Here is a 71,213-nt window from a genome sequence, read left to right as displayed (position 1 = left end):
AGTTTGGGATCTAGTGAATTTGGAGGCCAGGTCAACACCTTGTGCTGTTCTTCATGTTTTTTTTTTTAGTTGTTCCCAAAGTGTTTGTGTGTCTGTGTCTGTGTCAGGCTGCATCCTCAAGGAGTGTCATTGCTGTGGGGTGGGGGTGCCTGGTCTGGTCTAGGTGGGTGCTACATGTCTAAGTAACATCCACACCAATGAATGCCAGGTCCAAAAGTTTCCCAGGAGAACATTGAACTGTCACAAGATGGTATTTACTTCTCCGGTCATAATGTTGTGGCTGATCAGTGTAGCTGATATAAAGTGTTGCTTGAAATATCATATTTACTATCAGTGTGCTGTTTCACAGTAATGTCTTGTTCTTCAGCTGCTGTTGTTTTGTTCTGTCTTGGCCACAGCAGTAATACGTACCCAGTAACCAAACAGCAGATAGAACAAGACAGCAAATGGCTGGAGAACACAGCAGAGAGCATTTAGCTGCTGAGGAGCCACACATTTTTATTTTTTTTTTTTCTTTTCCCCGGGAGTGGTAGAAAACCAACTGCAGAGCTAAATAGAGAGCAAACGTTGGACTTCGACTCGTCAGGTGGAACCAAACCACTGCAAACGAATGCTAATTTTGCTCCGTGTCTGCTGCGTGTGCAGATATGCAAGCTGTTTGCTAATGTGGTGAATAAACGAGCGAGTGATGAATGACGGTGTTGTGTTCACAGCTCGTTTCCGCCGGCGCGGTGGTCTCTAATAGGAAATAGGTCAAAAATAGAGATTTACTGATTTAAATGAACCAGTGCATAACACGACTGCCTAATGCCACCACTTGCATGTAGACTACAGAGAAATGGAGACATTTTTTAGTACTGGGAATAAGTGAAAAACAGGAATTAAAAAAGAAGTAGCTGGGGTATAGCTTCACTGAGACCATAGATGGATGGATGGATGCCTTTTTTAATCCCAAACTGGGAAATTTCAATGTTGCAGCAGCGATAGAATAAGATAAAATAATCCTTTCATTTATCCTACATTGGGGAAATTTGCAGGGTTACAGCAGCATATAGTATGCACACAAGAAAAGTAAAAGTAAACATTGAAGAAATACAAAAATAGCGAATTAAATACAACAGTAGTTAAACCAATGTGGTCTACTGGGAGCAGCAAACCAAACGTAATTTCTAACAATCGGAAAATCTACATACGCAACATTTACAAGAATAATAAATGAAAAAGGAAATTACACTAACCAAAAACAAACAGCCATGTGCCAAAATGTACCAGTTCCAATAAGTCCAGTGCCAGTTGTACAGACTGATGGCTTTCGGTTGGCTGGAAAGATTCCCTGTAGCGTTCCTTGAGACAACTTTGTCTATTTAGAGCAGGCGCTCCGTTGTCTGTCCAGTGCACGGTGGAGAGGTTGGTCAGGGTTATCCATGACTGATAACAGTTTGTTCGGTGTCCTCCTCTCCACCTCTGCTTCAAAAGTCAAACGCTAGGAGCTTCCCAGAAAGTTCTCAGCTGTCTTTTCAAGCTCCAAGATAAAGTATATCCAACAAAACAAGCTGAAATGGTCCTGAGTGGTTTTCTCAAAGACGTTTCGCCACTCAACCAAGTAGCTCTCAAACACTGGTGAGGAGTTAGGGTTTTAATAGAAACTTGTACTACTAGGGTTTGTTAATGACCAGCCATTCACCTGTAATTGAAGGAATCTGTTTTAATCCTGTTTACACCACTGAATGGTGCTCCAGTGAACCATTAAAGGTCACAGAATCCAATCTCAAAATGGCTTATACCAGCGTCTGGAGAGGTTGTTTTTTTCCAATCCGATATAATCTGCCATCCACTTACAACACAGTCTTAAAATCTGTCCCTTAATAAGTTTCACCCCCGTTCACGCCTTGAGACTGGGGCCTCTGGCCAATAATGGGTCGTTGGAGTATTATCCTTTGGAGAAATTAAACGGGATCCTGAGCAAATGTCAAAAGACAACTTGCAGTTCATTGTCGGGGGCTCGTCCAGTCAGTCTACACGTGGCCTCCTGAAAACCTGAAAATGTCATACACAGAAGAGTTTAGAAACCCCTCTGTAGTGACGGAGTTGAAAGAAATGCCACCTGAGTCACGGACTATTATAGCTGGGACGGCTCTGACTAAAAAGGTTAGGGACCACTGTATGGACATTTATGTTCAATGTGGAAGGAACTAGAAAGACATCTCCGGAACAAACAGGACCAGCTATGTGCATGGCCTGATATTTACTGAGGATACCAGAGGGGGGCCGTGCATTTTCCATCTAGGCCTTCAATGACCTCCAAGCTTATTCAAAACACCTCTCACTCACTGCAGCTGTGCAGCAGCGCCACATACGTCAAATCCAGCAGAAGTCGACTCAATAAAATGGCAAAAATATGTGAATAGAATTTATTTTACTCACCAGAACTTAAGAAACAATTTAGAGTTCTTCTCTGATCCTGTCAGCCAAAGGTAGCGCTCATAGTTGCTGTCATAGACCTGAAAGTTTCCCCGGCTGGGTCAGGCTAGCTAGCTCCAGGGTTGGGTGGCCTTTCCTCACAATATCCAGCTTTTCCTTCAAAGTCCGCCGTGAAAATGTCCTTCTAAGAAGATCTGCAACCAAATCAATAGCCTCTCCTCCTTCACCATTGTGGGTTCAACAAATAGCTATCAAATCGTTGTGCAGCTAGCAACAGATGAACATGAACCGCTAGCTTGGCTTAAATGGAGCAGCTCTCTTGAAATGTGAAGGTCCAAGCAGATTTCTTTGACTCCGGCAACACGTGACGGCTGAAATATGATTGGATAAAAGCTCTAATGCAAAGTTACACAGCCAGAAGCACCGCAGCTGAGAGACGGACAAGCCATGAAAGGAAAAGAATAGGCTACTGGGAAATACTTAATAAGATTAATGGGAAAATATTAAAATGTATGTCAGTGATTCTAATAAATCACCCACCAACGGAGAATAGTGAATAGTGTTTCTTATTGAGCCAACCAAACCAAGAGGCACATTCAGAGCCATGAAGACCACTTTAAAATGGTCCTTCTCAGTATTATCTCCAGCAAATCCAGACACCAATCCGGTCGATCGCCTCTGCACGGTGTGCGCTCACCAGCAGAGCAGCGGGAAAATCAGGCCGACCGCTTCCCTCCATCTCTGCTTTTATCTCGGCATCGCTGGTCGCGTAAATGTTTCTCCCGCTGGTTGTGGCCATGACAATTGGATCCCCAAACTAAGGAGCGCCATGCTGCGTTAGCCTGGTCACATGCTGCTTTCTATAGGCACACACACACACACACAAACACACGTAGCCAATAATACACATGCAAATGAATGGAGGAAAAAGCCGCGGGCGCACATACAGGGATAACCAAATGGACACGTATGTATACCGGTGTGCGGGTTGTAATTGTATTCTAATGTATTTTATCAAACGATATCTTATATTTTGTCTTTTATTATAGCCTAGGTTACAACAAATAACAAACTGCCATGCTTAACAGACAATAAAGAGGGGGATACTTGTGGATTCTTTAGTGTGAATGACAAAACCTACAAAACAAAAATAAAAACAGGAGCTTCCACACGATGCTAGCTGACATATCTGCTGCATGATCTCTGCACCCGCTGAGATTTATGTGGTACCGTTATCCCGGATGTATTGTGGATATACGGTGTATCCAGAGTCACATATTGGCAAAAATTGAATTCAGATGCATGGCGGCACAAATAAACGCTCAACCATGCACACGCACACACACACACACACCCACACCGTGTTCTTCCCCCAGGCGTCGGCTCCAATCCGTCCTGTGATTGGGAATTGTTCTTTTTCTTATTAAAAGAACAGGTGGCCGCGAGATAGCGGTCTCATTTTTCACCGCTGCCGCACTCCATGAGTCCAAACTAATGATCAAAACATCGAGCCGCTCCAAATCATCTCTCACCCCACACTGATAGATATGGGAACTGATGGGAGGAAGAGTGTGTGTGTGTGTGTGTGTGTGTGGCTGCAGGTGTGTGAGCCAGCATCGTCAGTGCATGTTCTGCTTTTTATATATATATATACATTCTGTGCGTTAGCATGTGCACCTGTGGCTAGTCATGGGTGTCTTCATGCTTGTGTTCAGGGCAAAGGTGGGGTCTAGGCCTTCGGGGCGCCAGCGGCTGCGACTCATCGCTTACTCTGCTCCTTTTCCACGCCGGCGGCGGTGGTATTTTCTGAGCAGCTTCCTCTTCCACATACCCAGAGAGAAGCCTTCTATCTTTTTCTTTCTTTCTTACGTTATTTATTTTTCCCCCAGTCGTGGCTTATTCGCGCTACGCCATTCTTCTTATCAATTTCAAAGGGAAGCAGCGTGCATCTCAAAGTGGGAGATGAAAGTGGTTTAATGTTCTATAAAATATGGGACGCCGTTCGTTGGCACGGGACAAAAGGTGTTGGTGTAAGGCGCAGACGTCGACTCCGGTCGTCTCCCTTCGCTTTAAAGGTGGAGAACTGGGACGCGTTTTGTTTTTAATTCTGCTCGGACAGCTTTACTCGCCTACAAATGAGATTACAAAAACCACACAAACCCAGTCGGCGATGGCGGAAGGGCTGAAAGGAAAAAAACAAACGACTAATAATAATTTGAGGGACGTGTGAGGCTTGTGATGTGTTATTTGCATTTTTTTTTTTCAGCTCTCTCTCTCCCTGTCACAGAAATAAACGACAACACTCCGCCACGCAGACCTCCACAGCGCGGAGCCTCCGTCAATGATTCTCAGTGATTTCTGTTTGATAGCCCGGTGATGACACCGATGGGGGCGGCAGCATGTGACGCCTCGGCGTGTGAAATAAAAGTGTTTTCCATCATGAAAACTTGACAGCGTGCAGGACAGAAAACACAACCACCACCCCCTCCCTCCCCTCTCTTCTTTCAGGAGCCTTTGATCATTGATGCTACTTTCTGCTGCTCTATAAAGGCCGGTGAGACTAGTCACCGCAGGTTGCGTGAGTTGTGTTTACGACTCATTTCTTTTGCTCGTTGGTTCACATCAGAGCTTACCGTAGCCGGGGTGGGGGGGATTCCTCCAGCGCAGGGGCTGAGCCTGGGCTCGGGGGTCGACTTTTACTCATTGCGTTTCTCACTAAGCGGTCGGACGACGCGGATTCCTTTCACGTCTGAAAAGCCAGGGTAATGGAACCAACTGTCACAGCAGAGTCAAAAGTAGAAACGCGAGACTGAAGAGTTGCTCGTGCTACCCATGAATCTAGCACATCTAACAAGAGCACATTCACCAGGCACATTCTGACAAGTCAAACTGTTCTGCTCGTGGCGGCTGTCCACAGGGAAATATCTGCTAACGTGGCTTGACAGGACAGATGTTGACGTGAGATAAACCTGCAGTGATTTGGTACAATCTAGATTAGCGGTATAGAGAAACAACTGGAGACGTTCACAGCTAAATGAAACGCTGCTGCTGAAGCCTCGGGTTGTCCACTATGATGTTTAAACATACATGGAAATGGCTTTTAGTTTAATCATATTTCTACATCTCTGCATGCATTTTTTTAATGTCCACTCAACTCTGAATCACTGGTGCTTTATGATTACATTCATATATTCTGTTATATGGCAAGTATTAAAGCCTGAAATAATATTCAGAGATCACATTTGTCATGAGAACATCACCAGGACTCCAGTGAACCTCTTCTGCAAGTGTAGAGTCCACAGGAGAGCTGCCTCCATCACCTAGGACCCGACCCACCCCCAACACGGACTCTGCACACTCCTACCCTCAGGCCAGAGGTAGAGGAGTGTGAAGTGCAGGACCTCAAAACTGAAGCAGACCTTTTTCCCCACTGACAGGAGTCTAGAATCGTGGACTGAAGTCATGGACTACTTCATGCCATACAATGCATTCAGCTCATTGTTTACACTCTCATTTGCACACTGATATTTGCACTAGTTATTTTATATTTTGTATTATATTTATCTTTTTATATTGTATTTGAGTGGACGGCAAAAGAAGAACTTCATTGTACAGGGAAACATGTTTCTGCACTGTGCACGTGACAATAGAGTCTTCTTCAGTCTTCAATAAAGAATCTTGAATCATGTTTAAAGCTCCTTCAGCTTCAGGCCACTGTAGCTGATCTCTAGACCTTGAAAATGAGTGAAAGCATGAACAACTGACGTTGTTATGAATAACTGATGTAAAAGACTCACATGGATGCATTAAACAACCTGGGAAGATGTGCAGCAAATAAATATTGATGGAGTATCTGAATGTTCCTGCTTTTTCTGCAGAGTAGTACTTGTCATGCATACCTGTGGTCCTTTTTTTTTTTTTTTTTTTTTTAAATGTATTTAAAGAATGCACATTACACTGATAAGGCATAACATTATGACCACTTTCCTAATATTGTGCAGGTCTCCCTTGTTGCCTCCAAAACAGTTGTGACTCATCAGAGAATGGACATGGGCCTTCTGAGGGTGTCCTGTGGTGTCTGGTAACACAATGTTGTTAGTGGGGGGGGGCTTTGAGGGGAGGGGCCTCTGTGGATCATCCCACAGAAACTTGATCAGTTTGGGATCTAGTGAATTTGGAGGCCAGGTCAACACCTTGTGCTGTTCTTCATGTTTTTCTTTTAGTTGTTCCTAAAGTGTTTTTGTGTGTGTGTCTGTGTCAGGCTGCATCCTGCTGGGGATGGCTGCTGCCATCAAGGAGTGTCATTGCTATGGGGTGGGGGTGCCTGGTCTGGTCTAGGTGGGTGCTACATGTCTAAGTAACATCCACACCAATGAATGCCAGGTCCAGAAGTTTCCCAGCAGAACATTGTCACAAGTTGGTCAATGTTATTCACTTCTCCTGTCAGTGGTTTTAATGTTGTGGCTGTACTTTAAAATCTGTAATATTTTGCAGAATTCTGTAAATTATCTCTTTTTTTTTTATTTGAACAGGGGTTGTCTGCTTTCCACTGTCCATAGCGGTATCGGTCGTCACATCTAACTCTCAGCATATTCACACATTTTCCCAAACTAATTCTATTCTATTAAATATTTCAGGACCTGTTTAAAGTAAATTCATTAATCAGCACCAACCATCAGTGTCTCCGCTTTGTTAATTCTGATTCTCTCCTCTTGTTTTACAGGAGTATGTCAGCATCTTGCACAGAGCTAACAGCCTTTCCTCCTTGTCAGACACATGAGCCAGGTTAGCCTCAGACGCTGTTATAAAATATTGACAAGGTGCCGTGCGGCGTTCTCACCGATGCCGACTTACACTGCGCTTGTCATTCTGACTGGACGTGTAGAAATGATCTTGTGATTATGGTGCAATGTCAGGAAATCCGGAGTCTGCTGTCTGCTCTGGAAGTCCTCCTGTCTTTACTGTCCCTCCGTCTCCGGTGGATTAAATCCTATTCATTCAGCTGAATGAAAAGAATCGAATATCGTAACTGATTACTTGTGCAAAACCGGACTTTCCCGTTTCAGCTCACGTGTAAAGTCACTCAGTGAAGTGAGAGGATCTAAATGTTTAAGGCGTGGTTACAAAGACAAACACCGCTCTGACTAATGGACACTCCCTTTGAATGTTTTCACCAATACTGCCTTTTACAAAACATATATTTTCCAGCCCTTTCTCTCTGGTTTTCCTGAAGCAAACTGTTTTAACGTTATCTCATCACCGAGGATATGATTACAGCTGTCGAGCTCAATGTGCACCGGGGCCCCGTTTTCAGTTTTGTGCACCGCGAGCCGGTAATCTCTGGGTTTGCCGTCAAAAGATAAAACAACATTATACTCCTGGGCGACTCAAAGCCACCGCGCTCCTTACTGTCGGCTCGTTTGTTGGCCCCGATAAGAGATTAAGAGGCGGCTAGAATGCAGCAGCAGCAGCGAGCCAATCCGTCCATTGTGCTGCGGAAAAATAAAAATCTCCTCAAAAGTTCTGACTCTGGAAAGTATTCAAATCAGGGCCTGTCACAGCACCGGGCGACTGGCGTCCCGCTGAAACCACAAGGGCACGACTGCCGGGCAAACAATTCAGGACTTCAGATCCTGATTTGAATCCATCACATTCTGCAAAACACAACGCCAGCATTCATTACCAAAAGTAAATCGGCCTGTAATGGCTTTATTGAATTCCAGCGTGATTGAATGCGGGGAGAAGTGTCGGTAACAAGACGCCGAGCTCCCGCCGGTTGGGAGCGACTCGAAACCTCGTGTAGAATGTTTGACTGCGTCCCCTAAATCAACCGACGCTAACCAGGAAAAGCTCCGGCGCCCCACACGGAGGGATTTGTTGGCCAGTGTACACCCAGAGGCACATCTTACATCAAAAAGCAGACTTGATTCTTAATTAAAGCGATAGAATACGGCGGCGGTGACAGCTCTGCGGCGCTCTGCCTCGGTTAAAACTTAACAGCCACTAAAGTTTCTTCTGAGTAATGATTAATGCGTCCAATTTCTGTGATCTGTATTGAGTGCGGCATCATGGGTAATTAAATGATGGTCTGCGGAGCGCCGGCTGCTCTCGTAAAATGACAAGGCTGTAATTAGCACGGAGCTCGGATGCCCTCTGACTCAAATGCTAATTGCGTATCGATAACCGGGCAAGAATATGTCGCCAAATTAACACCTAAAAAGCTCAAAGCTGCAATATTTTACACAATAACATCCTGTCCTTCTCATATAAAAAATAGATAAATCTGTGGAATAGTGGTTAGCGTTGATGCCTCACAGCAAGAAGGTTCCGGGCTCGAATCCACCGTCCAAAGACATGCTGGTTAGGTGATTCTAAATTGATCGTAGGTATGAGTGTCTCTCTGTGTTAGCCCTGTGATAGACTGGAGACCTGTCCAGCCAGGGTGTACCCCGCCTCTCGCCCCAATAACAGCCGGGATAGGCTCCACCCCCACCCCTAGACAAGCGGTTACAGCATGGGTCTTCACCGTTTTCCAGGCAAAGGACCCCCAAACTGATGGAAAGATGGAGCAGGGTCCCCCTACTTATGTATATGTGTATTTAAAGACATTTAAATTTATGGAGAAAAAAAAATTGCGACCCCCGTGCATTATCTCCGCGGACCCTCTAGGGGTTGCGGACCCCCTGTTGAAGACCTCTGGGTTATAGAATATGAATGAATGTACGCCTTTACTATTCATACAGCATATATTTAATCAGTGAACAGTTTTCCAGGTCCAAAAAAAAAAAAACACGAGGCATAAAACTGGAACTGAAAAAAATAAAACAAAGATGAATCCATCAAAAACACAACCCCTCTGCCGCCTTATTACACCCGCGCATATTATGTATCACCGAAATGAAAACAACCTGCCAGGCTCGCAGGCCGCTCTATTAAAAAGAGATTCGCTCCCTGAGTACTGAACGCTGTGTTTTCACTTCACTGACCTAGAATATAGCCTCCTCGAGTAAATACACAAACAAACGCCCTCGCACTCCTTAGAAGAAGAGCGATCGGCTGCGACGTGAAATTTACTCTTTGCGGTTTTGTTTTTGAAAGCGGCGACGCGGCCTCAGACGTGAATACACAACGCGCTGCTCAAATCACGCCCGTTGTCCCTCCACGAGATAAATGGAGTCGTAAAATAAAAAAATAAAAGATGCCCAGCCCAGTTCTGTTGACATTTTAGAGAGTCCTTTAAGAGCAGTAAAGATGCTTTCTTTTTGATGGATACCAGCGCTCTATATAGACAAAATGAGGAATGCTTATGGATGCAAAGACGGATGTGGAAAGAAGCAGAGATGGCTGTTGTGAGTGCGGGGAACCGTCAGCGTGGAACAGAACAGAGGAAAAACCAACAGCGGGAAGCCCCAAAAACAAACACACACAAAAAAATAAAATAACAAAACGCTAGTGACATGCAGAAGCAGTCTGTCATCAGGAAAACTCCAGGACAGGGCTAGAAACAGGACATGTGCAGAGAGAGACAGAGCAGAGAGCCACAGCAGCAGCAGCAGCCGTCAACCAGGGGGAACTAAAAAAATAAAAACGCCCTCGGCGCGTCGAGGCACTCTCTCCTCCGTCTCTTCTTCTGTGTTTTTCAGTACACCGGTGTGTAGAGGAGCTCCCCGGAGGCCGCTCTGCGTTTCAGCTCCTTCCACAGCAGCTCCCTCTCCTTCTGGGCGCCCCTCATGAAGCCTCGGTTCTCCTGAGCCCGCCGTGACAGGTAGGGCATCACCTCGTCCACCGGCCCGTAGGGGACGTACTTATAGACGGGGAAGCCTGCCTGGCCTGGAGTTGAAGGGAACGTGAAAATAAAGTTGGTTTTAGGTTCATCATTTATTTATCTACTCTATAAACACTTGCTTCTATGTTCCCTCTTTTTTTTTTTCAGAAACTAGATGCTTTTATTTCATCACACTTTAACCTGCGTGTGCGCCCATGAAGCTGTATTTGTGTTCCAAGCATGTGTGTGTGTTCCTGGAGATATACACCAATCGGTCATATCATTATGACCACCTTCTCATATTGTGCAGGTCTGCAAAACAGTTGCGGCTCATCAGAGAATGGACCTTTGAGGGGAGGGGCCTCTGTGGATCATCCCACAGATACTTGATCAGTTTGGGATCTAGTGAATTTGGAGGCCAGGTCAACACCTTGTGCTGTTCTTCATGTTTTTTTTTAGTTGTTCCTAAAGTGTTTTTGTGTGTGTGTCTGTGTCAGGCTGAATCCTGTTGGGGATGGCTGCTGCCATCAAGGAGGGTCATCGCTATGGGGTTGGGGGGGGGGGGGGGGGGGGTCTGGTCTGGTCTGGTCTAGGTGGGTGCTACATGTCTAAATAACATCCACACCAATGAATGCCAGGTCCAGAAGTTTCCCAGCAGAACACTGAATTGTCACAAGATGGTTTAAAAGTTATTCACTTCTCCTGTCAGTGGTCATAATGTTGTGGCTGTACTTTAACTTTTTGCAGAACTCTGTAAATTATCTCTCCTTCATCCAACATGCATTTCTGTCTAAAACATTCTGTGATGCACAACTTCAACAAACAACAGTGGTCATAATGTTGTGGCTGATCGGTGTATATGTGCACTGAACAAATGTGAGCCTTATGTAAAATTTCAAAGAGAAGGATCGTAGCCTAACATCAATAAAGCTGATGCATGGAGATATTTTTATGCTCCAATAAAACCAGACTCTTCATAATAATAACTTCATTTTTGATTGACAGTTACAATTTCAGGGAAACTTTTTTTTTCTAAAAATGATTCTGAGCAAACTCCAGAGAACACAACCAGACATCATTTTGATTGCCTTCCCTCGCTGAATGATTGCTCCGATCCCTCTAATCAGGCGAGGCTGCAGCATTTGCACAGACATCCTCAATTTGCTGCATTTCATTGTGAAGAGCTGCTGTTCGCTGCCAGTCTGGCTCACACGCAGTATGATACTGGTTTGCCGGGGCTTACTCTTCAAATCCGCTGAAATGGATGTTGTTTTAACTAATCTACGATGATGAGCGGAACATCGGAGACATGATACAAGAAAACAAGGACGTCTTGAGATGCAACATGTCAGAAACCTAAATTAAATATATAATATATTCATTCCTTTTCTGTAACCGCTTTTCCTCTGGAGGGTTACGAGGTGGGGCTGCAGCCTATCCCAGCTGTCATTGGGCGAAAAGCGGGGTACACCCTGGAAACTCACACCTACGGCCAATTTAGAATCACCAATGAACCTAACCAGCATGTCTTTGGACGGTGGGAGGAAGCTGGAGAACCTGGAGAGAACCCACACAGACACAGGGAGAACATGCAAACTACACACAGAAAGGAACCAGTCGGCCATGATGGATTAGAACCCAGAACCTTCTTACTGTGAGGCATCGTGCTAACCACCACACCACTGTGTCGCCATATATAATATATCTGGTGCAATAATATGACAGATAAATGACATATTTATAAGCTCCAGTCTGCTTTATTTCATGAAGCAACTTTTCTTATTGTTTCAAGAATCAAAGAGCCAGCACTGACTGCTCTACCCCCTGAGAAAGCCACAAAGAAACACTTTTGTCTGCTCACATCAATACCGGTCAAGGCCATTTCAGCATGAACTGCACACTGACAGACAACTGTCTGCACCGCTCTGTCTGCCTCTGACTGACAAACAAAGTGCTGAGAGCCGGCAGCGGCGCTTCGTTAAGACAGCCGGTCAATACCGAGGCCTCTCAGTTCATATGTCAGGACGCGGGCTGCTGCTGCGGTCTGAACTGCGACGTGTGCGCCGCCTGCGGTCCGTGTAGTCTGCGGGGTGAATGCGTGTAACACGACGGGTCTTATGAGACGCAGCTGAGAGCTACAGAGCAGGGCGGCGAATGCGGATCCTGCAGAGGCTGGACTGATTCTGTCAAATCACTCTTTATGTAGGACAGGAAGGACGGGTGCCTAGTCACCGTTGCGCCGTTGTGTAAGACAGTGTGTTTGTGTGTTTTTCTCACCCAGTGGGAAGCTGATTTGATCACACATGCCCAGAAGCTGACCGAAGTAGACCTTGTTCTCTGTGGGTTGGAGACCGAGCTCATTCATTCTGAAAGAGAGAAAGAAAAAAACAGATTAGCAAAGCTGGATAAAAAATAGATTGTTTTTTTATCTTTTTTTTTTGTTTTGGCCATGGTTTTGGAGAGAATCGACACCTTACCTCTTCAACGTGTGTTTCACCGTGTCCTCATTATGCGAGGCCACCATCACGTTGGCATTTCTGTTCAGCGCAATCTCATCCATCACATAATCCAAGCACCTACACAAAGACACAGTCAAACACACGCATTAGGGAGGCAATTTACTTGTGGTTCTTCTCGACAGTATTATGACCTTTCGTCTGTGAGGTGGCAATTACCAACTAAATGATCCACTCCAGTATAAGACTGTGTGTTAGGAAGTATAGTGGATGCATATTAGGTCGATGCTGTTTCGTAACCCATCAAAATAATACTTTCTCATTAGCATGCAAGGTCTGAAGACTCAGTGCACACAACTAAACTGTTAACATACTCCAAACAATGAGAAATCTAGACTAGAAATTCACATGTCAAACACCGGAGACTGAGTTTTTTTTGTTGTTTTTTTTGGTGTGCGTGTGTGAAAAACATATTGATTTCCACAGAGGGGGTTCCTTCGAGCCTGCCTTAATCTAGGAATGTCAGAAAAATTGTTACAACACAACACCCCTGGAGCTGGCTGGTTTTTCTTTTCCTCTAACTTGCTCAGGCTGGTAACTCGACAGAGAAGAAGCTTGCTGACACGAGATGGTAAAACCCAGGAACTTCAAATGAAGAGGACAGCTTCCCCCAAAAAAAGTAAAAATAAAAATCTTGTTGCTGTTTGTGTCAGCACATATATTTCTTTCTTGGGTGCAAGATACTTCACCCTGAGCTGTGCTCCATCCATTAGTGAACAGCTACACCGATCAGCCACAACATCAAAACCGCTGACTGGCGAAGTGAATAACATTGACCATCTTGTGACAGTTCATCGTTCTGCTGGGAAACATCTGGACCTGGCATTCATTGGTGTGGATGTTACTTAGACGTGTAGCACCCACCTAGACCAGACCAAGCACCCCCACCCCATAGCAATGACACTCCTTGATGGTAGCAGACACAAAAACGCTTTAGGAACAACTAAAAAAAACCTGGTTCTTACTTGTGGTACATCCTGTTGGTTGACTCATAGTCGGGGTTAATGGGGTCCTCATACCCAAACTCTTTGGCCCTCTCTCGCTCCTGGTACATGTAGGCCCCCCGCACCAGCTTGGCAGCGAAATGCCAACCCTCACGCCGTGACAGTTCTACGTCCATAGCTACGTTATCATAAGCCTCCTGCAGAACAAAGACGGAGACGGCGAAGGTTCAATCAAACTGGTTCCTACAAATTGACATGCAAGATGTGTATCTACACCACAAAACCACAACTGCTTGCAAGTGCCAAGTCATTACACACTTCAACGACTTCTGAAAAGTAGAACCCACAATAACCTGTAATATTTTATCCAGGAGATAATATTTCCTTGTCTCTTTATATTATATTGGACATTCATATTGAAAAGGGATGTTAATTACAAGAATGCTGTGACCCTTCTCACTTTAAATTATGCTTTAAAAGATCCCGGCTGTTATTTATGTTTGTTGAATTGCTGAAATTGTCAGTAGATGATTGCTAATCGCAAGAACTGACAGGCTTGATCAGGCAGCTGACCTTTAGGTAGCACTGGTACGTGTTGAAAATGACAGGCTTCTCTCTGTTGTGGATCCTCTGCATCTCCAGGGTCAGTCTGCTGATAGCCGGCTGGAAATAGGTCTGCTCCGCGTCCACCATCAACCGCACGCCATTCTCCAGGGCATGCTGGGTAAATGAAAGAAAACATGAGAAGCATTCAGGGTTAAATAAACAAAACTGAATCAATGTGGATGAGGAGTTCTCGGCTTGTTAATTTGTGATTCTGAAATCGAAGCAATACCCTGGGTTTGTTATTGAGCTCATGGGTTCAGTGTTGGCACTGCAAATGTTGTGGTTGTAATAAAGATGGTTATATTTGTACTGACTCAAAAAATATCCAAGTGTATGTGTTATGTATAAGCATTAAAAAAATGATAAATAGCAAGGAGCATGGCTGATCTTTAGATAAAACACCACACTGACAGGAATGCCACATTTATTTAGGCTGCAAGTGGTCGTAAAATTAAACTGCTAGCAAGTGCGTGGCATGTTTTACGTGCAGCGATTAGTCTCTGCAGCCGACGGTGAGATTACCTGCGCCAGTACGTCCATGCGCTGCAGCATTCTCTCCATTTGTTTCTCCTCCTCCACGGTGAACTTCTCCAGCAGAGGCTCCAGCTCGCCAAGCTGGGGAAAACAACCCGGGAGGGGGGTGCACCGTGAATGGCCAATGAACCAAATGCCACACACACAGCGTGACACCTATTAGTGCTTCAAAATTCACCCAGCCCCTCCGCTGTCCTGAGCTTAGGATCAATAGATACAGTTTGCAGAAGCTAACTCGCTCCGAATATGCAGACACGGAATTTAACACGGACCTCTTCTTAACTCTGAGGAAAAGTCACACATTTCTTCCAGTTTAACCCTCGAGCTACCTTTGGGGTCTCTGGGACCCCAAGCGAATGGACACACAGATAGAGATCATGCAAGAGGGTAGCACGAGGGTTAAGATAATTTAGTTTGATTGCATTTGATAGAAAATTCTAAAATGAAAGTTTGAAGGAGGATGTCTCTCTCTCTCTTCCAGTGTCCCTACTGACCTCCACGTTTGGGACAACGAGCAGATCCGGTGTCTTCGTTCTGTCGTCTATGAGGCTGTTCCAGTCGAGCACATCGATGCACCTGTCAAGGAAAAAAAGAACAGAAAGTTAAAAGAGGAACGGCGTAGCGTGTTGTTATAGACGAAAGTGATGAAGCACTTTTCTTTATTACGCTTTAAAACTGAAAAAAGAAAAATACACTCACTGCGTTTTTCTGTCAATGTGATGCTAAATAACTCAAACGTGTAATAGTGATTGTCTTTAAACATTATATCACTTAATATTGCATGAAATAAACTGAAAATGCATTAAGAATATTGTGATTAAATTAGTCTTTTATGATTTAGTGTGCATTACAAGTGTAAAATGAATTGCTCTGCACAACCATTTTATTTTATTTTGACACTTTTATTGAATTAACCCTCAAATTCTTCAAAATGCATCAAACATAATTAAATGTTTTCCCGTTTTTCAAATCTATTTTTGTTGTGTAGTTCAAGCTCACCCTGTAGACTCCTCTTTCCTTCCAGTAAACCAGGCGTAGAAGTCACCTTTTGCCCCGAGCTTGGTCAAGAATTCCTATTAAATACAAACAGTCTTTTAAGTTCTGCACGGCACATAAAGCATCAATGGTATGTGCAGTAATACTGGATGTTTGGTGGAGTAATTAATAAAACATCTCCAGAAGAAAAGGTGGAGGAAGAACCTGCATTTGCGTCAGCTCCAGCCTCTGCTCCAAGGCCTGCACGCCGTCGCTCCCCTGCCGCGACGCGAGGAATGCGAAGAATCGCCGCCATTTCACCAGAACCTCTGAGAACTGGAGCTTTACAACAAAAGGAAACTCGATCTTAGGCCATACCTTGCTGCAGGAGCGCCGCCTCAATAAGTAAACTGACCTTTTAATCACCACTTAGTGCCTACCAGAAACTGAGGCCTTCCCAGTGCTGTCATTTTAATGGCAGAAAAACCATCCATCGAATTCCCACCTTCAGACAGAAGAGACTTGGTTTGTATTTATAATAGACATGATAGTGGAAAAGATTATATATATATATATATATGTGATGCATGTAAGGAGTACAGCAATTTACAGAACTGGACAGCATGACATGTGCACAACTTGGTACCGCTATATACAGATCTAGGTCAAGTTGCATTGCTGATTTGGTGCAGGTTCTGTTTACCTACCAGATGCTTTGATGCATTTGATAAAGGTCTCCATATGGCGGTCACATTTGGCCTCATCTGAGTAGAAATACGCTTGTGCCGCAGTGGCTCCCCCCCGACGGTCGCTGAACTGTTTGTGCGCTTTGTATTTTTGTGTCTCTCTGTGGTCGTCGCCTGGGGGTGAAAACAAATTTGCATCCCTATTACTTCTAATTACATCATGCAGCGTGGCCGAAAATGAGAACAAAACAAGGCGGCTTACCTATGCTCTCTGTCCCCGCGGCGGATCCACGCGAGCTAAAACTGGAGGAGAAGCGTAAAAAAGTTAGAATTGTGTTTTTTGCGGTCTGGCAACGTGAGAAATGCAAGTTGCATCAGTCTGGGAAGTCGCACTCTTTCCGTGAACCGTTTTGGCCTCGTGACAACGGCACGCCAGAGGCTGACATCGTGTGTAGTGACCCTTCATGCTGAACTGTCCCGCTGTCGGCTGCTGACCCTCCGGAGAGGGGAGCTGTGTAGCGTCACTGCACACTTGACCTGGTGCCCCCTCTCATCATAAGGCACCAGGGAGCTCATGTACCCAAACAGATGACTAAACAGTGAGCACGCTGGACATCGGGAGAATTTAAAGTCAGGCAAGCTCGGGAGCTATCTTCTTTCAACGCTGCATGCAAAACGCAGGCTCTCTGATAAAAAGACCGTCATAACACGCTTGCTTTGTTTTTTTTTGTGCATTAATTTTGAATGCTAAAAATGGTAGGGTGCAATTATTGTCACGGTTTCCGATAGAGTGTGCGCTAAATAAATAATTAATTACTGATTATTCTGGCCCAATCTCAAACATTTAAATAGCACTGGCAGGCATAATAATGCTGTTGTCGATACTAGGGTTTGAGGACAGTTTAAAATGTCAAAAATAGGATGCATTTTATCGTAAAAATCCTAATAGTGCACCAATTACTAATGAGTTCAGACATGAATTTTACTATTGGTACACAAAGACTCGGATCGGCCTGGAGAACTCTGCCAATCCACAAAGGGGGAGATGTGAAATGTGGCAACAAAGCACGTTGCAAAGAGTGTTTACCATCTGGCTGCAGTAAATACAGATCTATAGTTGGCATCAAACAGTCAGGGAATATGAAATTGTGGCATAGATATTTACAATATGCACAGTTTTTGTTTTGTGCATTCATTTTGAATGCTAAAAAATGGTAGAGTGCCATTATTTTCACAGTTTTAAATTTGAACGTGCGCTGAATAAATAAGAACTTGACGATTATTCAACAAAAAAATGATCGTTCTGGCCCAATCTCAAACATTTATATAGCACTGACAGGCATAATAATCCTGCTGTTGTTGATACTAAGGTTTGAGGACAGTTTAAAATGTCAAAATAGGATGTATTTTATTGTAGAAACCCTAATAGTGCACCAATTATTAGTAAGTCCAGACATGGATTTCGCTACCGGTGCAGAGAGGCTCTTCTCGGCCTTCAAAACTCTGCACCGATCAAACGTAAACCGTTAAAATCAAGGGCAATGTTTTCAGGATACACCCGGAAATGCAAGTGTCATGCCCTTTGCATAAAGCCAGAGTTCTTTTCTTTATATCTTCTTTCTGTTGCAAGGAACTGACTCGCGTTGCCGTTGCCGTGTTGACAGATCACCGGCGAGCTTGTCAAACCCAGCTGTATCAGATCACGCTGGCTTAACGCGCCTCGTCCTCCAGCCTTCCCAGATTGAAGGTGTGTGCTCAGCAAACAAAATCTTCCTTGTTTGATGTTCCCATACAGACGCTGTGAAGACGAGAGCGTGTCAAAGCCGTGCCACTACATCTTGTTACCAGCGATAAAAGTAGGAGAAACATACTGAGATGGAGCATGAGGAGGGCCATAGTAAAAGGCTGTCAGGCAGCGTTATGAACTTGCAGAGTGTGATAGCACAATGAAATAATAATAGCTGACATTCTGTCTGGCGCAGGCTGACATTGGAGTCAGCTGTATATCAACACCTTTAACCACTGGATGCTTAATGCACCGCCTAACTGCCTTGTTTATTCACACCTGACCTTTAAGAAACCTAGAGATGTTGTGTGGGCTATAAAAGGTCACACTGAGTATCACATTTGTGATAAGTCTAAATTAACGCCCGAGGCAACGCCGGCATCAAAATAATGCATTTTCTTCACTGATTTGGTGGTGAAGCGGCTCCTATATGGGCCAGAATGTCCGTGGCTTTTATTTTGGAAAGTAAGATGTCCTAATTACTCATCAAGCATGAAAAGCCCAGAGCTCCAACTGAAAGTTGCTGCTCCTGCTGCCTAGAGAGTGCTTGCATAAGGTCTGTCCCAAGTTTGCATCGGCTCACAGATCACATAGCGGCTGCCTTGTGCTGCTCATGTGACAGGATTCCTGACAAGTGAGAAATCGTCCTGCAGCCAGCCAATCCACAAAGGGGAGTCACGGCTGTGGCAACAAAGCACATAACAAAGAGTGTTTACTTTCTGGCTGCAGTAAAAACAGATCTATACTTGGGATCAAACAGTCAGGGAATATGAAATTATGTCATTTGATATAGCTAATTTTACTCATAATCCATCTCAGCTTGGAAACTCAACTGTGGGGAAAATACAGACTCGATTTCAGTAATATCTTTTGAAATGTGTGGTAATTCAGAGACTCTCATACTCCATCTCTTTCTGCTCTGCTCCCTCCTCACTGATGTCTTCCTCCACGCTGTAGTCCAGGACGGAGCCCACGCCGAAGGCCTGGTTCTTCTGAATGAGCGGCCCGATGGATTTGTGGTCCTCGCCGGCCACAAACTGGCCATAAAACGTCATCTTCATGAACTGGTCGAACGCTCTCTGGCCCAGGATCGTCTTACCTAGGTCCATTATCTGAGCAGAAACGGAGAGTACATTATGAGCAGCGTATGATTTTTTTTGACAAGTATATAATGCACTTTCTCATTAATAATTCACCATGTCCTGAATCTATGTGTCTTGACATGTTTTTGTAAGACGGTAGCTACCCTGACAGACTGTGTGAAAGAGTCAAAAAGCAGAAAGCTTATCTTTCACAAGCAAATGAACTGCAAAACACGTTCTTTCCCCCCGAGCTACGAGACTAAAACAGGTACAAAGAATGTGCCGTTTCAGCTCCTCTCAACGTCCCAGTGCTGCCTAATGACACCGCTACTTCACGACCGATTGTCTGCGCTCGCTTTCACGACCGCAGTCAAGCTTTTCCATCCTTCTATTGATTGTCGTGGCGTGATAAGTGTGGAAAGAGCGCGCCTTCCACCTCCTCGCCGTGAGGTCGATTAAAGCGCGGCGCACCCGTGCATGACAACATAATGAATGTTTTTTATGAATGGAAAGCGTGCACGGTGCCGTATCAACTTGCACGGTGCGTATTGACAATGCATGGCCGTGAGTATGACATGACTTTTGCAGGAACGAGCTGCGGAGAGGTTCTCTCGCAGCCCGGGGGGAAAAAACAAAACAGAATGTAACTTGAGAGGTGGGAGTTAACTCTCTGCAGCCTGCAGGGTAAACAGTAAGGCCTATGGGTTCAAGCTGAATACATGTCACCAACATGCATAACCGTGTATAAATAGTTAGAACTTTAGCTTATATCTTATTTTAACCAAGTCTTTTACTCATGCAGCTTATTTACCGTTAGTCTGCACAGATCCCAGAAGGAAATGCATTTTCTTTCTGTCTGCATTACAGTTGTATGGATGTCAAAATTACAATAAAGCTTGCTTCTACATGTTTGTAATATGGTTATATTCATATTTTCTGTCACTTTGATGTTGACACCACTACACCTTGCTCTTTGAACGCGTCACACAGTCGTATAATTAGCATAATGAATTAATTACGTTCAATTTACTGTCACTGAATAAAGTCATGTGAACAACAAAGCTGTATAATCTTAATTGTGGGACTGTGGGCGGTGGGGTAGCAGCTCATTACCTCCTTATTCTTCTCAACCAGGAAGTCATAGGAACAAAGTTTGAAAACCACCAAACTTCTGAGCAGCTCTAATGAGTCTTTGCTCTTGTACGCCTCCCGGGTCTGGTCAAAGTCTACGGAGACCTCATTAGCAGCCGCTGAGGAGCTGCCGGTGCCTCTCCCTCCGCTCCCAGACCGTCCGGGACGCCCCGACGACGACGACGACGACGCGCCGCTTCCGACGTTTTCGTCCCGCTCCGCCCGGGTCGCCGAGGTGGAGGTGGAGGTGGAGGTGACGGTGGAGCGCGGTCTCCGGTTGAAGGGCAGCCGCCTGAAGCCCGCCCTTGCCCGCACGAGGGGAGCAAATGTGTTAAAATACATCGTCGGCTGCGTGTTGAGGTAGTGGACGCGGCGCTGGAGCTGGCGTCGCTAGCCGAGCGCGCAACGGTGTAAACAAACACGACGCCGGTGTGTCATGTTAGCATCACCTGGTTGGTGGATCCTGTGTGACGCAGTGGCTCGCTCCCAAAAACTTTTCCGCGTTACACAAGCCTCCTGATGACTCATGGTGGCTGGTGAAACGAAGTGTTATTACGTTATTACGCATCACTGTCGCCTCCTTAGCCAATCAAAATAAATGTTATGTGGTTGTTTATGTAATTTTTTTTAATTGCTTTTTATTGTCTTCTCAAATATTCTTGGTTGTTCTTATTTTGCCTGAGTATTTTATTCTTAGACTTAGATCAACTTCATCCACAAGGGAAATTGCTTGGTCACAGTAGCTTAGTTGTACATAAAAAACACAGAACCTCAGATAAAAAAAAGAAGATTAAATAAAATAAAATAGAAATAAAAAAGAAGTAAAATAAAATCTAGTAAAATAAAATAAAAATAGTATAAGCAAAAATGTACAAATTAGCATATTAGCATATGGATAGGTCAGGTGTGATAGCATATTCATGCTTGATTGTCAAAGCACTTTGTAAACGCTGTTTTTAAAGGTGCTATATAAATAAAGGTATTATTATTATTATTATTATTATTATTATTATAACTCCACCGTACTGTAACTATGGTCCACTTTTAATTGTCCCACATCATATTCTTAACGTAATAATAATGGTACATGGCCCACACACGGAACCTGCACCTGACTGTACTATTTAGTTGTAACAGTAGGTGGCGCTGGGGTCATGAACGCTGCAGCTTCTCCACAAAACAAGATTAATCAAAGAAGAACAACTTTTGCCAGAAATGAAGAAAAGCTGGCAACAGGAGTAAGACAAGCGAAATAAAGGTAGGCATTACCACGATATCCAAAGAAAGGTAGGGGCAATGAGGGAAGTATGCAGAAGGAAGATGCGTTTGGGTCATACAAACTTAAACAGTCCTCTAAAAACCATTGGGAAACACCCAACTGGCAAGTGTCAACATTGCAGCGTGTTAGAAACAACATGTAATTCTGGAATGTAGTCAGTACCAACAACAAAAACGGATATTAAAAGAAAAATTGGAAGAGCCAAAAGAATTGCTGCAGTTCAGTTCTGGACGTGTGGGATACAGATCAGTATTCAAATATTTGGAAAAAACTGGGCTGAGCAATAGAATTTAAAAAGCACACTCCAGTTCAGAAGGTGGCGCTAATGCACCATAAGCTGTTTGCCAAACGCCATAAAGCGAAGAAGAAGACTTTTTTGCCACAGGTGATCAAATCAGATTACGGTGGCCGAGAGAGCTCAATGCGCTGCAATTAAAAGAACAACAAAAACAAAAAGTGCTAACAGGCAAAACACGAGCAAATTAAGAAAATATTTTCAACCGTTTGACAGCAGGTGCAACTACAAATACTTACAACACAATGCGCTGAAAAACAACAGTCGCAACACCAACAAACACAGAAACTACAACCGAATTGTTTCCAGGAACCTGTGAAGTGATGAGCTGCCTGATACTAGACGCACCTGTTGTCCAAAGCTTTATGACTTTTGCAGTTATCATTATTTTAAGAACCAGGTTCATTTTGTCTTAATGCAAAAAATATTTTACAATAACAATGTCAGTGACATGGGTCTTCTGAGGGTGTCCTGTGGTGTGTGGCAACACAGTGTTGTTAGTGAGGGGGGTCTGTGGCCTGGTCTGGTCTAGGTGGGTGCTACATGTCTAAGTAACATCCACACAGATGAATGCCAGGTCCAGAAGTTTCCCAGCAGAACATTGAACTGTCACAAGATGGTCAATGTTATTTACTTCTTCTGTCAGTGGTTATAATGTTGTGGCTGATCGGTGTATATGCTGCAGTAAGAGTAGCCTATATGAGGCTTGTATACAGATAGTCATATACACGAGGTGTCACCGGGGAGCTGAGTTCAGCAGGGAAGCAGCTGTGTGAAAGAAAGCGTTCCTGAGTCTGCTGGTTCTGGACCAGAGAATCCTAAATTGCCTCCCAGAGGGCAGGAGGGCAAACAGTCCACTTGTGGCGTGAGCGGCTTCCTCAGCAATGATGCGTGCTCTCTGCAGAAGGCTTCAGTGGCAGGTAGTGGCATACCATACACCACATTACTTATCCCTGTCATATTTCACTGGCGTATTCTACTATTTATCCGTCCGACATTCCTGCTTCTGTTTAAAAGTAAATCATCGTTAGAGCCGCTGACTGTTTTGATATCAGAAACTTTTCCAACAAGAAAAATGACCTCACCACTTTGGAAGCTGACTGCCTTTTAGTAGGCCTTAGAATTTGCAAGACAAATAATCTCCTGCTTGATGAATATTTAAAATTATTGTGGGACCCAACCCTGGAAGATTCATTTCACGCATAGCAGTGCAACACAACATAATCTCTTTTTTTTGTGTTTGTTTTTTGCCCTATTAATGAAGAACACGTTATTCGTTTTACTAGTAGTAGTCTGATATTAAACCATTTATTTTTGAAAACGCCACACAGTTTGGTGTGATCTCTTTTTTTTTTTCTTTTGTTAACAGGACAAACACATCAGAGGAGGTGATAAAACAGGGGACCCAGGTACGAACAGTATGCAACATTTATTTAAAAGTCACTGAATTGTGTGTAAATAACAGAAGACGTGTTATAATCTCTTGGAATAAAAAACCTTCAGGACTGAATGCAGCCAGCTGAATACACTATATAACCAAAAGTATTCACTCACGCATCCAAATAACTGAATTCCGGTGTTCCAATCACCTCCATGGCCACAGGTGTATAAAATCAAGCACCTAGTCATGCAGACTGCTTCTACAAACATTTATGAAAGAATGGGTCGCTCTCAGGAGCTCAGTGTATTCCAGCGTGGTACTGTGATAGGATGCCACCTGTGCAACAAGTCAAGTAGCTGCTAAATATTCCACAGTCAACTGTCGGTGGTATTATGACAAAGTGGAAGCGTAAAACGTAAAATGACAGAGTGGGGTCAGCAGATGCTGAGGCTCATAGTGCGCAGAGGTCGCCAACTTTCTGCAGATTCAATCTCTACAGACCTCCAAACTTCATGTGCCCTTCCTGCTAACAGATGGGGGCGCTGTTGTCACATATGTGGTTAAACTACTACCTCCCCCCAGTCTCCACAAAAACACACACACACATATATAAACTATATGCAGCAATTAAAAACTATTTAATGTAGGATTTTAACACAAATTACTTTTCCATAAATCATACAGAATACAAATATGTAACGTTCTGATCTCTTAATAAATCTAATAACGATGAAGTGATTGTATGTTTTTTTGCATTAAAGAGCAGTTTATGTATTAATTTATTATATTTTTTTACTCATAATTGTACCCATCCAATCATCCCAACTCAGCCGACAGCCCACTGTCTGAAGCAGGCCGTTACAGCGGAGCCCGTTGCGCACACACACACACACACACACACACACACACACACACACACACACACACACACACACACACACACAGGCCTATGTAAATTTGGTGGCGCACGCATGGCGCACACAGCCAAAGATAGAGTAACAAATCAGGAATTTCCCTCCTGCCACTCCTGAGAGCGCAACAGAGGACCAAAGTTACGGATTAAGCGCTTCTCCTCGGGGAGGAACGAGCGAAACGGAGATAATTTCTACTTTTTCTTTCTTTTTGTAAATATTATCCATCATCCACGGCTTTCCTGACGCTCCGAGGAAACATATTTTTGGCATTAGTCGCGCGTAATTCATTGTGGAGCCATTTGCTTTCACTTTGGCCTCTTATAGATACTTTTCATGGAATTAAAAAAAAGAAAAGAACAACCTTCAGCAAGAATATTGTGATTTGCAACTTTTTTTTTTTTTTTTTTTTCCTTCCCCCAGTTGTCCACTTTGGGATTGTTTCTTTGCTGCTGAGTTTCTCCTCGATGGCGTAGGTGGTGGCAAGACTTTTTTTAAAACGCCGTTAAGAACGAGGATTTTAACAGCCTCTTCCAACCTCCAACACATCTGGATCATGCGCGAGAAAAGAGGTCGGAGTGCGTAAAAGTAAAGTAAAGCGAAGAAGAGCCACCACGGTTGCTGCTGGCGGAGAAGCGGGGAGGGGGGAAATGCGGGAGTAGAAACGGCGTCTAGAAGGATGCTGCTGCTTGTACGATGGAAGTGAAGAACTCTTTCGCTATTGTTGCGGTGGCTTGTCTTTTCTTTTGCTTCGGTTTCAGCCAAGAACTCAACCCGAAAGGCAGGAATGTGTGTAAAGCACCCGGGTAAGAACCAACAACTGCGACAGGGGAGAGGATTTCTTTATTCCACAGGTTGTTCGCGCAGAGCTGCTTGTTTGCAAAGTTTTTTTTTTCTTTCTCCCCCCTTTGCTCACATTTTTTCTGCCCCATTCTGCAACTTTCTCTCTTATAGAGTTTAAATCAGAGCTGGGGAAAAAGATTGCGTCATTGCATTCTTCACGTATGTTCCTTTTGCTTTAAATGAAAGAAAGGTGTTAAAGCTGACCATGAGACACTCAAAACTTCATGAAAGTCACTTTTTATTATTTATTTCTGCAGTGTTGGCCTTGTGCACATAACGGATCGAACTGAAGCGGAAACGTGGCCTCTTATTTGTGAAAAAAAGTTCATTTATTCTTATATCAGATCTTGGTAACACTTCTTTTTCGATATGTTGCTTCAGGATGAGCCTTTTTCTTTTCTGTATATAACCCTGTAGCAGCAGCAGCAGCAGGAGGAGGAGGAGGAGGAGGAGGAGCCCATTGAAGAAAGCAGTTCTGCAGATGTGTACATCTGGAACTAGTGTTTGCATCGCTGTGTAGGGGGCGCTCTCATCGATCCTTACAGCATTCGTGGCACCCTTCCTTTTTTTTTTTTTTTTTTTTTACATGCTTTATAACTTTTAAACTATTTAGTTTGAGAAAGTTTTCACATCTAGTTGAACAAACAGTCACGCTTGAAAGTAAGGTAATTATTTTCTAGGAATCCGCACCTCCAGACGGCCTCCCCTCAAAGGTTAAGCTCACTAAACGAGCCTGGGTCTGGTTACTGGTGTAAAAAGAACAGCATCCAAGTCCACAATTGCTGACTGCAGCATCCAAGCTCGCTCGCTGGACAGATGTCTGTGAATTCTGAAACTGCGGTAGGCCAGAAAAAGAGCAAACGTTGCCCAGGGATAAGTTTCCAATATGTTTTAGTTTGTTATCTTTTTTTTTTTTCTCTCTCTCTCTTCTTCTTCACACAACCTTTCATTCAGGATAAAGAGAGAGCATGGACTTTTAAAAGAAAGGGAATGTTTCTTGTGCGGTGCATTTAAAATAGCTTTATCTGGAAAGCCAGACACTGCATTTTCCTGTGAAGTCAGAATGTAATGGTAATCAGGAGCTTCTCTTTAAAAGCAGACATCCTGTTTCTGCTTTTACAAATTGGGCATCAATATGTCATACCCCCCCCCCCCCCCCAACATTCAGTATTTAGGTCTTTGTGAAGTTTTTTTTATTGTGATATATTTAGTTGTGACCTCCAGTGCTCTATGAGTTTGACATGTTGCCCTCCTTGCATCATTCCATATTCATCACGGTGAACTCTCACCACTTTTTTTGTTTTTTTTTTCCATTATGCCCATAATGTTTTTTTGTTCCTTTCTGACTTGAGTCACATGAATAGAGGGAAGTAGTTCACCATTTATCATCACCAGTCAGCGTTTCCAATGTGTGTCCTTACGAAATCAGCTGCTGAACTTCACTGGGATGGCGACACGTCCTAATTTGACGGTGCTTTCAACGCTCATTGTTTTCTAGATTTAAGTGTTCCTACAAATGTTTGAGCAAAATGTGTGTTTTGGAGTCAGTGGAAGAGCAGCTCCTTTTCAAGTCCTTTTGCAGAAAGGCCATGCGTCTGGACATCAAATTGACAGAAACCAGTGAATGCGATCTGTCTTCCCGGGCGCTGACATGGATTGGCTTTGTGTTAAAGGTCAGCGGCGGTCGACCTCGTGTGCCCCGATTGGAGTTTGTTCGAATTTGGAGCAGCTCGGCGCCGAAACATTAAATGCACCGCTTAAATCTTGTCAGAAATCATTGTCTTTTTGTAACGAGCCAAAGAACACCGAGGTTATCGCGGCGATCTCTAGCGCACGCGCCTGTTTTCAGCGGGATAAAAAACTGAGCTGCTCCCTTTTGCAGCGACTGAAAGCGAACTGGCAGCTTCCAACAATTTAGGGGAAGCTGACTTGTTGCAGGGGCCCCTCGGAGGTCACGGGCGTGGGAGGAAGAGGAGACGCATCCATCCTTTCCTGTCAGGCCTGAAAACTCGTCTGCAAAATATCGCCTCTGCATATTCACGCTCCTTCCCCTGAACGCTGGGGGGAAAGCTGCAGAACACGATCAGCTGCACAGACTCAGGGGTTAAAGGCTTTTCAGTGCGGATCGGAATGACCCATGCTGAGATAATTATACAACAATGTGCTAAACATATGCGTCATGCACAATCCCCTGCGTACGTTTTGCAGGGTTTGGCACCAGCCACATCAATGAGAACCCAGATCAAAGAGGCATGAGCTGGGTGTGGATGGTGCCGCTTTGATATGTGTTTGTTTTACCGAATTTCAGTTAAGTGCTCCATCTTTCCCCTCTCTCGCACTCGATCTCATAACTTGTTTTTCTGCAGGTCATCTGGATCGGTGTGCTGCGGCGGATGGGGGCAGCTAGGGGATGAATGCCTGACACGTACGTAATGTACAAAGTGCTAACATTTATCAGCATGTGTCGTATGGCTCATTGTGCAGCCCACTTGAATAATGTGGCCCATTCCCCTTTTCTTTTTTTGTTTTCTCAACGTAGCTCTCTGTGAGGGCAACTTTACCTGCAAGGAGAACGAGGTGTGTGTCAGGCCGAATGAATGTCGCTGTCGTCATGGATACTTTGGAGCTAGCTGTGACACCAGTAAGGAATTTCTTTAACTTTATTTTCAATCAGCGTTTCTACATTTTGTGACCAAGGTCGGTTGGAAGTACACCGATCAGCTGCAACATTAAAACCAGTGGCAGGAGAAGTGAATAACATCAACCATCTTGTGACAGTTCAATGTTCTGCTGGGAAACTTCTGGACCTGGCATTCATTGGTGTGGATGTTACTTAGACATGTAGCACCCACCTAGACCAGACCAGGCACCCCCACCCCATAGCAATGACACTCATGACACAGGCACACACACAAAAAAACTTCAGGAACAACTAAAAAGAAAAACATGAAGAACAGCACAAGGTGTTGACCTGGCCTCCAAATTCACCAGATCCCAAACTGATCAAGTATCTGAGGCCCCTCCCCTCAAAGACACCCTCAGAAGGCCCATGTCCATTCTCTGATGAGTCACCACAAAGGAGACCTGCACAAAATTAGGAAGGTGGTCATAATGTTATGCCTGATTGGTGTATTTCTCATGCTAAATACTACTTTTTGAGCTATTTAGCCGAGCTAGATTAAAGATTCAAGAAACACCAGCCTCCTGCTGATGTTGCTGTGACATTTCCTTGATGGTTTAGAGTTCATGTTCCCTTCAGGATGAACTTAATTAAGTTCTGTGATCCATTTCCATTTAATTATCTCTTTTATGTTAATTATAACCAAACTGATATGTCCATCAGCAGTTTGTTGTGTTCAGTGGCGAATGCCAATTAGGAAATGTTACCCAGCTAACATGTAAAACTCAAATACGATGAGCAGTGTATCTGTTGGTAGTATGTTGGTACTAATACGTGCCTCAGAGTTGTTAGCATGGGCGTAGAGTCTTGTTTTGTCAATGTGCTGATAACCCTGTCTTTTAACAGAGTGCCCTGCCCAGTTCTGGGGCCCTGACTGCAAGGGGAAGTGCAACTGCTACCCCAACGGCCAGTGCGATGACTTGACCGGCGAGTGTACCTGCAACTACAATCGCTGGGGACCCAACTGCGAGAACGCGTGTCTTTGCCAAAAGGGCAAGTGCGACCAAGACACGGGAAAATGCACGTGCCACCCCGGCATCTGGGGTCCCCAGTGCAACAACAACTGCTACTGCAGCATCAACTCCGTCTGCGATGCGATGTCGGGCCGGTGTCTGTGCAACCCCGGCTGGACGGGGAGGAACTGCGCGATCCAGTGCAACTGCAACGGCTCGCCGTGCGACCAGTTCACGGGGCGCTGCCAGTGCAGGGAGAGGCTGTGGGGCGCGCGGTGCGAACGCTACTGCCAGTGCATCCACGGCAAGTGCAACCAGGCCGACGGCTCGTGTACTTGCACGCCGGGGTACCGTGGGAAGTTCTGCAGGGAGCCGTGTCCAGCTGGATTCTACGGACAAAACTGCAGGAACAAGTGAGAAGAAGAAAAAGAAAAAAAAACTGGCAGAGAGTAAATGTACCATTTCAAAAGCGCAGGAAATATGCAGTTTTACAGATCCCTAATGCTCAGTTTCCTTGTCTGATCCATATTATAGTGTGGTTTTGATAGGAAACAAGATTTGATATAGGCTACAGCTGACAACCCTTAGAATATCTATGTGATCATGTTACTTAAAGTGAGATATGGGAGTCTGTGTTCACATTATCCCATAATCGTTAACCAGAATTGCTTTTACATGTTGGCTAAGTGCTTTACATTCCGATCTGATGCCGTTCTCACACGATACAGTTGCTAGAGTTCAGCGTTGTTTATCTCCCTCTTTAAATGATCATTAGGGCAACAATTTGAAGTGTACCGCTGCAGATGCTTTCATCGTATTTTACATCCTGAAAACGTTTCTGTACATTGAGGAGGGTTTTATGCGTGAACGAGCTTAACGGCGGCGCTGTTTCCTCGCCTTCCGCCAGGTGTGGGCACTGCAAAGGCCAGCAGCCGTGTAAGGTGACGGAGGGCCGCTGCATCACCTGCGACAGAGGCTGGAACGGGACTCGCTGCGATCAGCTCTGCTCCAAGGGCTTCTTCGGCGAAAACTGCCAGGAAGTGTGTCCCACCTGCAAAGACGGCCATCACTGTGACCCCATTCATGGCAAGTGCTCTCACTGTAACCCCGGCTGGATTGGGGACAGGTGAGACACAGGCGAACAAACACGGTGGTAGTCAGGCTGTTATACCTGCAGGGACGTACGTTTTAAAATGTAACGGCTGTGCATTTAACTGCTAGCTACCGCGGTAACATTTTCCGCGCCGCGATTATGCCCATGACTCACAGTTCAGAGCTCGAGAAAGACTGTAATCACGGCATTCCTTCTGTGTGTGATAGGTGCGAGGTGCGCTGCCCCAACGGCACGTATGGCGAGAACTGCGAGAACAACTGCAGTCACTGTTTCAACGGAATCTGTCACGTTGTCACCGGAGAGTGCCTGTGTGACCCGGGCTTTTCTGGCACCTAGTAAGTCACAAGACACCTCACAGCCAAAAAAAAAAAAAAACATCAGCCACAACATTATGACCACTGACAGGAGAAATAAAAAACATCGACCATCTTGTGACAATTCAATGTTCTGCTGGGAAACTTTTGCACCTGGCATTCATTGGTGTGGATGTTACTTAGACATGTAGCACCCACCTAGACCAGACCAGGCACCTCCACCCCATAGCAATGACACTCCTTGATGGCAGCAGCCATCCCCAGCAGGATGCAGCCACAAAAACACTTTAGGAACAACTCAAAAGAACATGAAGAAACAGCACAAGGTGTTGACCTGGCCTCCAAATTCACTAGATCCCAAACTGATCAAGTATCTGTGGGATGATCCACAGAGGCCCCAAGGGAGACCTACACAATATTAGGAAGGTGGTCATAATGTTATGTCTGATCGTGGTGTATGTATCTTGAGAATTAAAGGATCGAGTTTGTGTTCTGAGGCATTTCACGGAAGAAGCGCACTCTTTAAAGTAGAAAAGTGAAATATTTGTACAGAAAATAAATGCTCGAAACAAAGAGCCTCTTCCTCTTCTCCCCCCGACCTTTTTTTCTGTCACATCTGTCGCTTGGAATGAACATTAAACAGATGTTGTTTTTGTCTCCTCTTCTGTGCACAAGCTGCAACATGACCTGTCAACCTGGCCAGTTTGGAGTCAACTGCAACCAGACCTGCTCCTGCCACGACAAGAACTGTGATCCCGTGTCTGGTGCCTGCAACCTCCGTAAGAAAAGCTTCATCTTTTTGCAAACCACATTCCCTGTGGTCAGTCTGAAACTAGTGTTTTTCCTAATAACATTCTTTTTTTTTTTTTTCTGAGACAAAACAGATATTTCTTACTCTTGCATACTGTAAATACGGAAAGAATTCAAACACTCCAAACTGTTTATCCAGTATTCAGATGCCTGTGTATTAAATGTCTAACGCTTGGATGTACGCGCCGAGCACCAACAAACACGTCTATTCAGGTCAGCGTGTGTAGTGGGAGACTTTGTGGGCCTTGATGGCGTTTCCAGACCTAGACCTGTGTCCTTTTTTTTTTTTTTCACGGCTGTGTTTGTTGGCTCTGTTCCTGTCCAGCCAGAGACGAGAGAGAGAAAGGAAGGAAGGAAGGAATGAGAAATAGAGGGGGATGGAGAAAATGAAAGAAAAAGAAAGCTTTGGAATGGAGACGCACAGAGTAGAGGAGGAAAAAAAATAATAATTTGGAAAGAGATTACGGAGGCGGGCATGGAGAATATCACTGTTATGATACACAGAGATAGGAAGGATTTTGGCCGGTGGACGTGATGGGTGGTGGCAGGTTGGTCAAGACCTTGTCACTTCCATCACCACACCCAGACCAGATCTCATTCATATGGGACAGAGTAAAGACCTGATAGTTCAGTTATCTTCTGGTTCTCATCTGAGCTCCCAAGTGCCAAATGGTGTCCATACTTACACAACGCAGCGGTTATTATATCTGGGGTGTATCCCACTTTAAGAGGGAGGGGTGCTAATAAATCACGGATGATTTATACGAGAGGGCAACGCCGTGAAGATGGGGCGAGAGGAGGAAGTCGATTGCAGGAAATGAACGTTGAAAGGCTAAGTGCTCTCGCCTCTTAAGGGAGCGAAGTGTAATCGTGAATTATCTCTTACTTTATCCTGTCGCAATCTGGCTTCCTCAGAGACGCTATCCCGCTAATAAAGCTATCACATTATAAGATTATACATGTGTAACTTGAGCTCAGTTTTGTAGTCAATTATAGCAATATGCTACGAGGCAGAGCTTTGACAGATGGAGGTTTCTGTTGAAACTGGCGTTCAGAGCTCGGCCCCCGCACCGATGTGGCATACCCAGACCTCCACGCGTTTTGTCTTCCAGAGCCCAACCAGCGGATGGGTGTGATCGCAGCCGGGATCCTGGTCTCGTCTTTACTGATCGTCCTCCTCTCGCTGCTGTGCTGCTGCTGCCTCTGCCGACACAAAGACGACCACAAGTGAGTGACGGCGAGGCGTCCTCTACCTCGGCAGTCAGGGCTGACAGTTCAAGGTCTTTTGGTTATGAAAACAGAGGGCAGTGTTTTCTTTTTGACTCTCTCTCACCAGGTACCAAGTCGCTAAATGAATAAATGCATTTTAAGTTTTATATTTTTTACATCGTTAGAAATGTGAGCGGCCGCCGAGGCCTCAAAAGAGGCAGGGAGCCAGGTTTTAAAATGCCTCTTTTAAGTGATTCATTTGAATTTCCATGGCGTCATCCCTTTTTTCAGTCCTAACCAAGACAACTCTACCAACAGCAAAAAAGCCAAGCGGATCCTGTGTGGACGATTCAGCCGAATCAGCACTAAACTCCCCCGTATTCCACTGAGGCGACAGAAACTGCCCAAAGTAGTCGGTAAGTCCCAAAACTATTTCTCATAACCCGCCGCAGAGAAGCTGTAGTATTTTACGTAATCTTCCTCTCGGTGCTTGTACTTCCCAGTCTGCTAAACTTTTATCCTTCTGTGTTCATCAACAGCCACCGGAGGTAATGATACTCAGATTCTGACATGATGTAGAAGTCAAAGAATAGAAAAAAAACTATGTTTCAGTGGGGACCGTGGACTAATAAAAAAGTTTTCCATTTTAAAAAGCCCAAACAAAAAATGCTTAACGGGTAAATTTACCTTTTCATCCGTTAATATATGAAAAAAAAGAAAACAGGAAAAAGAACTAAATGAGAAAACGGACGTGTTTTGATTCATTTAAAACTGGAAGTCTTTGTAGGTGAAGAAGAAAACAACCATGAAGAAGAAGCTGATAAAAGCAGTCAATGATTTTGTAGATCTCTAGGAAAAACTTTTGTTGGTCTGAGCAGAGCACGGACTGGAGAAGCACCAGGTTTATTTAGTGCTGAACATGAACCACCAAAGGATTCACGCCTGTGAGAGCGGTGTTCAAGTGTTGATTGCCATAAATTCCAGATGTGAGTCACTTCCTGGTTCACTGAAGGAAAATACAGAAGTTTGTTTTTTTTGACTTGTTACAGTTTTATTTTTGAAATGGAAAGAAATTCATAGGAAGTTTAGACTTCTGCATTAATTTGACCGTTCGTAGACCCTAACACCATAGCCTGACGTCATGGCGACGTAAACCGCAAGAGCTGTGATTGGTCCGCTTGGTAGTAGCATGTTTCCTCTTCAGTATTTCCGACTGCTTCTCCATCGCCGCAATTATCGAATTGACTATTTCGGATCAATAAAGATGGAACACATGGAGGAAAGGTAAACTGAAGAGGTTCAGAGATACAAATATTTGTACGACTCGACTTAGTGTCAGTCGCCATTGTTGAAAGTGAAGCAGGAAGTGGAAACAAAAATGAACCCGACTGGCAAAAAAAGACACAGCGCCTACTAGGGATGGGCGATATGGACTAAAAATTTTAACCCGATAATTACTGGTATTTATCACGGTAACGATAAAAATTAGGATAAATAAACACCAATTCAGCCTAATCTTTTTGACTATAATGCATCGGCAAGTTTTATCTGAGTTGTTTTTTTACCGGACTCTTTGGATGAAGTCGACGCTGCTTCTGCATCCTTGTGCATTTTCTGTCTTTCTTCATATTCTGGTTTGTGCTTGTGTTTGAGGTGGTGGAACAAATTAGTGGTGTTACTGTCCTTTTTATGCACTATTTGTTAGCAAACCTTGCATGTTGTAATTTTCTGCTCCGCATCAGACTTTTTAACCCCTTCATGCCTAGTGTCGCGAATTCGCGACGCACTGTTTCCATTCAGACTGCAGCCGAAATAACGCATGTAATACTCCAATGTCGGTTTGTGCACATTCAAAAAATTCCTAGGAACCTTTTGCAAGCACTAGTTTCTCGTAGGACCGGCCGGAGTGGTAAGCAAAAATACAAATATTTAATTTCTTTATATCAATTCAGGCATTAAGGGGTTAAAAACCAAACCAGATAATGGAGGTGGAGCCTCGTTTAGGAACGAGCTCCTCGCTGCCCGGCGTATCTGCTCCGCCTTCCGCCATTGTCAATTTGTCAATATTCCATACGTGTTGGGCTGTGAGTGTGTCGCGCACATACTGTATATACGTCATCTATGGGAATTTATTGTTTTTATCGTGGGATGACATATTCTTACCGTGGGGAATGTTTTTGACGATATATCGTAAACGATGAAATATCGCACATCCCTAGCACCTACTAGTGTTTGGGTGGTGTTGTTACAGAGCGAGCCAGACTGACGAGCTCTCATCGGCGTAGGATACGTACGTAGGTTACGGAGTCTATGTCCTGCAGTACTTTAAATGAGCCTTCCGTCTAATATTAACTTTTTTGTTTTAAACTAGAATAGATGTTTCTTTTTGTATTTAAAACTAAAAACCAAATAACAGTTTTTTTCCAGTTCTTGTTTCTGGTTCTAAAAGCAAAGCCTGAAATACTAAAAAAAAAAAAAAAAACTATGCACGGACACAGAGGGGCTGTCAGTGTTTGTTTTAATTAATGTTTTCAGTTTTACATTGTCAAGACAGTGACAGCAGTGAGTGGCCGTCAGTCGGAGCATTTTCCCTCGGTGCTACCTTAGCCTGCCGCTTAGATGATGAATAGGGTTGAAAAGTGTATGGTGGCTGCCAGGCGAGTGTGGGGTTTCATTTGAAAGGAATGCGCCAGTTTTAGAGCCCATTATTATTCTTGGCACTCTGAAATGCCATGTGTTCATATTATTACAACCCTAAAGTTGGTCTTTTTTTTTTTTCTTCCCATTTTCTTTACAATTTTCCATCATCTTTGTCCTGGAGAAAATGTTTCTTGTGCTAAGAAGGAGGCTGTGTTCTTTAAAAAAAAAAAAAAAAAAAGAAGGTCGCTGGTTGTTGGAGGGCCCGTCTGGTGGTGGTGGTGGTGGTGAGTGACGCGTTATCAAAGGCTGCACTGTTCGGGGCGGACGCTGCAGCTCCTCGGGTCCATGTGGAGGTCTCGTGGTGTGTGACAGATCTGTCTGTGACCTCAGTGCATACACAGGAGACACGCTGGTCTTGTAAAACCCATCACACGTGGTCTATCATCAGTGTTTTCAAGGTTTTTAGGGGTTTAAACCTTGTTTTAGAATACGAAATCAAGTTGTAGTTGTCCTACCCCTATTATTTCTAACCATTTCATATAGCGCCAATGACATTTTCAATTGTCGTAATGTTGTTTTACAGAACCCAGAGCCTGAAACTCCCACAGCGAGCACTAAAGTGAAGGAAAACTCCCTTTTAACAGGAAGAAACCTTGAACTGAGCTCATATGAAGGGAACATAGACTGTATATAAATATGGACAATGTGTCCCCACTTCCTTGCACTGCCCAAACTGACGCCATTTTTCCGGTGATACGGGCGAGAGTGGAGCCATGCGGAGCTGCGTTATCGATGCCTCGCCCACACTTCCTCCAGACTCACTCGCGTTTTCGTTTAATTAATGCTACGCTCTTCTGTACCTCCACCAGCTACAAGGAAATGTTGGATTGTACACTGTATTTATTTTTAATTTATTATTCTTTTTTTTTTCCTCACAACTCTCATGGCCCCATGAGAGTGTTTTTTTACGGAGCGGCTGGCATGGCAACTGGTGGTTGCCATTATGTCACATCCTGTTTCTATAGCGTCAAATAACCAAATAAAACTAAACTTATCCAAACGATTGACACTTGAACATGCATCAACATTATATAAACTACCTAAAATGACAGAAACCATCCCTGAAAAAAAATATTTGACGTGTATTTTAGTTTAAATTTGGCCTGAGTCCCATCCGCTAACATGGAGGAGGCGGAGCTTATGACCTATACTGCAGCCAGTCACCAGGGGGAGCTCTACTTGCTTTGGCTTCACTTTTGAGGAACAGTTCCACCGTCCATCTTTATACAGTCTATGGAAGGGATCTGTTTTAGGCTGGAGGAAGTTACATCACTGTAAAAGTGATGATTATGTGATGTGACGGTACATTCAGAAAAAGTATAAATACATTGCCATGTACAGCACATCAGACCAAAACAGCGTCTGATATTAGGAGCAGGATATAAATACCGTTGAGCTAACAGAAAGATGATATTTGCAGTAATTGCGAATTAATTCCTCCACGACTAAAAAAAAAAAAGTGAAACATTTCCCGGTAGCTGCGTCTCAAATGTGAGGATTTGCTGGTTTTCGTCAAGCAATTAGACGTCAGCACGAGAAACAGTTCACACAGAGCTCTCCAACTTTGCTTTTGGCTTACGCACAAATGGAAAATCGCTTTTTTAAGCTTTAAAAGAGGTCGTTAGAAGTGGATGTTGTGTTGAAGTGGTGAGCAGCATGTGCCTCTTCGGTTATCCAGCTGATTATTTAAGCTAGAGTCTGTCGTCCTCAGGCATTGGTTTAAAACACAGGGACAGAGCTGCCTTTTGTTGTTCTGATGTCGGACTAAAGCTTGTTGGCGAAAAGCTTTAACAGATCACATATTTCTCCATTTTATGTTTCATGAACGTGTGTAGCTTGAATGTAAAGAGTGTACTAGTCTTTTATAGCCCTTTATAGTCAAAAGTCAAACATTTCCAGACACTAAATAAGGGTATTTATCAGTAAAATTCAAATTTATGGCAAACGACTGATGTCTCTCCTCTTCTACTTCCCGGTTTGTTCTTCTATCAAAACTTTTACCACTCTGCTTTCTGTCGAGCTACCCACAGATCCGCGGTCTGCCAACATTTAGAAACTCTAACTAACTCGGACTGGAGCTGCACAGTCCCGCGCACACACACACACACACATTCCAGAGGGGGCCCGATGGGGCTGGAAACAGGAAGTGGTCAAATTTACCCCAGCTAGTGTCAGAACTGTGATTTATCCACACCAGGGTCAGTGGCAACAGATGTGGCAAGGGAAAATGAAAAAAGGGAACAGGGGTGGGTAGGGGTTAGGGAGGGAGAAATACAGGAAAGAGGACAGCATTTGCTGCCAGTGTAGTTACCCTCGCAGAAATGCCTTCATAAACACATTGTCACCTAATCCCCTCTTGGCAGAACTGAGGCTGTGTGCTTGTTTAGCATTCCATTCTAAGCATATTTACTCCACGCCCTGCGCATCCACGTCTGTCCGGCACTCGTTGCATCCTCTTGCGTTCGAGACCAGCACCACCTGGTTTGTGCTTCTTCGTTTATCCAGAGAACGTTGGCTGAGATTGCAAGTCTTTGTGTGTTGTTTGCCGTTGTGAGCTGCGTCGTGACCTACGTGCTCCAGCTTAGAGGGGGAACTTGTACAATGCTGTAGTTATATATGAAAACAGTTAGATTGGTCCAGACTCTTTGCATTGAGGGCTACATGCAGAAGAATATACAAAGGACTGGGCCACTCCGGTAGTGTATATCACCTCATTCAGTCCATTCAGTGTATTAAGGTTAGCTGAATCGAATAAAAGTAAATCGCAGATTTAAAGTAATGTATTTAAGGCAGTAGCTTTGCCCATTGTTAAAACTAAATAGTACAATACAACAATCAAGTAAATCCAAGAAGCGTTTAAGAAAGGCAACAGGACTTGTAGAGTTTTTTTGAGAAGATGTTTCACCTGAAGAGCTTCTTCAGTTCTAAGGGACTGGAGGAATCACACTGACTGGGTTGAAACTTTTGTTCACACCTTGAGACTGGAGCCTCTGCCCGATAATGGGTCGTTAGAGCACCGCTCATAGGGAAAGAGGACAGGGACAAACAGTCCCCCTAACCGTTAATGGACACTAGTCGTGCCAGTTCCTGGTCGTTAAGAGAAACAAGTCAAGCAAGTTTTCTGATGGGCTACACCCAATGTTCTAAGGAACTGGTGGGAAGTTGTGGTTTAAAACAAAACTTCCCACCAGTTCCTTAGAACTGAAGAAGCTGCTCGGATGATTGTCCAAACGTCTTCTCAAAAACTCTTCAAGTCCAGTTGCCTTTCTTTAACACTTTTTGGATAATACAGCCAAGTATTACAGCCCATAGCTTCTCTGCCTGTATGGCTAAGATCAAGTGTAGTATCTGTTCGTAATGGTTTAAAACCTGATACGTCCCCTACCCGAGGACTGATATATTAAATAGATTTTTGAACCAAGGAGATGGAATAGGAGCTTTCTCCGTCCACTCCATGCATCCACCTGGTATTGCAGCACCTTCGGGACTGGTGCACTTTCCTTTACTGGATATCAAATTTCCCACATGATAAATAAAGTATCTATCTATTTATCTATATATATATATATATATATATATATGTGTGTATATATATATATCTTCTAAAAGCCTTACATGCTCAATATATAGTGTGTTTGTTTTAGACTGTGCTTTCAATCTAGTAAACCCAACAAGATCTAAGAAGTCAGTTATATACCCAGATTTCTAGAGCTAGACAGGACATTTAAACTAGCAGCGTCCTTGCTATAGCCCACCTCTCCAGCCCATACACTGAGCAACTGCGGCGGTGGAGCTCTGCAGCTGGGACGGGGTCAATAATGCCCTGTTGTGTGTTGGCCTCCACGTAGGGAGGGATCAACATTGGCGTCCAGTGTGCGGAGCGATCATCCCCACTAGACCCACAGTCTGGAGGAAGCAGCTTTTCAAGGGCAGCAGTTGTTCATCACTGCATACAGCTAATCTCGCGAAATGCCCATGTGTTAGCTTGTTGACGAACGTGACTGAAGTCTTTGCATAGGTTAGCTGTTCCACATTCCTGGGTCCCTCAGTGTCTCTGCCTGTCGGCCTGCTTGCTGCACAGTGAGGACCCTTTGTAAGCATAGAGAGAACATATGCAGCGCCTTATTGGCTTACATCTTATTATATTACTCCTTTACTCCGTTCCACCTCATTAAATTTGATCTTTTAAACACATCCGATCAAGACAGTAGAGCCGTGTTATCCAAGCAGTGCTTTCTGTTGCCATGTTAACAACACATATGGAGGGCAGGCTGGTATTATTCTAGAAAGCAGGATGTCCTGAAATAACCACAGTCGGGTGCATTTGGATGGAAGTCCCCTTTTCATTTAAAAACACTTATTTTTACTTATTGGTTATTTTTGGTCTACTTTAGCCCATCTGGACATAGGCTTACTTATTATGATCATGTTGAACTTGTTTTGGCAAAATTGGCAATCATTTTTACAATACACCAATCAGGCATAACATTATGACCACCTTCCCAATATTGTGTAGGTCTCCCTTGTGGTGACTCATCAGAGAATGGACATGGACCTTCTGAGGGTGTTAGTGGGGTGGCCTTTGAGCAGAGGGGCCTCTGTGGATCATCCCACAGATACTTGATCAGTTTGGGATCTAGTGAATTTGGAGGCCAGGTCAACACCTTGTGCTGTTCTTCAGGCTGCATCCTGCTGGGGATGGCTGCTGCCATCAAGGAGTGTCATTGCTATGGGGTGGGGGTGCCTGGTCTGGTCTAGGTGGGTGCTACATGTCTTAGTAACATCCACACCAATGAATGCCAGGTCCAGAAGTTTCCCAGCAGAACGTTGAATTGTTGCAAGATGGTCAATGTTATTTACTTCCCCTGTCAGTGGTTTTAACGTTGTGGCTGATCTGTGTATGTGGAGCTGTCCTCCCACACTTTCTTTAAGCAATTAAGCATGTTTTCTAAAATGTCAAACTTCACAATTGTATTCTTTATATGTTGCAGCGGTGTATACATTTAGGACAGTCACTTCCAATTAAAATTCATATAAGAAACTCAAATCCAGTAGTTTAAAGGAAACACAACACATATGCGACTATATTTGGTGAATGGTCTTGTATTTATACAACGCTTTTGTAACCGTCGGTACTCAAAGCACTTTACAGTCACAATGACAATGACGTGAGTCCATACACATTCACACACAAGTGCCAAGCACTGGGAGCAACTTGAGGTTCATTGTCTTGCTCAAGGACGCTGCGGTATGTGGTCCATGTGCAGGGGACCGAACCGCTACCCCTTACTGAGCCACGGCCGACTATATTTGGTGGTTGTTTGAGAAAAAAAATTAAAGCAACAGAGGGTTACATGAGCGTGAGCTTGGGAACCGAGAGAAGTAAGGTCTGACTAGTTCGTAATGGTTTACACTTTATGGCTGAGAGGAACCTCAGAAGACTAAATGCAAATGTGCTGTTTATCAATGTTATTTAGAAGATGGTTCCTCTTAAACTCTTAACAATACAGGATTCGGTGAGAAGGGGGATGCTGCCTTCTGGTTTTATAGCTGAAATACATCGTAAGTCTGCAGAAATCCAGCTGCAGCTCGGTAGCACATCATTGGAAGTTATAGTCTAACAACAAAAAGCTAAGGAGCTTCAGATTTCTTCTGACCACAGACCTGGTACGGTTGAAGGATTCCTTCCACAGAGGGTTTATCTGAGGTCTAAACAAACGGATGGACCCAAGTGTCATCGGGCATGTAAACAGGAGCATCTGATGTGGCTGATCATGTCCAGTCGACGCCCAGTACAGTTTACGCCAAAGCGGCGGTGTTCATGCCAGATGGGAAGATTAACCCCAAGTGTTCCTCCAAAAACCGCAGCTGTCCGCGAGACTGAAGGGTCAGCAAAATGCTGCGGCGCAGCGTCTGACGGGGGAGGAAGGAAGATGGAATAAAGAGGGCAAAGGAGGGGGAGACGGCGAGGGAGAAGAAACATGACTTGACCTACATACTGAGGGAGAGGATTCGGTGGAAGATGACGAAAGAATGAACACATTTATGGCTCTTTTTGCTGAACCTCATAGTGCTGGAAAAAAGACAGGAGCATCTCAGAAGACTGTAACGGTTCAACCCTTCGTTAGGATATGAGATATTATACTGCCCTTAATGAGAACATCTAAATTATTACAGCTTCATGTATTTTAAAGGAAATAGGATACATATTGAGGCTGGCAGGTCTACCTTGCTTTCCGTCTCTGATATTTTAAAGGACTCATGCATTGTTCAGCTCTCCTTAGAACAATTTAACAATCTTGGTTTTCGATTGAGAATTTCTCACATAGCACGGTTTGATTTTCTTCCTCTCGCTTCCTCTCAGTGAATTTCTTCAGCTGCGAGTGTTTTTCTTCAACCGTCGTAATGTGAAGACACTCGAGAGCCACATTAAAATATCAACATTCGCTCTGAAAAACCCATAATGTCGGAGCCTTTGTAAGCTCACATGTAAAACCAATAAAAAGTTTTTCCACAGACTCACTTAAAGCGACGTTTTCTGCAACTCCTCTGTGAGACTGAGTGAGAACAGACTGTTGTTCTAGTAACACAGTACAAAAACCTCTGACTGACCTTTTGGCTTCTCTGTTTGTTTTCTGTTCTCAGTAGCCCACCACGACCCAGAGAACACCTTCAACTGCAGCTTCATCGAGCCCCCCTCTGTGGCCGAGCAGCCCTCCACCTCCTCCTGGTCGTCCCAAGAGTCCTTCTCTTCCTTTGAGAGCGGAGACGAGGGGCCACTTTACTCTCTTCCTCATGAAGGTGAATCATCACATGAATAAATAAACAGATTTGTTATCTGGAAAGGCGGGCATAAATCCACAGATTTGTCTTTGGAACAAAATACACACACACATGCACAGATAAGAGCATGCTTCTAAAAAAGAAAGCCAGTCTCCTCTGTGAGTCACACACTTCTGCAAATCTCATTACGGAGATATTTGGCTTTTAATCATATGCCATCTAGGTCCAGGTTTTCCTTTGAGAACAAGGAGAGTATAAACAGGAAATGGAACGGTCAAGTCAGCACATGGCACGAATCCAAGCGGTGACTAACTCCTTGAGGATTGGTGGAAAACACCCGTTCCGCCAGTTTCTATTCTGGAAGTATGACTCTGCAGATTGGGCTTTTATTTGTGTGGATTTTGTTTGTTCTCACAAAGGAGTTTGGTTAAGTTTAAGGATAGTGACATATTGTTTTTAAAAGTTAAAAGCCCCAGACTAAAATAATGTCTAAGTATTTTTTGTAATTAAAGCCGAACACATTTTGAATCGTAGTCATTCCACCTCAGATGTGTGCATAATGCATGAAGTGGTAAAGACACCAGCCTTTAACCCTTTAAAACCTAAGTGGATTACCGTAATTACGCCACAGTTTGCGCCATTGCAAAAATTCCAACAGTTTTTGAAACCTGAGACGTTGCGCTTTACTGTGTCATTAGTGTAATTTAATTTGTGCCTCTTCCGGAAGGTTATCACACTCTTGTGGCATGCAGTGAATTGTAAACAACTGCCAGACATTCAAAGTTCCAGGTATTCTGGAAAAAAAATGGGCGAAAACACTTGGACGTTTTCTGACCTTTTTATAGTTGAAATAACTAAAAAAAAAATCAAGCTGGACATTTTTAAGGTCTAGGTGTGTGAACATAGAGATTAAAAACTATTTAAAAATTCTTCTTTGCACAAGATTTGATTTGATTTACAGTTTTGCATAACCTGTTGCTGCACAAATGCTAAGACGTACTTTAACCACAGCCCGAAAGGAATGATCAAGTCAGCAAACAAAATCCCAAAGTGTGTTTAATTAAACAACAGCATCTCTGACTAATACCTGTTGGTGTCCCAATAATCCACAGAATCTATAAGTGAAAGCAAGGAGAAGCAGAGCCCCAGCCTAGCGGCCGAGAAACCAGAAGCCGTCTCCAATGAGGATGATGCAGGGGAGTACACCTCCCTGAAAGATACAAGTGTCGCCAAATCAGAAGGCAGCGAGCAGCCCCAGCTCAAGTCCTCTGACAGCGAAGGCTCCACCAGCGGCTCCGAGTCCAATACTGGGGCGCTCTACGCCCGCATCGCCCGCCTCTCCAAGCAGTCTAAAGAGGACGAGGGCAGCGGCAAGGATAGAGATGGCACCCCTACGCCAGAGGCCAAGCGCAACGGAAAACCCCCGCCTTCACCCGGCAAGCCCAAACCACGCCCACCAGACCCATCCACAAAGCCCAAGGTGTCATGGATACATGGAAATACCACAGGGTCCCCCCAGCCAGAGCAGCAGGCGGGGGTTAAGGCACTTGCAGGATCAAAGGACAAGAAGAGGAGCTCCAGTGATGGCTCTTCCAAGAGTGAAGAGCGGCAGAAAATGAAGGAGAAGGCTCGCGAGCAGCAGAAGAAACAGGAGGAGAAAGAGGTCGATTCCAATGGCTCCCCCAGCAAACACAAACCTCTGCGAGGTAAGAAGTCTGGGGATGAGCACAGCAGTCCCAGTCACATGGAACACATCAACGGAGTGGTTCAGAATGCCTTAAAGAAGATTAGTAGCTTCCACAGCTCATCATCTGAGAAGAAGAGCGTTGACAGTCCAAAGCAGGCCCCTAAGGAGCCGCCCAAGAGCCCAAAGGTCATCCACCCTCATATGAACTCGGAAGCCGCCACGCTGCTGGCTGCTCAGCTCAAGGAGAAAACCCAAAGCATCAACAGGAACGAGGGGACAGGACTGACAAAGACCAACGGCCTCTCCACGCCCAAGGGACACCGCGAGAAGCCCACTCCTCCGCAGAAAGCTAAGCGGACCGCCTCCAGCGGATTGAGCCAGCAGGGCTCCACAAAGCCCCTGCTGCCTACCTCCAGCAACCTCCAGAAGATGGTGGCACCCGTCGCCACCACCAACACGGGGACCCCCGACGCCAAGAGCCCGGAGAAGCAGGACTTGAACGGCTCCAGAGCAGGGGACCCGTTGGATCCTACACCAAAGAAGACCCCCATTAAAAAGCCACCCAGGAAGAAAGGCAAGGAGGGTGCTTTGGATACACCTGAAAGTAAAACGCCCCAGCAAAAGACAGCCATTATGCCACCGCAAGTAGTCAAATAAGTATTTTGAATGACATATTGCACAAAGTTGATAGGTTACCAAAAGACTAAAAAGTTATTTTGTGTGGAAGGAGAGAGTTTTTCAGTATTTCTGTGTGAGTGTTGCAGCATTAGTCCTGAAGGAGAAAGACTTAAACCAGAGTCATATTGGTGAGGTGTGTCCTAATAACCTCTATACATTATTATGTTACATGACAAGAATCCTTTTTTTTTTTTTTATGTATCTATGGACAACCTCACACCACAACCTGTGGCTAAGCCAGACACAACTGTGAGAACAGTAGTGCGAAGAAATTATGCAAAGTTCATTCATCTCTATTCCTCTGCAGTATCTCCACCACTATATTTATATATGGATTGCTTTGGAGGTTGCATGACTGTAAGTTACCCCGATGGTGTCGGAAAAACGAGCTATTGTTTTCTAATGTATGCTCTCCGCAGGTACGAAAGGTACTAGGATAACTCGAAAATGAGATCCTCTGAGGATTACAAGCTACATTTGTGTTTGTTTTTATCCCATTTGGATGGAACAACTTGGAGAAATACATTTTCTGCATCCGCGTTCTTAATGACGAGATTATGTTATTCTATGCAGATGATAGTCTACTTGAAAATTGGTAGTTAAGAGCTCTACACACTTTAATCTCATTGAGATCTTGAGGAGTGTTTGTCAGTTAACTGAATTAGACTTCCTGGGGTACATAATTTATTCTACATTTAGGACTTAATTGCCTTAATTCACTTCTACGAGACACCTTTGATTCCTCGTCGATCATCGCTCATTGGTTTCAGTTCACACAGACGTCTCACATAGCAGTTTTTGCAGTTTTTCTACAGTTTTATTTGGCTTTCTTTTGTCCAACTCAGTTAAATGTGGTTTGTTAAGTTCCAAATAAGCTCTGTGATCTCGAAAAGGGCTGCTTTAAAATCCACCACACCACCAGAATGTGCTCTTACTGTAGATTTCATTCAGTCAGCTAAACCACTAAACCAAAAATGAAACCCCAAGCTATCCCATGTCCCCGCTTTACGTCATGCTTATAATTCACTTTAGATTCACGTACCTTCTCTGTGATACAGTAACATGCTGCAGGACAAGATCCTCCTTGTAAAATCAGAGGATACTTTTGTTAGAACAGATCAGATGGCAGAAGGACTCCACGCCATGTGTCTCTGCGCTCTTTCAGAAATTAGGTCAGTGTCACCATTGGAGCTGCTTTCACATAAATGTGTTTACGCCGCCAGAGTAGCATGAGAAAAAGAGAAAGTAATAATAATAGTAAACCCCAGTCGGAGATGTTTTATCCCTCGAGGATCTTATTATCTTAAGCTAGCAGATTCGTGCTCAAGTATAGAAGGTGTTTTTTCGATTCCATTGTTTTTGGGGCAAGACTGTACAGCTAGATGGTACTGTGCCTCCGGTGTTAACATGTGCCTCAACTGTGGATCAGTTTAAGCTAAAGCAGCTATGTTTGCTTATTGCTATTGCCAAAGTCTTGATCCCTAAAATAAGCAACCCCCTCCCCCCCAAAAAAACGTTGGCGGGGTTGGATACTTAAACTGGACTAATTCAGTTTGTCAAGATGATTTCTGGCGCTACCAAGGTGCATGGAGGAGGAAAAGACATTGTAGGAAAGGTCAAGACTCCAGCAGCGCTTGTAGTCGACATGTTGGTTTTATAAAGTTGCGCCATTTACTACAAGCGATGCCGATGGAGTCTTGATCTTTTAATTCTTTCAGGAAGATTTTTTATTTAGTTTTTTTGGTATTTCAGCTATAAACAGATCCGAGTTTAAAGTAAGTAGGAAGTTGTGTCGATGTGCCATTGTTCTGGACTGAAGAATATTTGACATTCATTTGAGAGACAGTGTGTCGGTGTGTTCATATCAAGGTACAACGCATTTCTTTGGTTATTTTTCATCGTTTTTACTTGTATACATTGTGTACTTTTTTATTATCTTTGTAAGCTGTGCTTATATGACCTGTTTTAGGTTCTTCTGTTTTTCCTTGGTGTCAATGAACTGGCTTTCATGGTGTATTTGCTTTTTTTTTTTTTACGTTTGCTTGTGTTGCTCTAAAGCAGACCTGCCGTATGAGTACCTTCCTCTTGTAAAGTTTACATTGGCTTTGTAATTGTCCTCTGTTGATGTTATTGTTTGTGTAACACTTAACTGCATGACGCAGAGTGTAATTATATGGCATTAATCGCTGCAGAGGAAATCTGTAACCTTCTCGTTCCCCCCCCCCTCCATTTGTTATTACTGCCTCCCTTGACAACTAACTCATACAGAAAGGATTGTACAATACTACTATAATACCACTGTTGAAACCATTGCATATACTTAAAACCATAATATTGTGTAATTACAAAGTGGCTATTTTGATCTGACTGGCCCAAACCTGTTTTGTTAAAGAAGGGCCTAAAAAAAAGCTGCAAAGCCATTACCACCTGTAAGGTATATTTTGTCTTTTTGTGGTTTGTTTAAAGCAACTTTGATTTCCATTTGTGTATGGCTATTAAAGTGGTGATTCCTCATTTACTTCTTTGGAATAAAAAAAAGCAATACACGTAGCTATAGTCGTACCAGAATGTGAAAAAGAAAACATCCTCATTGGATCCGTTTATACATCTTGTGCTAACTTTGCTTCTCCTGTTTGCTCTCACAAGGTCATAACATCTCCTTGCCTTCCTTTCTCAGTGTTTGACTCCAGTGCACAATCAAATAGAAATAGAGTAATACAAAGCATTGATATTCCACTGTGTCCTCTAAGGAGATTCATTAGTACACTGATTGATATTTGACCCTTTCCTGTGAATCTGGGCTACTGAGCCGCCGAGTCCCGAGGGTGAGACGGGAGGGACTCCCGCAGAGTCATTCGGTCACATCAGCTCTTCAAAGTGCTCGAGGGAACCGGCGAAGGGTGGGGGGCTGTTGATTTGGCTCCTTCAGGATAAGGGTTGGGGGACAAGAGCTCCTTTCATGGGGTAAAAACAGTGGCGACTCTGTGCTTAGAAGTCAATCACGCGGCGTATATGTGTCCTCTTTCTGAGGGTGTAAGAGGGATATCGACAAAACTGGGCCACAAGGCAAAGAGGGAGGATGAATGGACGTATGTAAGGATGGACGGGTATGGGTCATGTGATGGGGAGCTATGGGGAGCTGGAGCCACGAGGCTAAGCAGCTTTGTTTTGGAGTTTATTATTTGGATAAAGTGTTCTACTTAAACATGTATAATTCATTTGAAAGTGCTCAGGGCTATAAGACGTGGTTTATAATCCATGTTTGGGCAAACCAAGCAGATATGATGCATATAAAAAGTATTCCCCGCCTTTGGATGTTTTCCCCATTTGTTGCTTTTATACATGAAATCATGGTCAATGTAATTTTGCTTTTTTGACAATATAAATATTCAGTTAGGGTTAGGGTTGACCTAATTCAACCGAGGTCCCGCTAGTGGATGCCAATGGTGAAATGGAGATCACCTGAGTGCAGTTGGTATGTGTGGTATAAAATCACCTGTGTCTGGGAGGTCCAGTCTCTGGTTCATTAGGGTTCCTACTACAATTAAAACATTGAAGACAAAAAGAACTCTCCATGCAACTCTGAGAACACGTCATAGAAAAGTATAAGTCAGGAAAGGGCTACAAAAAGATTCCCAACTCTGGACATCCCACGGAGTTCAGTTAAATCCATCTTTAAGAAATGGAAGGAGTATGGCACTTGGTTAAATCTGCCTAGTGCTGGTCGTCCTCACAAACTGTCACCGGGCAAGAGAACGACTGGTGAGGGAGGCCACCGAGACACCTAAGACTACTCCGAAGGAGTTAAAAGGTAAAAAGATCCAGTGGCTCGGGTGGGAGAGACTGTACGTACGTAACAACTCTTGCCTGGGTTCTTCACCAGCTGAAGCTGTATGAGAGAGTGGCAAAGAGAAAGCCACTGTTTTGGGGAAAAATTCGCCTGAAATTTGCCCAAAAAGCATGTGGGAGACTCCAAGGTCAATTGGAAGAAGGTTCTTTTGTCTGATGAGACATCAGACTAGACCAGAAACCCAAACACTGCACATCACTACAAACATCTCCACCGTGAAGCACGGTGGTGGCAGCATCATACTCTGGGGACGCTTCTCAGCAGCAGGCCCTTGTAAAGTTAGAGGGGACCATGAATGCAGAACAATATTGCTAAATCTAGGAGGATAATCTGACTCTATCTGATACCGGGGAGACGATTTATTTTCCAGCAAGACGACGACCCCAAGCATACAGCAAAGGCTACACGGAAAGGGTTCAGAGACAACTAGGTGAATGTTCTGGAGTATCCAAAAAGCATTGAAAAAAAGGCAGTTGGACTTGGACTTGTACAAGTCCAGTTGCCTTTTTGACCTGGATGACTGAGAACCTTCCCAGACAATGTTCTGGAGCGGCCAAGTCAAAGCCCAGATCTCAGTCCAACCGAAAACTTGTAGCTGGACTTGAAAAGAGCCGTTCACACCCAATCCCCGAGCGACCCGACAGAGCTGGAACTGTTTTGCAAGGAAGAATGGAGAAAAATTGCAGTGTCCAGATGTGCCATCCTGATTGAGACACATCCGCACAGACCTTTCTCTCTCTTTTTCTATCTCTATCCAGCCAACCTCAGGCAGATGGGTCCCTCCATATGAGCTTAAGGTTCTGCTCAAGGTTTCTTCCTGTAAAAAGGGAGTTCTTCCTTGACCAAGTCGCCTTCATGCTTGCTCTGGAGATTTCAGACCAGATTTTGTAAGCGTCTTGAGACAATTCGTATTGTTTTTTGTCAAAAAAGCCAAATTATATTGACCATGATTTCATGTATAAAAGCAACAAAGAGGTGAAACATCCAAGGCGGATGAATAGGTTTTGTAGGCATTGTACCTATTTTCACAAAGCTTTTTCAATTGTTCAGTCTTGTTTTTAAACTGTGGTCCATTTATCCTCATTTTGTCGAGAACAGTTCACCAGTTTGGGCTAGAGGATATATCTCAGCAGACGTTTGAACAGACTGGGACTCTCTGTGGAAAACATTTTGTGGCAGATGAAACCGATGCTCTTCTAGTTTTTCCATGAGCGTGATTCTTATTTATTTTCTTATTCTGCAAAACAAATTTTTCTGAAGATGACATTTGTTGCTGCAAGTCAAACGTCTATTGAACTGATTCCCCTGACATTTGGTTAAGATATTTATAATGCAAACTTTCTTTTTATTTTTTATCTCAAGCCGTTAACATGTCAGGAATTAAATTTGTCCAGAACTTTAGTGCACCTGCCAAACTAACATCTACCAGCTATTAACAGATGCTGCTTAACATCAGTATGTAAACACTGTCACGCTGCTATTAGCATTTAGCTCAAAGAGCTTTACACAGCTGTTCCATTTGATCTGGTTCATGTCTTTCCTGTTTTTTTTTTTATTATTATTACCTGGCCTTAAGTCAGACTTTATTACTGCAACCCTGATGTCTCCGAATCAATTTCTGACTTCAGCCAAACCCCAAACTGGAATCTACACCCCCCAATCCCAAATAAAATCGTCCCATTTTTCATGTGACACTGTCTTGGAGTCAGATTTACGGCCGGAACGGAGAAGAATGCTGACACAACTGCCTCCATCTGTCCGTCCTCTGCTCGCAGATGGAGAGGATTCTCAGCTGAGCATGTTCTCAGGCTTCTCGTCCTTGATGTGTTGTGGGAAAGTCGCAGACTGAAAAATGCGCATGGCTGCACAGCATTTCAGATGAAGAGCGTTGCCCGAACATGTACATGGCGGCGTTTTTAAGGCTTTCTGTGCCTGCTGCTTGTGGACGGAGAGGCCTGTGATTGTGATTGTGGGACTTGGCCTTTACATGCCCCCTTCCTACAGTTAGGGTTAGGGTTGGCTACGAGCAACTTGTTGCCGGTGTTGAATTTTGACATGTGAAACATAAATCGGTTTTGGCGCTAAAACGCAGAAGAAACAGAGCAGCAACAATACACAGACATGCAAAACTTGGTTAGATAATCAGGGCTAGGAGGGCTAGTGAGGAGGAGGAGGAGGAGGAGGAGGAGGAGGTTAGATGACATCTCTGCTGCCAGTCTAAACATGATTCGGAGCTGCGGCGTCCGCGATGCGCCGTGAAGCAGCGAGGCTCGAAAAACTCAGGCCGTGTGAGTCAGCCAAAAGCGCCTGGACTCCTCAAAAAAAAAAAAAAAAAACCTAGTCCCTGCGTTTCCACGGCAACGGGAACAGATTGGAACCACATCTGGTAGCCATTTCAGTTCCTGCAAGGAGAGGAAGAAAAGAAATTTATGAGCGAGGGGGAAAAAGACAAATATTTTCTGCAATGCAAAGCAGAAAGAAAGTAGAGTCGAGTTACACTTGAAAGTGGCCGAAAAATATTAATTCAGCCGCGGTCTGAGTCGAGAGCGAGGCTTCTCAGCGCCCGTGCACGTTTACAACAGTGGATTAAGGTTGTGAGAAGCACTGAGTGGAAAGGAAGGACATTAGCTGCATGCACAGACACAGTCCAGAAACAAAGGCAAGTGAAGGATTTCATAGACAAATGTTTAGTAGAGTTTGATTCATTTCAACTAAAGAGAGAAGTTCTTTTGTTCTCATGTTTCCCTCTCTGACATAAACATGCGTCTGTTGCAGCACAATTCCCTAAAATGCTGTCATTTCCCTTGCTCGTTCATTGCATCAGACACCGGAGGAGATTTTCGCAAAAACGCCGTTTTCGCCTCCCTTCTCCCCGTCGACTCGCTGTCTGCGAGAAACGCTGCCTAATTGCAGTCCTCCTTACACTTTAAATGTTGTTTCTCAGCCCTGTGGAAATGCAGTAACTATAAAATGACATTTACTGGAAATAGAGCTGGCGCTTTCGTTGAGCCAAAACCGCTGAGAACTGAGGTCAGCGTGCAAACCAGAATGGAGGTGGGGGCAGCACCAGCGTCGAATGTGTGTGTTTATAGATTTCCAGTGACATCTGCGCACACTGGGATTTAAGGCTGTCATTATAATAGACCCGAAAACTCCCTCGCAAAAGGGCTAAAATATGCCGCTCTTAATGCACAAATTAAGAGCGAGCCCACAACAAGCCGACCTCCCAAATAGCGGCTGAGACGAGCTGGTGAAGTTCTGCAACTGGGTCAAAAGGGTTGAAATGGGAGGAGGAGGAATCTCTGTTTGGGATGGATTCACTTTAGCTTAGCTTAAAATCAGTCTCGGAGACCGAAAACGACTCTTTGCTTTAGTTCGAACTCTTGTGAGGCCTTTGTGACTTCTCAAACCTCTTTCATCTGGGCCCATGCATCATTATTCTGACCGCGGTAGGACGTGTGGAAGCTACGGAAAACGCTAAACGTGGGATTCTCATTTTGACTGGCTCTGCAAATGTGCAAATGCACAACGAATATGCATAGACAGAAATGCAATTAGGCCTCACTCTGTCGCTGTTTCTGTCCAGATTTCTTTTTTTTTCTCCCCTTTTATATGGAAGGGTGTGTAAACTGTTGTCTGGGACTTCATATTGCCCTGGAATTTTCCCCCTTTGTCAGCATAATTCCAAGGAACGAGTGTGTCGGGGAGCAGATTTGGACGGCTAATAGAGAGCAGATCAGTCTCTCTCTCCGTGGCCTATTTTCCTTCTCCGTCATTCACTCCTCTCCTCTCATCTCCCTCCTCCCGTCCTTCATTTCCTCGCACGCCCGTCCATCCGCTATCTGTGCAGCAAAAGTGGGACTTCAGACTTCGTAATGTCATAACGCGGCCTGAGGTTTCAGCTTTCACATAATTCCACAAGCTGACCCAAAACTTTTTTTTTTTCTCTCTCTCTCTCTCTCTTTTTTTCTGCTTCTCACTCACTCCACTCAGAAAGCAGCAGCAGCAGAAAGAAAAAGAAAGAAAGAAAGAAAGAGAGAGAGATACTGGGACGGAAAAATGATCACAAGATCCAGCGTGTCTGCCCGAACCCAAGGAAAATACGCAGATGGCTTATGTTTTTGTGCTGCGAACCCCGGCTGTCCCGACACACGGTTCTGTCTGGGACTGACGCCGGTAGCTTACAGCAGCTTTATTGTTGGAGACGCAAACTTTCTCCCCAGACATGTCGATGCTCTGGAGTTGCTTTAGCCTGCAAGGAGTATTTTGCATTTATCAAACTGCAACAGATTTGCTTTATCTCCGTGATTAAGGCTGGGTCAGAATTATTAACCTCCTTCCTTATCTGGAGCTTATTTGGATGGACGCTCTTTGATAAAAGTCTAAAAAAAAAAAGGCTGATGCATGCCCTTACTTGTGCATGCACGGTGATAAAGCATTGCAACCCAGCGACATGTGAAAGCAACCGTTAGCGTCTGTATTTTCCCTCGCTGCAGCTGTGTGCGAGTGTGCGTACACCCCGGTGATAAACATATATGTGACCCTCACAGCCCTGTTCTGCTTTGCAGGACAACAGTGGAGTCATTATGGGGAGCCATGTGTTTCTGATTACCCAGGCGCAGATTAGAGGGAGGGGAGCTAGCGCTTGCTGTCTGCCCGCTCGCCGGCGTCCTCTGATGTGGCCAGAAACTGGACGTCCGTCAGTGCGAATTCCCTCCGCCGCCCTCGCCCCGTTCCCACCTCCACGACAAACGTTCTCCCACATCCGCCACGGCCGCGGATGGATGTAAATACCGGAGCGGTTCTTAGTGAAGCCACCGCGTCTTTGGCCCGCATGCAGGGCCGACAGCTTTCACTGCCGCAACACGGTTGCAGCTCAGGCGTGCGACTGCGCAAGACAAGAGTGTGTTTGTTTGTTGTTGCTTTAGCAATCTGATACCTGTGTGCCTTCTGTGGGGAAATCATTTTTTTTATTTGTCCCCCTCAAGGGAGGTCAGAGGTCAGGGTCTTTTTGTTGAACATTTAACCAGTGGCCAGTAAATAATCCAAGAGGAGTCTAAACTTTCTTATAACGGTAGTTCTGAATGAGTAAATCCAAAAACACGAAATTGAATAATCTATGAAATTGTACTCATGTCAGATAGCTTTAGTTCTACTTAGTTCAATTGCATTTCCTGCCAGTTTGAGTTTCTGCAGGTAAAAACTGTTTCTCCTTGCAAAGAACCAGACGGCGCTTAGAATAACAACGAGGAAGCTGTTTGCCTTCAGGTCTCAGACTCCATTCAAATACTTTTTCGTGCAAACAGCCTCTTATGGGATCACTCACGTACGTATCTGCCCTGAAAGTAACAGGATCACACGACAACTGGGCCCAAGTTGATCCGCTAATGTGTTTTTAATATTAATTATACGGAGTAGATTCAAAGTTAAAAATTAAAAATGGGACAATCACTGTTTTAGACCGTGGTCGGGGGGGGAGGGGGGGTTTTGTTTCACCTGTGTTTGCGTTTTTGAGTTTCATTCATGTTTTGTGTTTTATTTTGTTAAGTTTTTGATTTCCTGTTGTTTCACTCCTTTTTGATGAGGTAATTGGTTTCCTCCTTGTCTTCTGATTTGTGTCACCTGTGTCTCGTCACCCCTCTCTTCCTCGTGTGTGCATATATAGCCCTGCCTTCCCCTTTGTTCCTTGTTGTGTCATACCACTGTTTTTTTCATTTTTTTTTGTCCCCCAGTGTTCCTAATCCCTAGTTTTTTTGTTGTTATGCTTTTTATCTTTTTGGAAGTTTTGATTTTATTGTCTTTGGAGTTCCTGCTTTTTCTGCAGCGCTTTTTGTTTCCTTTTGTTTAATTAAACTCAGTTCTTTGCCCACTCCTGCCTCGTAGCGCTTCGTCCAGCACTTGGGTCCTACTTCCCCTGGATAAACCCATAACACAGGGTCTTATACCGAACAGCGAGGGGGAAATCACAATCAGTTCAAACGGCACGCAAGAGTGTGAGACGTTTTGGGACATTTAACCAGCGGCCAAGAGATGGTGATGGAAAATAATCCGTCGCAAATGTACATGAAGTGTCGAAAAATAGCCGTCTTTACTAATTTGGCCTGTTTTTTTTTCCATGTAATGAACCAAATGGTGTTTAGAAAAACATGCAAATAGTTCCTCATGGGATCACTCATGTATCTGCACTTAAAGTAGTTTCCTTAAAAGAGTAATTATAGTTCTTAGCTTTCTTTGGTGTGATGAGAAGACTGAGCTCTCTCTTGTCTCTGTCTGAAGATGAAGCCAGCAGATAACTGCTAGTTTAAGCAGGAAAACCGGAAACAGAGGGAAACAGCTCGACTGACTCTGTCTGTGACTGACATCCACCGACCACCTCATCAAAAGCTACTGGTTAACACAAGTGAGCAACATGTAAAACCAGTTTCTACCAGTTACAGTCGTGCCAAAATACAGAACATCTCTATCATGCAGTTCAACTTCTATTTATTTTTTATTTGGGAGGATATCGGAAAAATGTCGTGTAGAAGTGAAGAGTCACTAACTTCCCCAGCAGCAACACACACACACTCCCAAACAACCACAAACTCCCAAACATTGCGCAAGCCACTTTCAGCCGAGATGGACACTCGCACGACAGTTATTGCGCAACTGTTTCTACCAGTTTTTATGTACACTGACCAGGCATAACATTATGACCACCTAATATTGTGTAGGCCTCCCTTGTGGTGACTCATCAGAGAATGGACATGGGCCTTCTGAGGGTGTCCTGTGGCGTTAGTGGCGGGGCCTTTGAGGAGAGGGGCCTCTGTGGATCATCCCACAGTTTGGGATCTAGTGAATTTGGAGGCCAGGTCAACACCTTGTGCTGTTCTTCAGGCTGCATCCTGCTGGGGATGGCTGCTGCCATCAAGGAGTGTCATTGCTATGGGGTGGGGGTGCCTGGTCTGGTCTAGGTGGGTGGTACATGTCTAAGTAACATCCACACCAATGAATGCCAGGTCCAAGAACACTGAATTGTCACAAGATGGTTCACTGTTATTCACTTCTCCTGTTAGTGGTTTTAATGTTGTGGCTGATCGGTGCATGCTCACTATATATTTAAAAGTTCCACTTATAGACTCTGTTTGTCTTCTGGTTAGAAAAATCTTGTTGTTTATTACCGCGCCGTGGACGTGACAATAACCACGACTCGAATCCAAAGCGGCATAAAACCAGACGGGAGGATTTAAATGTCGTGTCACGTTCTGCATCTTAACTCATCCTCGTCCTCGTCCTCATCCTCTGCCAAGGCCGGCAGCGTCGCGCAGCCTCCTGCGGCCTCCTTGCGTGGAGAAAATTGGAGCCACTTATTTTAGGTCGTAGGTTCAAGCCAACCACGAGCTAAATCAAAACTCGGTGACGTTCTCATTTACTCGGCGAGCTGTAAATTTGCCTACAGTTACTGTCACGAGCGGACGTTTCCCCTCCGCGGCCTTGTTTTCATTCCCCTCTTCACTGTGATTTTTTTTGTTTTCTGTTTTAATTGGACCCATAATTTGTGTCGAGCTGCCCGAGGGACCCGGGGTAGAAAGCAGCGTCACACATAATGGGACGTGAACACGTATCCAAGAAGAGGAAATCCAGTTTTGCAAACTTAACCTGAACTTTCATCGCACGGTGTACAGCAGTGCCCACTGTTGTGATGTTAACTGAACGTTCTCCACATGGCCCTCGCTACCTTCAATGCCGCCTCCCTTCTTTATGAGCAGACTGGAGCACAGCAGGCTTTGCCCCAGTTGCCTCGAGGCTGCAGACAGATAAACACACACACACACACTGCAGACACGCAGATAAAAGTTTAAGGGAAACTAGATTTTTATCCGTCCTCTCTTGTGCTTCATCCTTAAACATACAAATGACTATCTGCACCCAGAAGTGGACGCAAGCGGGTTCCTCGCAAATGCTCGTGCACATCATAAGCAAACAGACACACACAAATAATGTCCCGCTGGCTGGCGGGCAGCGTCCGGTGCTTTGGAGAAACAGGAAGTGTGTGTCTCTATAACAAGCCCTCTGAAGGAGGCCGGGGTTGCAGCGAGGTGTTTCAGCGTTTGATCTTTTACCAGCCGCGAGTGTTGCAAGCTTCGCGAAGCTCCTGCTGGAAAAAGTTTGTAAATGTTTTCGTCGTCTGCGTCTCCGATCCTCAAACCCCTCTGACTGTAAATGACTGCACCCCAACCCCACCCCCACCCCCACCCCCCAACCCCTTGTCAGCAGATTAATAATAACAGCAGGGCCCTTTTTTTTCTGGCGTGCAACACGTGATGTAAGCTGAAACATGCTGAGTGTGAACACATATGGTATGCATCCGCACATATGTATAGACTGAGGAGTCGGCCTCGGCAAGGTCACCCCACCCCCACTGCTCGCAGTGTTTCCTCGCTCGTCTCGTGTCGTCAACTCTTTTTTTTTTTTTTTTCTCTGAATCGACCGTATAAACTCCTCCAGGCCCAACTTACATAGCGAGGAAGAGGATTGAAACTTTCAGAGACAGAGATGCAAACGTAAAACTCCAGCAAGAGATGTGTGGAGGATTTATGATGGCTGCCAAGGGGGAGGAAACCCTGTTAAAAAAAAAAAATAAAAGGAGGGGGAGAGAGGAGGGGGGGCCACTGTTTTACTGCCATTTGACACATAATCCCAAAACAGCACATGGACCCTGAGCTGCAGAGCTGTGTGTGTGTGTGTCTGGAAAAGACAGAGACAGCGCGATGGTTTCTCTCCAGCATTCCAGGCAGGATTGGTTTATTTTTGCTGGAAATATAATTGTCTGTGGCTGAGATTTGGAAGTACATTTTACCCGCCAAACTGCCAGGAAGTGCACGTGTGGGCGTCGCCGCCCTCTTGCGGTGACCTAATGAATTTGCCGTTTTGCGCAGAGCGCGGAGCGGCCCGGTAAAAGTCGGAGGGTGTTTCTTCTTCCAGGGTGTTGACTGAGTGAGAACGCGCTCTGCTGTCACAAGGTCTCATTTTACACCGGGAGCAAAGTGGAGCTGAACGGTGCTTCTCATGCAACTGCAGCTCTGAGTCAAAGAAGGCAAGAAAGGGAAGGAAAGTTAGAAAGAGCACGAATAGTTCATGTCATGTTGTTTGATTGGGTCTGGATCAAGATAAGTCAACAGCTGCAACATATAAAGAATACAATTGTGAAGTTTGACATTTTAGAAAACATGCTTAATTGCTTAAAGGAAGTGTGGGAGGACAGCTCCGTATACACCAATCAGCCACAACATTAAAACCGCTGACAGGAGAAGTAAATAACATTGACCATCTTGCGACAGCTCGTTGATCTGCTGGGAAACTTCTGGACCTGGCATTCATTGGCGTGGATGTTACTTAGACATGTAGCGCCCACCTAGACGATACCAGGCACCCCCACCCCATAGCAATGACAGGATGCAGGATGCAGCTTGACACAGACACACACACAAAAACACTTTAGGAACAACTAAAAAAAAAAAAAACATGAAGAACAGCACAAGGTGTTGACCTGGCCTCCAAATTCACTAGATCCCAAACTGATCAAGTATCTGCGGAATGATCCACAGAGGCCCCGCCCCTAAAAGGCCTCCCCCACTAACACTAAGATTCTGTTGCCAGACACCACAGGACACCCTCAGAAGGCCCATGTCCATTCTCTGATGAGTCACAACAAGGGAGACCTACACAATATTAGGAAGGTGGTCATAATGTTATGCCTGATTGGTGTATATGATATGGAGAGATAAGTTAATTATCGTTATTTTCTATAAAAACTACGACTATCATCAGAACTCTACTTGTTTTACAACCAGCACCTGTTTCTTCAATAGAAGTCAAACAAGTACCTCACTTATATAATATAATATAATATAATATAATATAACAAGTGAGGATCATTGCGAGTCAGATCAGCTTTAGCAGGATCTGGGTGGTCAGCAGCCAGCTGCCACTCCACTGTGTGGGAAAAAGTGATAAGATCACAGATGTTCTGTGGACAACCCAGCGACGTTTGATGTGGAACAAACTACAGCCCAGAAAGTCCGGGGTTTTCCGCACCGCCTTCGAAACATCCAAAACAGCCTGGACCGCAACAAACAAACTACACGACTGCTTACTGGTTGGCGAACCGGCAGGGGCCCAGATTTCAGATTAGAAAGAATTTTTAACAGAAGAGTGACAAGAAAGACTGCAGCAGTTCAACCCAGGTGGGCGCCGCTCCCCTTTGGCAGTGTGTCATGGTCTTGTCCACCTTGAGAAACTGTCAGAGTGGACTAAAAGGTTTACACATTGTTGATAAGAACCGAGGCAGAAACAGCTCAGAGATACAGATTTGTCCTGAAGATGTGGGCCCTCTTGGTGCTGGCCCTCGGCCTCTCTGCCGGGGCATCGGAAACAAACAACGGCACGGCGGTGGAGGAGAAGCCTGTTATAGCCAGAGCTAAACTGATGGTGAGTGGAGACAGGAAAATTTCACAGCTTGGACAGCTTGTTCAGGATGTTGAGATGTTTGCGCAAAGACGAAGAGAAAGCCTTTAAAAGCCTGAGATTAAATACACATGACGCCCGGGTAAGGTAATAACGCTCTGTTCTGTTGTGTCAGTTTGTATTCTGCTGAGATAGGAGACCTATTTGTGGCAGCTTTGATCACAGATGAGAGCCAGGCATGCACAACGCTGTTTGCCATGCAGCTTTAACTCGTCTTGTTGTCATCCCTGCAGGCTCCCAGTGTGGTCGGATGAAGCATAAAGAAAATGCCTGAGCTCCATCATTTTCTCCTGGAGCGACTGGGTTTGTAGTATCCTTTTTTTTTTTTTTTTTTTTTTGGTCGTCGTCGTTGTCGGTGACACGTGACCCCCCCCTTCACAAAAAACACCACTGATTTTCTCATGACCTCTTTCATAAACCAAACAGTCAGTGTTCCTAGCAAGTTGCCAAGTCCGGTGCCAGCTCTCTGCGAGCTTTCCAAAAACTCTTCCAAGCTGAAATCATGTTCGAGTCTAAATATAGCCCGCCGAACAGATGGATGTGACTTGTTCTCCGCTCAGCAGACGCCTGTTACCTGTTGTGTCTCTTTTCCTTGATTCCCTTTTGTAGCCACAACTTGGAGTATGACTCATCGGAGCAGAAGAATCCCCGTCTGATATTCTACAATGAAAAGGACGAGGTTGTGAAGGTGAGATGTGAGGGGGCTTATCTGGAGGGAGCCGGGGTGTCCAGGGCGGGTTCATGCAAGTTTTAACGCCGCTGCGTCTGATATGAGGTCTTTCTGTCAGGTACCGAGTCACACGGAGAGAGGCTGTGCAAAAGAAAGTATAAATTAGTCTTTCTGAAAGCTGAGGAATATATATATTTATATATATTTTTTTTTTGCTACTGAAAGAGTTGATATGAATGCTGATATAAATCTTTATTTTTCTTTGTCAGTGTGTGGAAAAGCCCCTGTTCCACTTCCTGAAACTCTCTACTGAAACCAATAATGATGAATTTCCTCGGAGCTGTGGTTTAAAAGTAAATCGCTCCCGTACTTAAGCGCCATACAAATCTTACGTGGGGGGTTTTTGCTTTCGCCTCGTTCTGGGGCCTAATGTTTGTTGTTCTCATTTATGGTTTCATAACTCGGGGCCCCGGTGAGGCTGTAATTGCACTTTAAATGAAGAGAGACTAAATTATTGGAGAAATAAACGAGCAGCGGGAGCTTCTACATCGGCGGCGAGAGAACAAATTTAAAATCAAATTAAAAAATCCAGTTTTGGTAAACCAGCTCTGAGGTTATTGACTCCCAACACCTCCTTCTGCTTCAGATCCTTTAACAACCATTTGCCACCATGCTATTCTCTCTCCCTCTCTCTCTCTCTCTCCCTCTCTTTCTCTGTGGACTTCCTGCAACATCAGACTGTTCCCGTGAAGAAAATGAAGGCGGACGAGATCAGCAGCCTGTTAGACTCACTCGGCTTCTACAAGAGGTCCCAGAAAGGGGAAGAGGTGCCAGAGGAGTTCCAGCATTTCCCCCTTCACGCCCCGAGGGACGAGCTGTGATGACACCTTGTGGCCGCTTCTTGCCACTGCACCCTGCTCCCATTAATGACGAGTGGGGCCCAAAGGCCAAAGAGAGGCCCGGCACCACTCCGAGGACTCGCTGGAGCCGGGGTGCAGCGTGCAGGGTGTTAGCCACTGCTGTGTCATTTTGTTTATTTGAATAAAAGGGCTGTAAAACACCACTAAACACTCAGAGTGAGTCAATGCATTTAATGCGGCTTCAACCTTGAATTGTGCATTCTGTTTTTTTTATCTCTGTTGAATTCCATAAACGGATAAACACATTTACTGAGCATCACAAAGGGCCGCTAACCGACTACCAACCTGTCACACCATGGTCTCAGCCTAATCCTCAGCCCGCCTCCTCCTCTCTAATCTGATTAGCAGTAGTGTCTGCCAGCAGGCCTCTTTCTCTGTCCGCTTGTGTCTCCGCGCGCCCGCAAACTCTGCATTTGCTCGACTTAAGTCAACAAGGATTGGCAGTAGTCACAGTTTTGGACTGTCACACTTCCTGATTCCTTGGCACGGCCATGGTCACCGGCTCTACCCACAATGCCTGTGTTTTACTCGCCCGTTCCCGAGAACCTGCAGACGGGTCTGGCCTATATGGGAGGCTCGGTGTTCACCAACAACAGGACGGCGGACAGCGACTTCACCCGGGAGCAGGAGGATGCGTCAGGTCGGTCCAAAGACTGGCCCCCGCAGCTACAGAAGGGCATTTATACGACACACAGTGATGTAATGTAGCACTGTAGCCTCTGTATTTATAGCGAATGCATGTAGAGCGTGTGTAAAGCTGGATCTTAACTTGGGATCAGTGTTGCTTTTTGTCACTGCAGTTAGTTCTTGTGATACAGTTAGAGTCAGACTTTGGATAATATAATATAATATAATATAATGCGCTGCCTGTGAATGAGATTGTTTGCATGATGTGCATGTAGCAGACTATCTTCTATTATATATATTTTTTTAATGTACGTTTGAATTTTATTCCTCTCAAAAGCATCACTGTGTTTCTGGGCCTCTTGTAATTTCACTGCATCGTGCATACAATGACAATAAAAGGTTCTATCTATCTATCTATCTATCTATCTATCTATATTTTGTTTTCTTCGCAGTGGTCAACGAGCTGGTCTCTCACCTTCCCCTCCAGATGCTCCTGTACTTCAACATGTTTTACTTTCCCTGTTGGTGGTTCTCTGCTGTGTTCATGCTGGAAGCAAAGGTTAGCTCTGACACTAATTCAAAACAGAAATGCAAAAGAAAAAAAAGAAAAAATTAAAAAAACAAAAAGCAAATGGAATCAAATCCGGTCGGGCAGGAAGACAAGGAGTCTTCTCCAGGTTGATGACTGACAGCAATTCTTTCTGTGCTTAAAAGTGCAGTTTCTTCTGACTTTTTGACACCATCTGGTGGTTCCATCGAAAAAAAAAACAACATTCCAGACTAACCAGGAATACTGGAATGGATGAACTGAAACAAACAACTTACAGCATTGTGTTACCAGACACCACAGGACACCCTCAGAGGGCCCATGTCCATTCTCTGATGAGTCACAAGGGAGACCTACACAATATTAGGAAGGTGGTCATAATGTTATGCCTATATCTGTCCATGTATGCATACACATATGTTTTATATAGGCCTTCACCTTTTGCATTTTTTATCTGCAACCTCTTTTAATCACCAGCTCATCACTCATTAGCTCTGCTCTGTTTCCAGTTCTACTACCTCCCTGCGTACTACCAGGCTCTGCTCATAACCGGGATGATCCTCCTCACGATCATTGAAGTGGTCCGGCTTTATCTGGGCTACATTGGCAACCTTAAAGAGAAGGTAACACAAACCCACATCCGCTCTGAATCACAACACAAAGCTCCTTCATGGGCTCAGAGGAGGAAATAGCTGCTTTCTAGTGTAAACACTCAGCTCTTGGCTACAGCTGTCTCTGGAGTGTGTGTGTGTGGGGGTGTGTGTGTGTGTGGACATGTGCTCCAGCACGTCTGTTCCTTCACGCAGACTCAGCCGAATCACTCGACGGCTGACTCGCTCGATACCCGCATCACCTCGACCCGCACCGACCCAATCTCTCCGTCTCCCCTCCGTGTCACCAGGTGCCGGAGCTGGCAGCCTTCTGGCTCCTGTCCTTCACGTTCCAGCTGCCGGTGCTGCTGTTCTTCCTGACCGACGAAGGGATCATCATCCTGCCTCTGGAGAGAGCTGTCCACTCGATCTACCTCCTGTTCCTGCTCGCGCAGATCCTGGCCTCCTTCCTGGCGCTCAAGGCCATGACCCGGAAGCTCACCCTGCTCTTCCACCTGCGCCAGTTCGGGAAGGTGGAGAGCTTCCGTCACGCGAGGATGAGCCCCGTCTACGGGCTTCCCTACCACCGCAGTGTGCTGCCCATGTCTCCCAGCCACAATATGTACCATTAAAATAAAAAATCACCCTCAGGTAAATACTTTGAATGTGGGGCCTCTATGGGACACATTCAGAGCTACTGTTCTTAAAACTGCACCCCGAATGCCTAATGGCAGCTGCCTGTGGATTAAACAAAAGCTGAGCTACTTTTCTCACTTGTGGCACTGTGAGCTTTTAAAACTATACTCAACTAACTCATAAAATGTGTCCTATTTTGTCCAGCCTTCTATTTTATTTGCTGTTTTCTGTCTATATGTGCCTGACTGTTACTGTTTTCGGCATACTGTTAATTTATTAGAAACTAGGGCTTGTACAGACTATGTCGACTAGTCTCTGATCATGTGACAATAACAACATGGACGCCTCCTAGAAGACAGGTGAGGAGTCCAGTGGGTGGTTGCAGCAAAATAACAGCGGTTCATCGAGCGCATGGACCTTCACGACTGAGATCCTTCACACCTCTCTTGTCCTGCTGTGTCCCAGAGCCGAAGGTGGACTCTGAAGTTCCTCTCAGTCGTCCCATCATCCGACCCGCGGAGCTCAGTGATCTCAACAAACACTCAGGGTTATAGAACATGTCTGGACTGGTAATATCATGGTCAGTGGCGTTATATTCACAGTTATTTTCACTGATCATGCTCATTTTTGTGCATTTGCTTGGTTTTATGACAAGGATTAAAGACGGAGTTCATTTTTACCTTTGTAAATGCAATAATCTGTAAGTTTAAAGTTAAAAAGGCTCTACAGGGTAAGTTGTAGAGTTCCCAACCGTGTACAAGTCTGTGAATTCAAGGCTACTTGGATGAGTGGAGATACATCTTCAAAAAACTCAACAAGTCCAGTCGCCTTTCTTTAGCGTTTTTGCATAGAAAGTTTTTTTCTTTCTTTTCCGTGATGATAATGATAAACACTTGTCCGCTTGTCCTGTGAAGGGTCGCGGTGGAGGGGGGCTGGAGCCTACCCCAGCAGTCATTGGGGCGAGAGGCGGGGTACACCCTGGACAGGTCTCCAGTCTATCACAGGGCTAACACAGAGAGACAGACAACCATTCACACTCACACCTACGACCAATTTAGAATCACCAATGAACCTAACCAGCATGTCTTTGGACGGTGGGAGGAAGCTGGAGTACCTGGAGAGAACCCACGCAGACACAGGGAGAACATGCAAACATGGATTCAAACCCAGAACCTTCTTGCTGTGAGGCATCATTGCTGACCTGGAAGCAACAGCCTTTAAATTAAATCTTTCCAATTTACCTTCAAGTCATTCCTACAGTATATAGCACTGTATTATATGTAAATAATACAGTTGAGATGAAGGAATGTATTTCCTTAAAGCCTGTAAAGTGAAAGAGTCTCAGCCTGAGTCTGCAGTGGAGCTGTGTTAAATATTTATGACCACACAGGGGCAGTCAGTGACCAAAAGAGGGACGGGGAGCGTTTGACAGTGCTGCAGAGTCCAATGAGAACAAATTATCATGCAGCACATGTCCTGATCAGGAAACCCTCTGGCAGAGGAATAAAGGTCAAGCCTGTCTACAGATGAACATGATGTATTATTTGATAACCTATAAGTGCAGGTTGAGCACACATGGAAATCGATAATAACATTTTTGTTTTTTTTGCTTTCCACACCTCTGTTTTCTCTGAACGTGAGACGCTGTAACTGTACACGTCACGGTGGTTTTACAGTAAATTACCAGTCAGAATTATTTGGAGCTTTATTGTTTCTTCGACATGATGAGGAATTATTTAGAGAGTGCGTGCTCTACGTGGTCTGGTTGTGGGAGAGACAGAGTTCCTGTGACACGCCGTGCTCATTCTGCTCTACTTTACATTCAGGAAACAACAAGCTGCTGCAGTGGCTGATGCACTGTACCTCAAAAACTGAGATCACATATTTCAGGAAAATCTGTTGCTTTTCTTACAACCTGAAAAAAGAAAGTGCTGTGTTTTTATTCTGTGTGTTGTACTTTGTCTTAATCAGCAAACTTTCCTAATACCTCTTATCCTCTTATGTCTTAATTTTATTTGTGTAATCTTATCTTCTCGCCCACAAGCCCCAGCCCCAGTTCTGTTCATAACTTTTATGGATAGAATTTCTAGGCACAGCCGAGTGTTGGAGGGTGGAGGGTTCGGTGATCAGATGATCTCGTTCATGCTTTTTGCGGATGATGTGGTCCTCCTAGCTGCATCAAACAACAGTGCTTTGTGGCCGAGTGTGAAGCAGCTGGGATGAAGATCAGCACCTCCAACTCTGAGGCCGTGGTCCTCAGTCGGAAAAGGGTGGAAAAGGGAGGAGGTCCTACCTCAAGTGGAGGAGTCTTGTTCACGAGAGGGTAGGATGGAGCAGGAGATCGGCAGGCGGATCGGAGCGGCGTCTGCAGTGATGCGGGCGCTTAACCGGTCTGTCGTGGTAAAGAGAGAGCTAAGCCTGAAAGCGAAGTTCTCAATTTACCGGTCGATCCACGTTCCAACCCTCACCTATGGACGTGAACTTTGGGTAATGACCAAAAGGAGCTCCCAGCAGGATGCAGCCTGACACACACAAAAACGCTTTAGGAGAAACTCAGAAAAAGAACAGCAACAGGTGTTGATCTGGCCTCCAAATTCACTAGATCCCAAACTGATCAAGTATCTGTGGGATGATCCACAGAGGCCCCTCCCCTCAAAGGCCCCCCCACTAACAACATCGTGTTGCCAGACACCACAGGACACCTTCAGAAGGCCCATGTCCATTCTCTGATGAGTCACCACAAGGGAGACCTACACAATATTAGGAAGGTGGTCATAATGTTATGCCTGATCAGTGTATATCTGTCCATGCAGAGACACACATATAGGCTACATTTAAATAGTGCCCACAGAGAATTTTATATAGGCCTTCACCTTTTAGATTTTTTTTTTTTTTTATCTGCAGCCATGTGAGGTTTTAGGTTTCTTCCTCAGTTAATCACCAGCTGCAGCTCGTCTCTCATTAGCTCTTCACAGGTCACAAACAGAGGACAGTTTTCAGTTGCCATCGTTCAGTTTGCCTTCTGCGTGTCTGTACCTGTGGCTGCCTGTTCTGTTCACACCAGCTCAGAGCGTACAGCCTGTCATGCGTGAACGCCTTAATTGTACCGCAGTGACCGACGTCGCTTTAAAAAGCTAGTTTGCTTCGAATGGTCACTGTGCAGATCATAAGAAGAAGAAGAAGAAAAAAAAAGCTTCAAATTTTCCTTTGATCACCGCTGCAGTCGAAGCTGATCCTGACATTTCTGCCGCTGCTTTTTGAGCGCGGTCAGATATCACATCTCTCGCAATCCATAAAAATGACAACGGGGAGAACACCGGCCGCCTTTTTGACTGGCTTCGATTTAAAAAGAGCCGAAGCCGTCTCGCGGCGGTCGATACTGGAGTCAACTAATGCGCTGGCAGAAAAGTCTGTTTCGATATGTTGATCTCCCTCTGTGGAGCCGAAGAGAAACCAAATGAAGGAAGAAATGAGGACAGCCTGAAAGACTCTATCAGGCTGTGATGGCTAGGATTCACTGGAACACCTGCTAATCTTACAGGTGTATTGAGCTTTTTTGCCTTAACAGCATTTATCCATAATTAGTCGACCAACCTTAACCTCAAATTCTCTGCGATCGATAAAAATGCTTTTCAGGTGATCCTCCTGCATCCGGTCCGGGTGGGTGTCACCTCTATCTGGATAGTTTTGTGTCCTAGCATTGCTTTCACACTCCTCCCCGCTCTCCAGAGAGTACTTTATGTTCACCCTTTCAGCTTTTCCTGTATCCGGTCTTAATAAGTATGAACTCTATTAGGTGCTGGAGAGGAAGATTAACCAGCTGGTGGTGAGAAAAAGAAAAAAAGGAATAGAAATTTCCCCTGGAGCCGCGGTGGTCACATCTGAAGCCGCTCCTCGCACCTTTCGCCTCATCAAATTGCCTTTCCTTGGCGGGTGGCGAACAATGGCCTCGGATAGTCTGGGGACGTAATGTTCTCTATCTCCCGCTAAACACATTGTTGCTTGATGTTTTCTATGCTCCTGCACATTCAGGTTTCCTCCTTCCCGTCGCCCGTCGTAACACAGGAGCGCGCAGCGTCGCCAGCTGGGCTTTAGCGGGTCTGCCATCGCCTTAATTATGATTGGGTACAGCTCAGGGGTAATCTCGAAATGTGACCGACGAGGCTGCGCTAAGCACCGCCGGGAAGCAATATCCCAGACATCGCAGAGAGACATCCCCGTGCCTTTTTTATTTCTGTAATCCTTCACGGTGGAGGCCTCGCCGGGCCCTGCCGAGAATCCCGGAGACGTCCCATCCTCTTAATCGCAGGTGCTCATACAACAAGCCTTAACCCCCGCGCTGCTGTAGCTCGGCTTCATTCATAAACCGTGACGCCAAGTCGCTAATAAACGGCGCAATTAGCGAAGGCTCAGCGCGCGAAAACTGCAAAACATTTTCTCTGGTTATTATTCTCTGAACAAATCCCAAATAAGATTTTCCTAATGAGCTACACCTGGTTGACCCGTTCATTCACTGTTATGAACATGAACACACAGTACATCATCCTGCTGTCATAAATACTCACCAGGGTATCAAATTTATGCCTAAAGATAGATTAATGTTTGCAGTGCTCAGTCGACTTAAGATATTCTTTTTCAAAAAACTACATTTGAGACTGGTTTCACATCCCTCAGGGTGCATGCATAATACTGAGCAATGCAAGCAAAAGAGGATCCGGTCGATGGCTGAACCTCAGGTCGAGGAGCTACAACGCGGTTTTTGTCCTGGACGTGGAACCGTGAACCAGCTCTTCGCCCTCGCTGGGGTGCTAGAGGGGAGATGGGAATTTGCCCAACCGGTCCATATGTGTTTTGTGGATTTGTGACCGTTTCACCAGAGGCATCCTGTGGGAGGTGCTCCGGGAGTATGGGGTGGATGGCCCCTTGCTAAGGGCCATTCAGTCCCTGTACCACACGAGTGCGAGTTTGGTCCGTGTAGCGGGTAGTAAGTGGGACTTGTTCCCGGTGAGGGTTGGACTCCGCCAGGGCCGCCCTTTGTCACCGGAAGGAGATCTATGGGCCAACCCAGGACACGATGGAGGGATTATATCTCTCGTCAGGCCTGGGAATGCCTGGGGATTCCTCCGGAGGAGCTGTTGGAAGTGGCTTGGGTGAGGGCTGTCTGGACTTCCCCGATGAGGCTGCTGCCCCCGCGACCCGGATCCGGATAAGCGGAAGAAGACGAGACGAGGCGAGACGAGGTGAGACAAGGCATACTGGTAAAAAAAAAAAAAACAGCAAAGTATTTCAGTAAAATCTGGAAAAATAAAACTAAAGCTAAGTTTCTGAGCTGCGTTTTTAAATAAAACCATGTCAGATCTGCTCAACCCACATCTAGTATACATTTTTTTAATGACTAACTGACATGTCAGGCTCTAATTGCGTTGCCTCAGCTGTTACACAGATAGGATCCCACCCATGCAAGGGGCCGTCTCAGAGGCCAAGAAAAAAAAAAGGGGGGGAAGGCGTTAAAAAAGATTTCGGTGGCGGCATGGTGCACAAGTTAAAAATACAAGGCAGCAAAATGTTCCTGGGTGTGGAGAAAAAGAGTAACATTTCTTCAAGGGGGATCAGAGGTTTAAAAAATAGCTGAGAAAAAAAAATAACATATTTCTGCAACAGGCTTTTGTTATGTATTGACAATAAGCATAATTTTATTGTTATGCATAGAAATTATAAGGGCACTATTTTATGTTGGTTGTTAAAGCAGCTTAGCGGAGTGATATATCTGTGATGTGGATTATTGATGAATGCTGAAGTAAACTGAAGACCACGTGAAAAGAACAGTTTGTGTCTGACTCGTTTTATTGCTTATGTACTGGGAGAAACATAACAGAATTGGCGACGAGGTAGTGGACAACGAACGCACAAACTACGGAAAAAGTGGAGTTTATTGACTTTTTTTTTTCTCTCTTTGGATTACTGCCTTACCCCATGTATGGATGCTATGTTGATTAACAAGCTAGCACAAGGAGGGGGCCCGTAAAAACGAGGAGAAAGGTAAACCAAAGTGATATTCTGCTGTGGAAGGGACCTAAAACTGCACAAAAATGTCTGGAAGTGTGGGGCATATGGACAGTTTTGATAGCACAGTGGAGGACTGGACAACTTATGTTGAACGAGTGGAGCAGTATTGTTTGGCCAACGAAATAAGTAATGACCGTAAAGTCACGGTATTACTCAGTGTAATGGGAGCCAAAACATACAACTTGCTCCGCAGCCTCATCGCACCCGTCAAACCGGCTGACAAAACCTTTAAAGAGATCACGGAAATCCTGAAAAGGCACCTAAATCCGACACCACTGGTGATAGCGGAGCGCTTCAGGTTTCACAAGAGAAATCAATCAAAGACTGAATCTGTATCGGAGTATATAGCGGAGCTCCGCAGGCTGTCGGAGCACTGTCAGTTCGGGGAGGGGCTATCAGACGCGCTGAGAGACCGGCTGGTCTGCGGGCTGCACAACGAGGGCATACAGAAACGCCTTCTGACAGAGGACAGATTGACTTTAATACGCGCACTGGAAATCGCCGTATCAATGGAAACTGCAGCAAAAGATGCCGGCGAATTACAAGGCAAAAGCTCTTCAGCATGTACAGTGCACAAATTTCACACAAAACGAAACAACGAAAAAACACAGTCCTGCTACAGATGTGGTAAAAAGTCACATGATCCTGCAGATTGTTGGTTTAAGGACAAGGATTGCCGGCTGTGTCATAAAAAAGGGCACATACAGAAAATGTGTCAATCAAGACAGAGTGTGAAACACGGAAAGAAAACAGGAAAAAGAGACAAAGGGGTGCATGAAGTAACAAAGACAGACTCAGATGATTCAAATGAAGGGGATTTATCCTGTCTTGATCTGTACTCCACAGAAGTTGATGACAGTGAAGTGATTTGGCTGACACCTAAAGTTAATGGAATGCCATTAAAAATGGAACTGGACACCGGATCAGCACTGTCCGTCATATCCTTCAAAGACTACAAAGCACATTTCCCAAAGCTGAAGCTGAAACGTACAGCTGTGAGAATGAAAACGTACACAGGTGAGAGGGTCATTCCTCTGGGAAAACTTAAAGTAAAAGTAAAATATGAGAACCAGAGACGCAACCTTGAGTTATTTGTACTGAAGCATGGGGGTGTGCCACTGTTCGGACGCCAGTGGTTGCGTCAAGTCCGTCTCAACTGGAAAGAGATAAAGAGCATCAAAGCAACAATTAAACAGGCCAGTCAGTGTGCAAACAGGGAACTGACAAACATACTGGATAAACACTCAGAAGTGTTCAGAGAGGGCATTGGCACCCTAAAACACATCAAGGCACGGATTGAACTTGAGGAAAACGCAAAGCCAAGGTTTCACAAGGCTCGCCCTGTCCCATATGCCTTGCGACCAAAAGTGGAAGCAGAGCTTCAACACCTCGTGGATCAAGGGATTTTATCCAAGGTAGAATGGTCTGAATGGGCAACGCCAATAGTGCCCGTTGGCAAAAAGACAACAGACAAAGTACGCATCTGTGGGGATTTCAAAGTGACTGTGAATCCTGTTCTACATGCAGACCAGTATCCTCTTCCACGCATAGATGACATTTTTGCATCCTTGGCAAATGGTGAGCGTTTCTCAAAGATTGACCTTGCTCAGGCCTATCTTCAAATGGAAGTCGAAGAACAATCTCAAAAATACCTGACCATCAACACCTACAAAGGCCTCTATCAGTACAGTAGGCTAGTGTTTGGCATCACCAGTGCTCCAGCGATTTGGCAGCGTGCAATGGACCAAGTGCTGCAAGGGATACCAGGCACCCAATGCTACCTGGATGACATTATTGTAACTGGCCATGATGATGCCACTCATTTGGCAAACCTTGAGGCTGTTCTGACTCGACTGGAGGAATATGGACTGAGAGCTAACAGGAGAAAATGTGAGTTTTTCAAAGACTCCGTTGAGTACTGTGGACACAAAATTGACAGACAAGGGCTTCACAAGACGCAGGACAAGATTCTGGCTGTCCTGAATGCTCCACAGCCAGAAAACGTGAGCCAGCTGCGCTCATTCCTGGGCTTAATCAACTATTATCACAAGTTTCTGCCCAACCTGTCGACTGTGTTACACCCGTTAAATGCACTGCTGCAGCAGAACACCAAATGGATGTGGACTAAAGACTGTGCAAATGCTTTTGCAGCGGCCAAGCAGCTCATAACCTCTGATGAAGTGCTGACACACTATGACCCATGCCTTCCCCTGCGTCTAGCCTGTGACGCGTCACCGTATGGCATTGGTGCCGTACTGTCACACAGAATGACTGATGGGTCAGAGCGACCTATTGCTTTTGCTTCTCGCTCCTTAACACCTGCAGAACGCAATTATGCACAAATTGACAGAGAGGCTTTGAGCTTGGTATGGGGTGTGAAAAAGTTTAACCAATACTTGTATGGCCAACATTTCACTCTGATTACTGATCACCAGCCCCTGGTATCCATCTTCAGTCCTCAAAAGGGTGTTCCACCCATGGCAGCTGCCCGCCTGCAGCGTTGGGCTTTGTTCTTAGGAGCACACACATATACCATAGAGTATAAAGGTACTAAACTGCATGGAAATGCAGATGGACTGTCTCGCCTCCCACAAACAACATCTGAAAAGGCTGGCGACCCTGCTGTGGGACTACACATGTCCCAGATGGAACTTCTTCCTGTCACAAACACACAAGTGAAAAATGAGACAAGAAATGACCCTGTCCTAGCCAGGGTCT

General features: G+C 44.8%; 4 protein-coding genes across 4 annotated transcripts; 3 read left to right on the top strand and 1 right to left on the bottom strand.

Annotated features, from left to right (window-relative positions):
• Positions 1-9,148: 9,148 nt before the first annotated feature.
• Positions 9,149-20,831, bottom strand: prodhb (proline dehydrogenase (oxidase) 1b). Its single transcript, XM_084551538.1, has 14 exons — positions 20,429-20,831; positions 19,137-19,345; positions 16,710-16,750; positions 16,469-16,621; positions 16,202-16,266; positions 15,987-16,103; positions 15,786-15,859; positions 15,281-15,362; positions 14,775-14,867; positions 14,220-14,366; positions 13,668-13,843; positions 12,664-12,762; positions 12,464-12,552; positions 9,149-10,251 (listed from the first exon to the last, which is right to left on the bottom strand). The coding sequence occupies exons 1-14, from the start codon at positions 20,786-20,788 to the stop codon at positions 10,061-10,063; spliced, it is 1,896 nt and encodes a 631-aa protein (XP_084407664.1). The 5' UTR covers positions 20,789-20,831; the 3' UTR covers positions 9,149-10,060.
• Positions 20,832-24,447: 3,616 nt separating this feature from the next.
• Positions 24,448-46,664, top strand: scarf2 (scavenger receptor class F, member 2). Its single transcript, XM_084551154.1, has 11 exons — positions 24,448-25,118; positions 27,522-27,580; positions 27,695-27,796; positions 28,682-29,201; positions 29,696-29,914; positions 30,109-30,237; positions 30,892-30,995; positions 32,139-32,253; positions 32,554-32,651; positions 41,581-41,736; positions 42,831-46,664. The coding sequence occupies exons 1-11, from the start codon at positions 25,009-25,011 to the stop codon at positions 44,060-44,062; spliced, it is 2,844 nt and encodes a 947-aa protein (XP_084407280.1). The 5' UTR covers positions 24,448-25,008; the 3' UTR covers positions 44,063-46,664.
• Positions 46,665-58,170: 11,506 nt separating this feature from the next.
• Positions 58,171-59,996, top strand: selenoe (selenoprotein e). The gene is made up of 4 exons (XM_084551831.1): positions 58,171-58,403; positions 58,673-58,749; positions 59,049-59,127; positions 59,847-59,996. The coding sequence occupies exons 1-4, from the start codon at positions 58,296-58,298 to the stop codon at positions 59,988-59,990; spliced, it is 408 nt and encodes a 135-aa protein (XP_084407957.1). The 5' UTR covers positions 58,171-58,295; the 3' UTR covers positions 59,991-59,996.
• Positions 59,997-60,523: 527 nt separating this feature from the next.
• Positions 60,524-62,425, top strand: LOC311493268 (transmembrane protein 17A; the record flags this gene model as incomplete). The annotated part of the gene is made up of 4 exons (XM_084551830.1): positions 60,524-60,669; positions 61,109-61,215; positions 61,713-61,826; positions 62,105-62,425. The coding sequence occupies exons 1-4, from the start codon at positions 60,543-60,545 to the stop codon at positions 62,423-62,425; spliced, it is 669 nt and encodes a 222-aa protein (XP_084407956.1). The 5' UTR covers positions 60,524-60,542.
• Between the last annotated feature and the right edge of the window lie 8,788 nt (positions 62,426-71,213).

Source organism: Chelon labrosus (genome assembly GCF_963514085.1).
Source record: "Chelon labrosus genome assembly, chromosome: 9".
NCBI lineage: Eukaryota > Metazoa > Chordata > Actinopteri > Mugiliformes > Mugilidae > Chelon > Chelon labrosus.
This window is presented reverse-complemented; position numbering and strand designations above follow the sequence as displayed.

What these genes read in the sequence shown, in the direction of transcription:
- prodhb (XM_084551538.1), bottom strand. Translation starts at nt 20,788, where the DNA reads ATGTATTTTAACACATTTGCTCCCCTCGTGCGGGCAAGGGCGGGCTTC. An exon ending in GTGAAACACACGTTGAAGAG is followed by an intron (nt 12,553 to 12,663) that starts GTAAGGTGTCGA and finishes TCTCTCTTTCAG; the next exon opens with AATGAATGAGCTCGGTCTCC. An exon ending in TCAAATCAGCTTCCCACTGG is followed by an intron (nt 10,252 to 12,463) that starts GTGAGAAAAACA and finishes CTTCAACTCCAG; the next exon opens with GCCAGGCAGGCTTCCCCGTC.
- scarf2 (XM_084551154.1), top strand. Translation starts at nt 25,009, where the DNA reads ATGGAAGTGAAGAACTCTTTCGCTATTGTTGCGGTGGCTTGTCTTTTC. An exon ending in GTCTGGTGCCTGCAACCTCC is followed by an intron (nt 30,996 to 32,138) that starts GTAAGAAAAGCT and finishes TTTGTCTTCCAG; the next exon opens with AGCCCAACCAGCGGATGGGT. An exon ending in CGACACAAAGACGACCACAA is followed by an intron (nt 32,254 to 32,553) that starts GTGAGTGACGGC and finishes CTCTACCAACAG; the next exon opens with CAAAAAAGCCAAGCGGATCC.